The 72089-nt window shown below is 41.4% G+C and overlaps 1 protein-coding gene across 1 annotated transcript; it reads left to right on the top strand.

The window, feature by feature from the left end:
* Nucleotides 1-23628: 23628 nt before the first annotated feature.
* On the top strand, nucleotides 23629-68387 carry fign (fidgetin). The gene is made up of 2 exons (XM_070874600.1): nucleotides 23629-23697; nucleotides 66106-68387. The coding sequence occupies exon 2, from the start codon at nucleotides 66114-66116 to the stop codon at nucleotides 68385-68387; it is 2274 nt and encodes a 757-aa protein (XP_070730701.1). The 5' UTR covers nucleotides 23629-23697; nucleotides 66106-66113.
* Nucleotides 68388-72089: the final 3702 nt, after the last annotated feature.

Here is a 72089-nt window from a genome sequence, read left to right as displayed (position 1 = left end):
CAGCAGACCACAATGAAGTGCGACACTTGATCAGGGGAATAGTTAAGGCTGTCTCCAGAGCGGTCAAGGCATCGGAACCGCAGCCTTCTAACGCAGTGCTCTTCAGACATGTTTAGGTATGATAATTGCTCCCAACAAACCCGTGGGGCGCTAAGACTAACTGCCCCGACTTCTATGGGGTCTCCTCATACATGGCTCCACATTCTCAATCTCCCTTCTCTGTAGACGCCATTTATCAATTGCTTGGAGGAGACGAGGGTGGCGTGATAGCACTGCACCCATGTAAATGCACACCTCAAATCGCAATCTAACTGTAACTTTGAAGACTGCCCCAGCAATCCCATAGATACATGTATTGTGCTATATGGAAACATAGCACTCACTGTGAACTCTGAGCAACCCGGTTGCTCATCCCTTTAATTACCCTTCCAGTATCGCTCAAAGCAGCTGAGACCGCCTGGTTTTTCTGGCGAGTTCAGCAGCTGTGGGTAAATGAGGCACACAAACCAAAGTTTGCATCCGGAGCTCTAGCGGGGAGTTGCACGCATACTGACGTCATGGAAACATATAAAATTCTGACAGGTTAGATGCAGGAAGAATGTTCCCGATGTTGGGAAAGTCCAGAACCAGGGGCCACAGTCTACGGATAAGGGGTAAGCCATTTAGGACCGAGATAAGGAGAAACTTCTTCACTGAGTTGTTAACCTGTGGAATTCCCTACCGCAGAGAGTTGTTGATGCCAGTTCGTTAGATATATTCAAGAGGGAGTTAGATATGGCCCTTACGGCTAAAGGGATCAAGGGGTATGGAGAGAAAGCAGGAAAGGGGTACTGAGGTGAATGATCAACCATGATCTTATTGAGTGGTGTTGCAGGCTCGAAGGGCTGAATGGCCTATTCCTGCACCTATTTTCTATGTTTCTATGATCTCGCTGTCATTAGACTATGAGGCGATAAATGTTAGCGCTGCTAGTAAAAGTTATGCAAAGTTTCCTAGCGCCACTAAAATCTCTGCAGCCAGACGTTAAGCCATTAGCGATGCAATAGCCAACCAAATTTCTAGCCCATATATGTTTCAATAAGATCACCTCTCATTGTTCTAAACTCCAGAGAGCATAGACCCAATCTACTCAATCTCTCCTCATAGGACAACCCTCTCATCCCAGGAATCAATCTAGTAAACCTTCATTGCACTACCTCTAAGGCAAGTATAATTTCTCAGATAAGGAGACCAAAACTGTGCACAGTACACCTGGTGTGGTCTCACCAAAACCCTGTACAAATGTAGCAAGACTTCCTTACTTTTGTATTCCAATCCTCTTGCTATAAGGGCCAACATGCCATTTGCCATCCTAATTGTTTGCTGTACCTGCATGTTCACTTGGGCTAGAAATTCATTATGGCCAAGGCATGGGCGGTGTCAGTAGAAAAGTTGGAGAATTAGCACCAGGTGCAAATGCTTTAGTCTTCATGCTCGCTGCTCAATAAAATTCATGCTCGCTGCTCAATAAAATGATTGGAGTCCAAAATCAAGTCTTAAAACCTAAGCTCATTGGCATAACACTTAAAGGGTGGACCAATATCAGGTGCAGTCTAATCACAACTCATCATTGTCACAGGCTTTTTTCACTAGTTAAAGGGGAGGTTCATTGATGCTGCAGAACTTCATTCTCAGCATTGCTGACTGTGATGTATATAACACACAAATCACTGACTCCACACGGTCTGGTGTTGATCTAACTGCTGTGACCATGGTCCTTTATTGAACAGCTCCAGAGTGACTCTCCGGTGTGGTGGTCAGTCTTTTATACTGCCTCTTGTAGGTACTTTCAGGTCTCCCACCACAGCGCCCTCTGTGGTGTACCATTGTGCTTATTATACATTTAAGGTACCAGGACGATATGCACATCAATACATAACACTGGCTGTGCAGGCGCTCATGGCAGGTCCATGCCCCAGGGAGCGAGTCCGCAGATTCTGCGATCAAGTATTGGAGGCATTGTTGTTTGCTGTGGAGAGACAGAGGGCGATGCTCTGCGCAGCAAGTGGCTGGAGGCCCTTGCCATAAGTCTTCTGCACCATTTGGGGGGAGGTAGTGCAGCATGTCTCGGGCAGCACTGTGGTCCCCAGGGCCCACACACAGTGCAGGAAGAAATTTAACAACTTCACTTGGGTGGTCAGGGTGAGTGAATGTTTCAACAAATATTACATACCATCAAGTGAACCATAATCTTCACATACTGCCAAAAGCACCACACCCTCAGCACTCATCCAACAACAATCTCTGCCTAGTAACACTCCCCACATCTCCCATCATGCACAGGATGACAGTTATTCAACTATGGCAGGCACAAGGGCCATTAGTAATTAGAATTCATGTGAAATGTTTATAGTTAAATTTATTAAGTGTTTGGAATATTTTGTGGTCTCTCTCTCATTTCACCTTTGCGCCCAGCAGAACACTGATACACCATGAGACAGGGATTGTATGATGGGGATGTGGTGAGCTACAGGGATCTGGGGTTTCATTCATGTGAATCGGTGTCTGAAGAGCTGATCACTGACAGTCCATCCAGAAGGCTGATTGTCTCGCTGCCTCCTCCCTCCCTCCTACTCCTCCTCCTGAGGTGGCTCCTCTGTCCCTGCTGGCAAGTGCTGTGCCCTCATGATGGCCATGTTGTGGAGCATGCAGCTGACCACCATGAAATGGAACACCCGCTCCGACGAGTACTGGAGAGCTCCTCCTGAGCAATCAAGGCAGCGGAACCGTTGCTTCAATAAGCCAATGATGTTCCTGGTGGCATCATGGCTCACATTATGAGTGCTGGGCACATGTTGGGGTTGTGGAGGGGAGTCATGAGCCAGATGGAAAATGGATAGCTCTTGTCTCCGAGCAGCCATCCTTGAGCTTGACGTGATGGTTGGAAGAGTGTTGGCACACTGGTCTGGCACAGGGTGAAGGCATTGTGGCTGCTGCCAGGATAGAGGGCATTGACATTTAGGATTCTCTGTCTGTAGTCACTTACCAACTGCACATTAAGTGAGTGGTAGCCTTTGTGTTTACTGAAGGTCTCAGGATTATTAAGCGGTGCCCACCTGGGTGCAGTCAATTGTGCCCTGTGCTATGGAAAAGCCCACTATCCTGGAAAAGCCACATGCATGCAGGACATTCTGAAAAGGGAGGGTGAACAGCCAGTTGTCGTGGTGCACATTGGTACCAACGATATAGGTAAAAAAAGGGATGAGGTCCTACAAGACGAATTTAAGGAGCTAGGAGCTAAATTAAAACATAGGACCTCAAAATTAGTAATCTCAGGATTGCTACCAGTGCCACGTGCTAGTCAGAGTAGGAATCGCAGGATAGCTCAGATGAATACGTGACTTGAGCAGTGGTGCAGCAGGGAGGGATTCAAATTCCTGGGGCATTGGAACCGGTTCTGGGGGAGGTGGGATTAGTACAAACAGGACGGTCTGCACCTGGGCAGGACCGGAACCAATGTCCTAGGGCGAGTGTTTGCTAGTGCTGTTGGGGAGGAGTTAAACTAATATGGCAGGGGGATGGGAACCAATGCAGGGAGACAGAGGGAAACAAAAAGGAGACAAAAGCAAAAGACAGAAAGGAGATGAGTAAAAGTGGAGGGCAGAGAAACCCAAGGCAAAAAACAAAAAGGGCCACTGAATATAAAGGGGCTGCAGGAGGGGTCAAAACTAAAAATCATGGTTTAAAAACTAATATTAAAACACTCTACCTAAATGCACACAGCATTCGAAATAAAGTAAATGAGTTGACGGCACAAATCATTACAAATGGGTATGATTTGGTGGCCATTACAGAAACGTGGTTGCAGGGTGGCCAAGACTGGGAATTAAACATACAGGGGTATCTGACGATTCGGAAAGAAGGGAAAGGAGGTGGGGTAGCTCTGTTAATAAAGGATGATATCAGGGCAGTTGTGAGAGACAATATTAGCTCTAATGAACAAATTGTTGAGTCATTGTGGGTGGAGATTAGAGATAGTAAGGGGAAAAAGTCACTGGTGGGTGTAGTTTATAGGTCCCCAAATAATAACTTCACAGTGGGGAGGGCAATAATCAAGGGACTAATGGAGGCATGTGAAAAAGGAACGACAGTAATCATGGGGGATTTTAACCTACATATCGATTGGTCAAATCAAATTGCATGGGGTAGCTTGGAGGAGGAATTCATAGAATGCATGCGGGATTGTTTCTTAGAACAGTATGTTACAGAACCTACAAGGAAGCAAGCTATCTTAGATCTGGTCCTGTGTAATGAGACAGGAATAATAAACGATCTCCTAGTAAAAGATCCTCTCAGAATGAGTGATCACAGTATGGTTGAATTTGTAATACAGATTGAGGATGAGGAAGTAGTGTCTCAAACGAGCGTACTATGCTTAAACAAAGGGGACTACAGTGGGATGAGGGCAGAGTTGGCTAAAGTAGACTGGAAACACAGACTAAACGGTGGCACAATTGAGGAACAGTGGAGGACTTTTAAGGAGCTCTTTCATAGTGCTCAACAAAAATATATTCCAGTGAAAAAGAAGGGCGGTAAGAGAAGGGATAACCAGCCGTGGATAACCAAGGAAATAAAGGAGACTATCAAATTAAAAACCAATGCGTATAAGGTGGCCAAGGTTAGTGGGAAAATAGAAGATTGGGAAAATTTTAAACGACAGCAAAGAATGACTAAGAAAGCAATAAAGAAAGGAAAGATAGATTACGAAGGTAAACTTGCGCAAAACATAAAAATGGATCATAAAAGCTTTTACAGATATATAAAACGGAAAAGAGTGACTAAAGTAAATGTTGGTCCCTTTGAAGATGAGAAGGGGATTTAATAATGGGAAATGTGGAACTGGCTGAGACCTTAAACAATTATTTTGCTTCGGTCTTCACAGTGGAAGACACAAAAACCATGCCAAAAATTGCTGGTCACAGGAATGTGGGAAGGGAGGACCTTGAGACAATCACTATCACTAGGTGGGTAGTGCTGGACAGGCTAATGGGACTCAAGGTAGACAAGTCCCCTGGTCCTGATGAATGGTATTAAAAGAGATGGCGGAAGTTATAGCAGATGCATTCGTTATAATCTACCAAAAGTCTCTGGATTCTGGGGAGGTACCAGCGGATTGGAAAGCAGCTAATGTAATGCCTCTGTTTAAAAAAGGGGGGCAGACAAAAGGCAGGTAACTATAGGCCGGTTAGTTCAACATCTGTAGTGGGGAAAATGCTTGAAACTATCATTAAGGAAGAAATAGCGGGACATCTAGATAGGAATAGTACATGCAGATGCAGCATGGATTCATGAAGGGGAAATCATGTTTAACTAATTTACTGGAATTCTTTGAGGATATAACGAGCATGGTGGATAGAGGTGTACCGATGGATGTGGTGTATTTAGATTTCCAAAAGGCATTCGATAAGGTGCCACACAAAAGGTTACTGCAGAAGATAAGGGTACACGGAGTCAGAGGAAATGTATTAGCATGGATAGAGAATTGGCTGGCGAACAGAAAGCAGAGAGTCGAGATAAATGGGTCCTTTTCGGGTTGGAAATCGGTGGTTAGTGGTGTGCCACAGGGATCGGTGCTGGGATCACAACTGTTTACAATATACATAGATGACCTGGAAGAGAGGACAGAGTGTAGTGTAACAAAATTTGCAGATGACACTAAGATTAGTGGGAAAGCGGGTTGTGTAGAAGACACAGAAAGGTTGCAAAGAGATTTAGATAGGTTAAGCGAATGGGCTAAGGTTTGGCAGATGGAATACAATGTCGGAAAGTGTGAGGTCATCCACCTTGGGAAAAAAAACAGTAAAAGGGAATATTATTTGAATGGGGAGAAATTACAACATGCTGCGGTGCAGAGGAATCTGGGGGTCCTTGTGCATGAATCCCAAAAAGTTAATTTGCAGGTGCAGCAGATAATCAGGAAGGCAAATGGAATGTTGGCCTTCATTGCGAGAGGGATGGAGTACAAAAGCAGGGAGGTCCTGCTGCAACTGTATAGGGTATTGGTGAAGCTGCACCTGGAGTACTGCGTGCAGTTTTGGTCACCTTACTTAAGGAAGGATATACTAGCTTTGGAGGGGGTTCAGAGACAATTCACAAGGCTGATTCCGGAGATGAGGGGGTTACCTTATGATGATAGATTGAGTAGACTGGGTCTTTATTCGTTGGAGTTCAGAAGGATGAGGGGTGATCTTATAGAAACATTTAAAATAATGATAGGGATAGACTAGATAGAGGCAGAGAGATTGTTTCCTCTGGTCGGGGAGACTAGAACTAGGGGGCACAACCTCAAAATATGGGGGAGCCAATTTAAAACCGAGTTGAGAAGGAATTTCTTTGCCCAGAGGGTTGTGAATCTATGGAATTCTCTGCCCAAGGAAGCAGTTGAGGCTAGCTCATTGAATGTATTCAAGTCACAGATAGATACATTTTTAACCAATAAGGGAATTAAGGGTTACGGGGAGCGGGCGGGTAAGTGGAGCTGAGTCCACGGCCAGATCAGCCATGATCTTGTTGAATGGCGGAGCAGGCTCGAGGGGCTAGATGGCCTACTCCTGTTCCTAATTCTTATGTTCTTATTTATGTTCTCTCTGGTGACGAATGGTGAACTGAGATGTTAGCTATGTCTCCTGTTGCAGACTGGTAGATCCAATGCTGAAGGCCACATTGAGGACCACAGTGACCTTGACTGCCACTGGGAGAGCTGTGGTCACCCTTGTCTGAGGCTGGAGGTCTGGTTGCAGGAGGTGGCAGAATTCTGTGACCACCTCCTTGGTGAAGCAAAACCTTCTAATACAATGCTCCTTGCTTAATTGAAGATAGGAGAAGTGCTCTTGAATACCCTCGGAGGGTAAGGCCTCCTGTTGAGAGCCCTGATGTCCCTCTTCCTCCCTCTGCGCACCTGTTCCCATCTTTCTCGCTGTCTTCGCTCCCTCCGCCGTGGGTCCTGGAGGGTGAGGTCGACTGCCAGTACAGCCCCCATTAATGTTACCACGTGTAGTAGTTTGAATCTTTGATGAATAAATGTAGCTACTTTTTTAGTTGCCAGATGACTCTTGATACAAAAGAAGCTTCAAATTATTGAATGAAACTGTTACAGTGGGTAAAACTAACAAAAAAAACAGTTAAACTGCACTAACCTGACAGCTGCGAGTGATTACTGATGATCCCTTTAAATAACATCCCTGGAGCCAGCTTCCTGGTGCTACACACCAGCTCTCCCTGTCCGTGTTTACCCCAGACGGTGAGGTAAGTGGTGAGAATCAATTTTGAAAATCAGGCGGTCACGATCTACCTGGCGTTGACATTCGTGGCGATGCCTCTTACCGACGGTGCTATGGTAGGGGCTAGATTTGGCGTGCTGGGCTGGATTAATCTCGCCCCAGCGAAACTGGTCTAGCGTCCCATTGGCACTATCTACTGATGCTAACCAGGAGGCACTAAGGGATGAATTTTTCCCCCCCTCTGTGTTTCCTGTACGAGGACACGTAAATCTTTCTGAACACCAACATTTAATAGTTTTTCCCCATTTAAAAACTATTCTGTTTTTCTATTATTCATACCAAGTGAATAATTTCACATTTCCCCACACATCTGCCACCTTATTGTCCACTCACTATCTACATCCCTTTGCAGGTTCTTTGTGTCCTCCTCACAACTTACTTTCCCACCTAGCTTTGTATCATCAACAAACTTGGATTCATTACACTCAGACCCTAAGTCATTAATATTGATTGTAAATAGCAGAGGCCCAAGTACTGATCCTTGCGGCATCCCACTAATTACCCCCAGCCCCATGAGCCCTTATCTTGTGTAACAAACAACCTTTTGTGTGGCACCTTATCGAATGCCTTTTAGAAATCTAAATATACTTCATCCACTGGCTCCTCTTTATCTACCATGCTAGTTACATCCTCAAAAACTCTAATAAATTTGTCAAACACGATTTCCCGTTCATAAAACCCTGTAGGCTCTGCCTAATCATAGTGATTTTCTAAGTGTCCTGTTATCACTTCCTTAATAATGGATTCTAGCAAATTATTAACATTCCAGCATAATATCACCTAATATGGTGGAACTGTAGCCTGTATTCTTAAAAAAAGATTGAAAATTGGAAGGATTTCCATTTCAAAATGATTAGAAAATTTAATCAACAAATACGTATTCAGTTTTCCATTCTGAAGTTAGGATTTTGCAATCTTTTTAATGCTTTTGTGTAATGGTATCCAAGCTATGGCTGTTGGCTGAATGCTGCAACCAATTCCCAGCAATCCAGCCCTCAAAGCACAGTCTATTCAGTCCTATTTTTTTAATTGCTGTTCTTTTCCTGTTTGAATTTTGAGCTTAGAGGTTTGCAAAGGACCCATAGTGCTGTTGCCTCATTGATGAATAAACCCTAAAGTGGCATTAGTATTAGCAACTCAAGATCTAGACAACATAATGGAAACTTTGAGTTAAACTTCATATGTGGTTACTGAGGGTCCATATTTCACAACTACGTCACCCACAAAACCAAAAGGCTTGGACACCCCACATTATAGTGCTATTTAAATAAGTAATAACAGAGACAGTAGATGAATTATAATGGGGTGGGGGAACGGGGCCGGGTGGGGCGGTACCAGTCCAGTTCTGTTCCCTTCTCGTATAAATATTTTGGATGCAAAATACATCTGCATTGTTACCTGTCTTCAAAATAATAACTCAATAATTACTTTTACGTTCTGACTGAAAACCAACTTTCAAACTGTCGTTTGTTCCAAACAAGTTCACTCCATACATAAGCAATAAAATCGACAGAATACCAGTACATATCCAATACTAGTACCTTCAAAAGTAACTGCAATCTAGGAAAGAGAAGGGGATTCAGAACATCTGGGTCAGGGCTTTAAAGGTCTTGCAATGGAGCTGTACTATAACCCCTGTGCTAATGCTATGAGTCTGGTATTCATACCAATCAGTCTGTGCTGGTAGCCTTACTTTTAAAATTGTGCCCTTCACATAACCAGTTATATGTAAATATATTCACTGCAAATCATGACAACGTTTAATAATTTACTGATTTCAGTACTGCATCACCTGCGATGCTTATACATTGTAATGAATATAGTACTAACTCCTTCTGTACATATCAAGCCAAATATAACCAACCAATTACTATTTTAAAAGTAGGAAAGAACAGCTGACTCTAATCAATCCATACTGGTTTCTACCCCCATATCTTTGCGACCTCCATGTCCTGCTTAGCAGCCACTGAGTTTGATGTGTCAATTTCATGCCTCTGAAATTCCTTCTCCTCTGTCTTCAAACTACCAATGGGAGCTAGAAAGATTAAAATAGGAAGGGTACAAGTAGAAATATTCATGATGAGATTACTGAAATTCAGTCATCTTTATTACAGCCTTTTCCAAAAATATTTTATATTGTAGATATGTCAAAATGTTTAAGATTTTACAAACCAGTCCACCATTTGCCATCATTTTCTATGTCTAACTGCACACCTGTCTGTTCACTAGAGATCAACTTATATCTCTTTCCCACCCAGTACTGCAAGTCCCCAAAACAACTCTTTTTTTTAAATTCCAGATGTCTCCCTTTTGTCTCCCAGCCCAAAGGTATGGCTCATGCAGGGGTTCACTTGAACAGATGTTGGCACCTTATGGTACCACGCCCAAGTGGTCATCCTTCATATGTAGGCCTAGGCAGCAAATAATAGCAGGCTAGTGGACAAACTACCAATGCTTTTCTGTGCATAGAAAATTACAAGCTGCGTGCCCTCAATTTTTCTGATATGCACTAGCTATATACAAGGCTTTTTCTGGTGACACAAAGCCATGCAAAATTTGCCTTTATACCTAAACATAAGCAGTGGAGCTGGGGTGAAGGTAATGCAACAAATCTCATGCTGTCCTCACCTGATCATGTTTAGGCACTTACAGCATAAGCCACTGATGGTAGATTTTTGCCTTCCATGGCTGAGAGCAATTTTACCCCTTATAAAAACATAAGAAATAGGAACAGGAGGAGGCCATATGGCCCCTCGAGCCTGCTCCGCCATTCAATATCATGGCTGATCTGATCATGGACTCAGTTCCACTTCCCCGCCCGTTCCCCCATAACCCCTTATCCCATTATCGTTTAAGAAACTGTCTATTTCTGTCTTAAATTTATTCAATGTCCCAGCTTCCACAGCTCTCTGAGGCAGCGAATTCCACAGATTCACAACCCTCTGAGAAGAAATTTCTCCTCATCTGTTTTAAATGGGCGGCTCCTTATTCTAAAATCATGCCCCATAGTTGTAGTCTCCTCCATCAGTGGAAACATTGGTTTCTGCATCCACCTTGTCAAGCCCCCTCATAATCTTATACGTTTCGATAAGGTCACCTCTCATTCTGCTGAATTCCAATGAGTAGAGGCCCAACCTACTCAACCTTTCCTCATAAGTCAACCTCCTCATCCCCGGAATCAACCGAGTGAACCTTCTCTGAACTGCCTCCAAAGCAAGTGTATCCTTTTGTAAATATGGATATCTCCTCCCCTGCCATTACCTCCCTCACTGAGATCAACTAATTTAGCATGGACGAGAGCTGAGATCTAGAATGTTCAATGTCACGATGGACACATGGTATAGTTCCCCACTGAGCCATCAACAAATCCCCTTTTCTTCAATAATAGTTATGCAGTGACATAATATTTTTATAGTGTGTTTTTTGGTAAATGTAACTAAAATGAATGAGAAACTGTTTTATAATATATTGATACTTTATTAATGATTATTAGAGTTAGGGGGAGAAATTGACCTCCTTTGCGCTTCCTGTTGGTGCCTCTGGTGGGGCGGGGGGGGGGAGCGATAAGGGGGCACAACTGGATTTACGACTGGATGCCGCAAATTCAACAACACCCGTGAACCTCCCTGCCGGTTTTGCGCTGGTACTAAGGTTACCCTCTCCTCCTGAGCGCCCCGTTGATCATGATGTCATCCGGTGCGCAGCGCTCCGTTACTGCCCAGGATCAGAAATTCCCTCTCTCCCCCTGCCTAAGCGCCTGCCATCCAACGGTAGGAAGAGGAGGCAGTATGCAGTCGAATGGCCGCTGGAGGAGCGGTACTTAAAGGCGTCAACATCCAGTTTGTTTTTAGTCGGCAAAGACAAAGACAAAGGCAAACAGCCGTTTTGAGCGATTTCAGCATTTTTCACTTTCAGGATTTTCCTGCCACAGAAAAATTATTCAGTATCATTTAGGCGGGATTTAAAAGTGCAACATTTCCATGTGTTAATGGGGGCTGAACTGCCACTGGACCTCGCTCTCCAGCATCAACGTTGGAGGCAGTGGAGCCAGAGAGAAAAGTTGCAAAATGTGGCCAGAGGGAGAAGGGCCAACAGGGCTCAACAGGAGGCCTTACCCTCCCAGGGTATTCCAGCAGCAGTTCTCAGACATCAATTTTACTGAGGAACAGTGGCTTAGAAGGCTCCCCTTCACCAAGGACATGGTCACAGAGCTCTGCCACCTCCTGCAATCAGACCTCCAGTCCCAGACTAGGTTCACCACAGCTCTCAGAGGCAGTCAAGGTCACCGTCACCCTCAATTTCTATGCCAGTGGATCCTTCCAGTGTGCAACAGGAGATATATCTAACATCTTGCAATTCACTGTGCATTGCTGCATCCGTGAGATCACAGATGCTCTCCACAGGAGGAGAAGAGACTACATTTCCTTCCCCAGCACCAGACAGAAGCAACACGTCCATGCATGTGTCTTTGCCAGGATAATGGGCTTCCACATGGTGCAGGGCACCCACATCTCTTTATGGGCAATGCATAACAAACTTGAGATATTCTGCAAAGTCTACCGTTCACTTAATGCGCAGTTGGTGTGCGACCACGTACAGTGAATCCTCAATGTCAATGCTCGCTATCCTGGCAGCAGCCACGATGCCTCCATTCCGTGTCAGACCGGTGTGCCAGCTCTGTTCCAGCCACCACATCAAGCTCGAGGTTGGCTGCTGGGAGACGAGGGCTATCTGCTCTCCACCTGGCTCATCACTCTCCTCTGAAACCTCAACACTCGTGCACAGCACTCATATAATGACGGCCATGCTGCTACCAGGAACATCATTGAGCAGACAATCGGAGAACTCAAGCAACGGTTCCGCTGCCTTGACCGCTCTGGAGGAGCCCTCCAGTACTCGGCTGAACGGGTGTCCCTTTTCTTCGTTATCTGCTGCATGCTGCACAACTTGGCCATGTGACTTAACCAGCCTTGTGGAAGGGCGGTCCGTGACTGCCCCATCAGACTTCCATTCCAATGAATTCAAAACCACTTCCCGATTGCTCAGCATGTTCCCATCATTCAATTAATTTCTCATTCCATATCACACCCTAAAGCTGAAATGAGACGCAGCACCAAATCTGCAACATTGCATTAATAAATGTATCCAAATTCAGTAACCACATATATACAAAAAGCATATTAACTAATCACCCTTGTGCAAACCATTACTCCCCCTCTTTACAGTGCCTTTTCCTAATCTACTGCTCCGATGTAGTGTCACCCCAGTGGCTGCAGCAGGGCTGGTGTAAGGATGCTGAGTGTCGGTGCCAGCGATTACAGATGGCTTTACAGGATGCCCTCGATCAGCTCTGGGTCTGGAAGGCTCAGCTGTATACTGCACCACCTCAGGCTGGGCGGCGACAGTCTGGACTGGCTGAATAACAGGCAGCGACAAGTGCAATGGCGGAGTGGCTGTGGTGGAATCAGGAATGCTGTCATACTGAGAGAGGACAACAGGTTCCTGCTCCACTGATGCCCTGGGGCAGCACCTCAGCCTCCCTAGCAATCTGCTAGACCACAGATTGGTGGCCTGCTGTGACACAGATCCCTGGTGAACTGTAGTGGACCCAGCAATGATGGCAGCAGCCAGAGCTTGCGTGGCATCCAGTTGAGACTGCATCAGAGCTGGCTGAGACTTGATGCCACCAACCATTGTATGTATTGCAGCACTAAGACATTGCATAGCTTCCTCCTATGCTGCAATGGAAGCTGCCACATCGCTCATGAACACATCATGAGGTCTGGAGCCACACAGTCTCTGGGAATCCACCATCCACTGCTGAATGGAAATGCTGGGCTCCATGGTGTGCGCAGATCTCTGCAAATTTTGAGGCGGACTCCTCCATGCTCCTTAACATTGCCGTGAGGCTCTCTGGCACCCTTGTCATTGCACCTATCACCTTGGAGTGCATGGCCATCACCTTTCTTGTGATTCCTCTCCATCGAGGTCCTCATTTGAGTCCTGTGCAGCAGAACTCGCGTGCGAACTCGCCTTCCGGGGAGCTGGTTCCCAAGCTACCCTTTTCCCCTAGCCTTGCTGCAGCCTGCTCATCACCGGTGCATCACCCAGTACAGATCCCTCTATTAAATTTGCCTCTAAAGATTGTGTAATGCCAGTATCTGAGGTGGTGTCTGCGGGTGAGAGATGCAGTGATGCTATGCTTTGCTCCTCCTCCTTTTCTCCTGCCTCACTCTCAGTGGGAGGCTCATGGACGGCCTGGCCATCTGGTTGCTGATTATCTGAAAGCATCAAGGCACAGGACTTGCATTAAGGCGAGGGGAGGGGGCAGGAATAGAGCAAGGAATGCAGACATCGTCAGGAGTTGGAAAGTGAGAAACTGTGTGAGGCGGAAGTGGAATGAGAGGAGACGGGATGAAGATACTGTTGTCTCCAATGGAGTCGACGTCGCCGACAGCCACAGTGCCCACCAATTGTTGCCCAATGAGTCGCAGCACTCGCTCCTCAAGGTCTGTAAGCTGCTTGAGCTGCGCATCACCCCTCCTGGTCTCTGATTCTCCCTCCTACTGTGGGCCATCTTGGCCTGTGTGAGTGAGAGTGCAGCTATGTATTTGGGAGATATGTGTGCCATAGTTGAACAGCTGTAATTGTAGACAAGGTATGAGATGTGAGTTTTAGTGGGTGGAGATGTTTGGTGGGCGAGTGGTGGGGGTGTGGTGGTTTGTGCAGTGTGTACAGACTGAGGATCAGATGCTGGTATGAAGGACCTGTTGAAGCATGTACTCATCCTGACCACCTGAGTGAGGTCGTTGAATTTCTTCCGGCACTGTGACAGGCTCCGGACGACCATACTACTGGCCGAGACCTCTTGGGCCACTTCCCTCCACATGCTCTGAAGACCTGGGCAGTGGCCTCCTTCCAGTAGCTGAGAACAGCACTGCCCTCCTTCGTTCCACTCCCACGACCAATACCTCCAATCGGTAAAATGATGAGCGCTCTCCCTGGAAGTGGGATCAGCCATTACGATCAGGATTGAGTTGGTTTCAGGTCGCCTTCACAGTCAGCAATGCTGATAATTAGGATCTGCACAATGATGCAACCTCCCCTTTAAAAGCTGGAAGGAGCCAGTGTGAAAGATCATTCCTGATTACAATGCACCTGAAATTCATTATAACTCTGCTGGTAGCGACCCTGTAGTGCTCCACTCAGGTCATTAGCGCCTGATTTAGGGCTCCAGTTCTTTCCTGGAGCACTAACCGCTAATTTTGTGGAAACTCAAAATCATTACCGTCTGGCGTTAATTTTTCAAGATTTAAAAAATTAACACTCCAAATGGGGTGTTATCAAATTTCTGGCCCAATTTTAGCGTGTAATTTTGCATAGCCATATATGGAGCTGAAAGTGACATTACAATAATTTCTCATGGATAGAACAGAACGGTCTGTGCTAAAAAGCAGAATGAAAGAATTTGTCTTCAATTCATACTTTCTTAAAAAATTAAACCAAATTAGGGAAACCATCTAGTTAATTTGAGTGCAAAGAATGTTACAACAATCTAGAAAGGGTCAAGCATTCTTATTTTAGTATGTATAGTGCATCACAACGGTAATATTGGGCTTTGCTGTGTTAAGTTGCCCCAGGCTTACCACACTGCAACTTTACACCTATTTCAAAAGAACATCGTCCAATGCACCATGGGATTTTCCATTCTTTTTAGTGTTGGGATTAGGCTTCTTTGGGTTAAGGCAACCACATCAGGTGCTGAACTTGAGTTATGCTTGTGCTGAGGCCCCAGGTCCACTGGAGACTGCCAGAATGTAATCCAGCTATGACTGCCTCTACCACAGCCATCAAAGACAACAGACTTACAACTATACTCCCTGAACTGCAGTCAGCCTAGGATGTCAGCAATGAAAGCATCATACAATCCAAAGTATGTGTTGTACCTCGGTATAAAGCCCATCCTAATTTTTAATCAAGATATGTGACATTGCAATGGCATTAAATTATACTGGTATATAAATAATCCCCTTATACTTTGAAATAGGCATCAAAAACTACTACCCCAGATTTTACAGCAAGTGACTGATATTAGTGTCTGTGCAAGTACAGTCCCCTGTGTTTGTGCTGAAAATTACTTCTTTAGCTTCAAATGTGATACACACTCTACTCCATAACAGTTGACCTAAGTACAGTAAGATAAATACAATATTTGAACAGTATAAATCCTATTGTTTAAGCAGGGTGAACTGACTTTTCTATCTTTTATGACATATTTATACATTTTTACATTGTTATGTTTGAAATGAAATTCCCAGCTGATAACATTTTGAATTCTTTAAGAATGACCAGGAGCGCACATTTTCTGTTTGTTCATACTTTATTACACAAACACCACTGAGAATTCCACAAAATGCTATTTGATCTCTAAAGGTTTGTTAAATGATTGCAGATGACTGCAGTACCTAAAAAAACACACTCACAAAGAATTAGATCATTATTACTGTTCATGGTTACCCACTGATATAAATTTTCCAAAAGAATGAATTATGTATTTCATGTTTTCTGTTATCAGGCTAGATGTTCTCATTTTAAGATTTGTCTGGCTCCTATAGCACTGCAATAACTAGGCCATTTAAGCACTAATTATGCCTCCACTCTTTCTTAAAATGACTAAATCAGCATCTGTTCTATAATTATCATTAGTGAATGTGTATAGGTGCCATGTACCATGTAAGAAATGCCTAAGTAGGAATATTTTAAATATGAAGGTCAATAAAAGTGTACCAGTATAATGTTAATGTAATCTTTAAACATTCTTAAGCTCTGATTGAAACATAAATGGATTGAGTTTAAATGCAAGAGGCTATTTTTATGAAGGTATGTTAGATTTCTGTTTGTTCAGTATTTGATTTTTAAGACATAATGTATCAAACAACAATAACTAAGTAATGAAAACTCAATTTATGCTATATTAATGTCACACGTATTACATATATTACTGCCTGTAATGAAAACACACAATGTTCAATTCTGATGATTCTTTTGATTCTTCAGTTTCAGGTGAAAATGTCTAAGGTTCTATGGTTTGACATTTGGGTTTATTTTTAGACTAATTTCAGCAACAATCATGCAATGTAATTAGTTAAAGTGCAAGTAACCGTATTGTGTAATGGCTATTTTTTTCTTCTCTAATAATGAGTTCCTGTTGAGAATTGCTGCCACATTCTGTGACCATAATATTTTAATCGAACCTAGTATAGAGAAGACATTGCTACTGATTGATTGAAAGCTGATGTATTTCTCACTTTCTTATAAAAATGACAAAATATGCATAAAGCGAAATCTTTTTGTAATTAAGATACAGTATGTTCCACAAAGGTTAACCTAGAACGTAATAGTTAATTCCGTATTTTGAAATATTGGAAAAGATGTGTGTTTGGAGGTGTTCAAAAATGTGTATTTAAAGTAATATAAACTGAATGATAATGTAAATACAAAAGCCTATAAATTACTGACCAGGGATCAGAATAGAATGTACTTTCATATATACAACAATTGACATTAACTTTTGCTTCATGCAATATCTGAGATATGACCATTATGATATTAATGTGATACCATATTTTTCTGGATTCACAACGATCCTTAACGATATGCTAAAACCTCAGATCATACCAATGGACTGCATTGGGTACCACTCTGACACTACTGAAACAAATATCTACATTAACCTCATAGTGATGAAGATGTGGTAGCTCCTTTGGCATGCCTGGTTCCCTAGGCCATTGGCGAGTTAGTTCGTCCAACAATTTTTGCTTGTGGGAATCTCATAATATTACATAAAACACTTAACCTGCCACTCTAATTCCACAACCAGGTCAAAGTTTAATAAAGTATAATTTGATTAGTTGGAAAAAAAAGAGAGCTTCATGTAGGCTGCCAGCCGATCACAAACCACTGTTTTATTAAGGTGGTCATGAGTGCAAGAATGAAGAATGGATTACTGAAGGCAGAGAAAAGTGGGGAAGTTAATAAATATAGATAGAAAATACACATAAAATAGATTAGATGAGAAATAGTAGAAAACACAAGATAAACAAAGAATAAGGAAGAATGAGAAGTAGAAAAGTGAAAAGAGAGAATAGAAAAGAACAGGTGAACTAGGATAAAAATAATGTTTGTTTTTATTTGGGATTTTTAACGTGTATTCCATTGATGTTATATTAATATCTCAATAATAAAACTAATCCTAACATCATAGTAGTATTTCTACTGTAGCATTGTGATACTTCAAACTGATTTTGAAGTGTGAGGTAAACCATTTCAAGTGAAAAGAAAACACAAAATTCTGGAAATATACAGCAGGCTAGTCAGCATCCATAAGGAGAAAAAATAAGTTGTGACCTTTTGGGTGTGTACCTTTTATAACTGTAACAAAGAAAGAATGTGGGTGGGGGGAGGGGTGGGGGGAATAGAACCAACTGATACACCAATCACAGAGAGGGAGTTAATGTTTTAAATGACTTGTAAATTGCTTTATAGAAAACAGTTAGGTGATAAAGTAAGATAATGCAGACTAGAATTAGATTTTAACTTCCTCTGCCCTGTGGAAACGGGGCAGTACTGGAGTTAAAATAAAGCTGATAAGCTCCAATCCACCCAGACACCATATTTCACAGGCTTTCCACTGGGTGGCCAAAGCACCACCTGGGCCAGGTGGGAGCCTCATTAATAAAAAATTGCAATCCTATGATGTATATAAGACTCCGATACCATTTTAACTGCCCATTGGGTGGAGCGTCCGGCATTGGCCATCTGTTCAGTAAATGCTCGCAGAGCAGTAGAAGAGGCCCTTCTAGATAAGTGCTAAAATTAGGCCAGTAGGAGCAGGAGCGCTCTCCAGGCTTCACAATAATAATGTAGACAGCTGCCACCCCAGACCCTCTCCCTCCCCTAAAGATCGCAATGCTCCTCCCCATCTTCAACCTATCTGTTTCGCAGCTGGGTTCACTTCCGCGACACCCAATATTGCACCGGCCTGGAGCTGGTGAGGTGCAACAGGATGCCCATTTGGTGTCAGCCGCCCGTATATATTAATGAGGTTTAGCCCTCGAAATGGATCAGGTATCTCTCTAGTGCTATCAGGTAGCAAGTTGGCACATTCTGTTCAGTTAAAATCTACCCCATAGAAAGGACAAAAGAAACTGAAAATAGTGGGGGTGGGTGGGTAAAAAGACAGTGGGCCAGAGGAATGCAGAGTGCCTGGTAGAAATATGAGATTCTGTTTTGGAAGCTCTCCCATTCCCATTCTGACCTATTCATCTTTGGTCTTCAACGGTGTTCTAATTAAGCTCAATACAAAGTTCAAGAACAGTACCTCATCTTTCTGTTAGGCACTCTGCAGCCCTCTGGTCTTAACAGTGACTTTAATAACTTCAGAGCTTAGCCCCATCCTTTGTTTTCTTTACATCGGTGGGTGCTTGTGATATGGGAGGGTCTGTCAATGTTCAGGAGGAGGAAAGGCAGCATTACATTTGCATTGGAGACCCTCCCTCAGATCACAGTGATGATGAAGGTCTGAGCCCATGATGTTAGCCAACATTATTTTTCTCTTTTCACGATTGGCAGACCTACCATGTTTGTTTGTGTTTTAATGTCACATCTGCTGCATTTACAGCTTATTTTCTGTTTCTTTATTTCACAGGCTTTTCTTCTACATGGACCTTCCCTTTGTCTTTTCACCCCCTCCATTATTTGCACATTCTTTTGTCCTTTCTCTTCCCCATATTCTGCCTCCTTTATTCTTTACTTTCCCAAAATACTAAAATGGTTATTTATTTCTTAGCCTGCAGTCTGATGAAGGATACACCCCTGAAATGTTATAACCTGTCTTTTCATTTTACAGGTGCACTTTGACCTGCTGCGTACTTCAACATTTTCTGTTTCTATTTCAGATTTCCAGCTTTTGCAGTTTTCCTTTTCATTTTAAAGTATACCTGTCCTGGGATTGCAAAACTCCCTGCAAATGTTGATGATTTAAATAAAACTTTACTTATTATAATGAAAGTGCAAACATTTCACAACAGTTTAATTATATAAATGGCACATCCTATGTGATGCAATATTTATACAACTCATGAACTGACCTGGCGTAAAACACCTATTAATCTGCCATTTGTGTTACACAATCTGGTCCTTTTATTAATATACTACATTATACTATTTACTATAGGGTATCTTCTAAGGAATCATTACAGTTCCAATTTCAGTCTAGCAATCGTCCAGCTGGACTTTAATTGCACAGTTGATAATAGATTTATGTGTTTTATTTTTGAATTACAAAGTGCTGCTCCATTTTCCCTGCAGACTTCTTGGTAAATTTTACAGGATATCCTGCCACTGTTTTAATTTTTTTTTTAAATAACCTTTAGAAAAGTATTATAATTTATAATCTTGCTGCATTCATAGCTGAACCCTTTTAAATAACTAGTTGAATTTTAAATAGAAAATGCTGCAAATACCTTATTTTCTAACAACAATCTTTTTCAGATTTCAAACATTAATAATGGGTGGGAGTGGCCCTGGGAGTCTTCAACATTGACTCCGGACCCCATGCAGGTCAAGTATGGGCAAGGAAACTTCCTGCTGATTACCACCTACCACCCTCCCTCAGCTGATGAATCAGTATTCCTCCATGTTGAACATCATGTGGAAGAAGCACTGAGAGTAGCAAGGGCACAGAATGGACTTTGGGTGGAGGATTCAATGTCCATCACCAAGAGTGGCTCGGTAGCACCACTACTGACCGAGCTGGCCGAGTCCTGAAGGACATAGAAAGAAAGACTTGCATTTATATAGCACCTTTCACGATCACCGGACGTCTCAAAGCACTTTACAGCCAATGAAGTACCTTTGGAGTGTGGTCACTTTTGGTATGCTGCCCGACTGGGCTTGTCCTATGGCAGATGGTGAGAGAACCAACACAAGGGAAAAACCTACTTGACCTCATCCTCACCAATCTACCTGTCACAGATGCATCTGTCCATGACAGCATTGGTAGCAATGACAGTCATTGTGGAGACAAAGTCCCATCTTCACACTGAGGAAACATTCCATCGTGTTGTGTGGCACTACCACCATGCTAAATGGTATAGAATCAGAACAGATCTAGCAGCTCAAAACTGGGCATCCATGAGTTGAAGTAGGCCTTCAGTAGCAGCAGGTTTGTATTCCATCACAATCTTACTCTCAGAGCATGTCAGATCCCTCACTCCAGCATTGCCATCAAGCCAGGGGAATAACCCTGTTTCAATAAGAAGTGTAGAAGAACATGCCACGAGCAGCACCAGGTGTACCTAAAAATGAGGTGCCAACTTGGGGAAGCGGCAACACAGGACTACATGCAAGCTAAAATGCGGAAGCAACATGCAATAGACAGGGCTAAGCGATCCCACAATCAACGGATCAGATCAAAGCTCTGCAGTCTTGCCACATCCAGTCGTGAATGGTGGTGGACCATTAAACAACTAACAGGAGAAGGAGGCTCCATAAATATCCCCATCCTCAATGATGGCAGAGCCCAGCTCGTAAGTGCAAAAGACAAGACTGAAGCATTTGCAACCATCTTCAGCCAGAAGTGCCAAGTGGATGATCCATTTCAGCCTACTCCTGAGGTCCCTATCATCACAGAAGCCAGTCCTCAGTCAATTTAATTCACTCCACATGATATCAAGAAACGGCTGAGCGTACTGGATACAGCAAAGGCTATGGGCCCCAACAACATCTTGGCTGTTGTGCTGAGGACTTGTGCTCCAGAACTAGCCACGCCTCTAGCTAAGCTCTTCCAGTACAGTTACAACACTGACATCTATCCGACAATGTGGAAAACTGCCCGGGTAGGTCCTGTCCACAAAAAGCAGGACAAATCCAAACTGGCCAATTACCGCTCCATCAGTCTACTCTCATTCATCGGCAAAGTAATGGAAGGTGTCACCAACAATGCTATCAAGTGGCACTTACTCACCAATAACTTGCTCACCGATGCCCAGTTTGGGTTCTGCCAGGACCAGTTGGCTCCAGACCTCATTACAGCCTTGGTCAAAACATGGACAAAAGAGCTGAATTCCAGAGGTGAGGCTGTAATGCCCCTGACATCAGGGCAGCATTTGACCAAGTGTGGCATCAAAGAGCCCTAGTAAAACTGGTCAATGGGAATCAGGGGGAAAATTCTCCACTGGCTGGAGTCATACCTAGCACAAAGGAAGTTGGTTGTGGTGGTTGGAGGTCAATCATCACAGCCCCAAAACACCGCTGCCGGAGTTCCACAGGGCAGTGTCCTAGGCCCAACCATCTTCAGCTGCTTCATCAATAATCTTCCTACCATCATAAGGTCAGAAGTGGGGATGTTCGCTGATGACTGCACAGTGTTCAGTGCCATTCGCAACTCCTCAGATAATGAAGCAGTGCATGCCCACATGCAGCAAGACCTGGACGACATTCAGGCTTGGGCTGATAAGTAGCAAGTAACATTCACGCCACACAAATGCCAGGCAATGACCATCTCCAATAAGCGAGAGTCTAACCACCTCCCCTTGATAGTCAACGGCATTACTATCGCCGAATCCCCCACCGTAAGCATCCTGGGGGTTACCATTGACCAGAAACTCAACTGGATCAGCCACATCAATACTGTGGCTACAAGAGCAGGTCAGAGACTCGGTATTCTGCAGCAAGTGTCTCACCTCCTGACTCCCCAAAGCTTTTCCACCATCTACAAGGCACAAGTCAGGAATTTGATGGAATACTCTCCACTTGCCTGGATCTGTGCAGCTCCAACAACACTCAAGTAGCTCGACACCATCCAGGACAAAGCAGCCTGCATGATTGGCACCATCTACCACCTTAAATATTCACTTCCTCCATCACTGATATACTGAGGCTGCAGTGTGTACCATCTACAGCAACTGCAGCAACTTGGCAAGGCTTCTTCGGCAGCACCTCGCAACCCGTGACCTTTTCCACTTAGAAGGACAAGGGCAGCAGGCGCATGGGAACACCATCACCTGCAAGTTCCCCTCCAAGTTACACACCATCCTGACTTGGAAGTATATTGCTGTTTCTTCATCATCGCTGTGTTAAATTCCTGGAATTCCCTCCGTAACATTACTGTTGGAGTACTTTCACCACACGGACTGCAGTGGTACTAGAAGGCGACTCACCACCAGCTACTCAAGGGCAATTAGGGATGGGCAATAAATGCTGACCTTACGAGTAACGCCCACATCCCATGAACTACTAAAAACATTTACTTTTAATCCCTATAGTTAAGATTTGATGTAATATAGTACAAGTATTATATCAGACTAACTGAGCCACTGGAGAATAACTGGGGATAGTTCAATGTTCTACCCCAGAGGGTTGTGGAGACTCAGTCGTTGAATATATTAAAGACAGAGATCGATAGATTTTTGGATGTTAAGGGGATCAAGGGATATGGGGATAGCGCAGGCAAGTGGAGTTGAGGTAGAAGATCAGCCATGATCTTATTGAATGGCGGAGCAGGCTCGAGGGGCCGATTGGCTTACTCCTGCTCCTATTTCTTATGTTCTTTTGTAAATTTCTGGACTCAACAGTGATAATTAATAGTATGGTGTTTAGCAACAGAACGATATTTTGTTATTCGCTGCAGAGTTTGATGCTCCAGTCTACATGTCATTAGCCAATATTACTTTCTTCATTTTTGTACTGTTAAATTATGACAAGCAGATGTTTCACAATTGTTAGGGAAAATAAGATTTAACACACCTGTCTATAAAAAATTTGTTGAATTCAAAACTTGAACTATATTAGCATTTTGGCACAATGCAAATTAAACCTAATGGGGAACACTGTTGGTTCAGAAATCTGCTTTTTATAAAACATAAGTCGGTGGTTTTAAAAATGTGTTCATTCGGAGAAGGAGCAAATGGAATATTTGGCGGGAGTAGCACCAACATTAAATAGTGCACCTTGGAGAAGGTAAGGGAGGAGTATGCTAAGTCGTGCATTATATCGGAGTGGGACAGTGCAGCCTTGTTGTTTGGAGCCAGTGCCTCTGCCCCAGTTGAGCAGAGCGAAGTGCTCAGTGCTCAGTGCCCTGCTGCTGATGTCTTGTTTGAAATTGCCTCCCCGACTCGGACGCATGCGTGTCACTCGCCTTGGCCCAGGCAGCTGTTTTTGGTCCGAATTCCAACATGGCAGTCTTCCGAGCGCACTGGTTTGAAAACTTGGAATGATTTCAAATCCTTGTCACCCTCACTTAACCCGAGCTCCCGTTCACCAGTAAACACGGGGTCGATGTTCCTAACTTCTGCGGCGATCCTCTGAGCAATCCCAGGTAAGACTTTATTTCGCCCCGATTGGCAGCAGCATTTCCTATTTGAATCCCGTAAAATCGAAGCGATCGCAAGGAGATTAGGGCATGAAAAAAAAACCCGCGCCCGACTTCCCCAATGTTTATCTTCACCGGGAGATCACTCGCCTTACCTATGGCCTGTACTGCAAGACTTGCAAAACAAAGGCGGACTCGGACTTTTGATTAAAGTAAGCGGGTAATTGCAGTAGTGAGGATTCAAGAGTTCAGCACACCACCAACCCCCCCATGTGCATGTTCTCTCCCCATTTGAGCTGAGCAGAGTTATTCTGCTGTCGAGTCGGGCAGCAATGAGAAAGTGAGAGTGCTTTAGAGCTCGGTGTGCTGGGGGAAACAACTTCTGAGCAAAGCAGGAGTGTAAATAAAGGCGGATGTCCTTTACTTGGCATGGTATATACTCGGGGATTTTTTTTTGTTGTTTGTAAAAAAAGGCACCCAAGTGTCAGAGCCGAGGCTGTGCTGGAATTGTTGGGAGCTGAAGAGATAACCACATCATCTATTTTCAGGCTGGAAAGGAAGCATGGTGGGCGTATTGTGCCGTGAAACAGAGAGAGAGAGCGAGAGAGAGCGAGATGTATAATCTAATGGTATATACAGTACAGTGATCCTATTACTGTCCTCCCCGGAGCTTCTTGTTAGTTTCCATGGAAGTGAGTGAAATTGACAGCGACTTGGATTCGTGATCATGTGGTTGTATTTTATGTCTGCGCGCTCTCTCTCTCTCTCTCTCCTCTAGTCTCCCAGATCCCTTTTTGTTGATGTCGCTTTCCCCCTAATTATATGCATGTAGGTTAAATGAATACCTGACGAAAGGGCCCACGTTTCAGCGCTGAAATTTGATAGCCAAGAGAGAGGGGAGAGGGGGGGGGGGGGGGGAGAAAGTGGCTAATGAAAACCCAACCGTCGGAATTCTGAATGTGAATCCAATTGTGTGGCTGCAAGAAATGATCAGTAGCGCGAGTGTTTATGGTATGTTTTTGTTGTTGTTGTGGCATTTTGTCATTTGCAGAAGAATCCGAGAGCGGATGCCCTTTCTCGTTAAAGATGTTTAATGTACACGATTCATAGCTTTAGTGATTCTTCCGATCTGATGTTAAAGCTGTAATATATATTCATAGCGGATTTGGTAGTGGTGTGCTCAAGATGCTGTGGAGAGGCTATCGCGTTTATAAATTGTAAATCGGAGGCAGTGCAAGTGACGAGAGCTGGTATTTGACGGGAATGCGATTTTTTTGCGATTGGTATTCATTAGTGCGAAATTCACAGCGAGCGGCCAGCAGAAAACAGCAGGTTAGGGTTAGCCAACGGTTGCCTGTACTTAACAATTGTATGATTTAGGATTTATTTTTAATACGGATGCGCCATTTATTCAAAAACCTATTGCCAACAAAACTTGAACGCATCAATCAATTGCAGTTTATGAAACCGTATGCGAGTTGAAGCTGGATAAGCAATGCTTCTTTACCAGGATTCTATGTGAATTTGGATGTCATTTAATTGCTATGCGTGGGTACAGATGTGTACACAGCCACAGCAAACCCAGAATGGTTTGAGTTAAAGGCAAGGGAAATAAAATGTTCTGCCAATTAATGTCGTTGGAAAGTCAGAAATCGAAGATAGTAATAAAGATCTTATGCTGTTAGATATTTATAATAGGATCTGATTTTTACGCTTAGTTTGTTTTAACGAGCCCAGGAATCCGTGATTTGTCTAATCAATAACATCACCAGTTAGTGTTGATGTGAAGACTTTTGTGTTTGTGGCTCTCTGTAGGAATAAAACTAAAACTTATTAATTCCACCCGGCCCACCAACATGTGAAGGCATTGTGTCAGGGTCATTTTTTTTTTGCCTCTTGAGGTGGTCAGTGAATGGGAGTCCTTCAGTTGCATCACGTAAACACCGGTGAAGTGTACTTCCACATAGTAATGATGGCACCTGTCCCCCTTCTAGATTCAGGACTGTTCGTTCTCGCATCCACATGCAAAACGTGGCATTTAAATCAGTATGCGATTAAAGTGCTGAGACCTTCACTGAAGTATTTTGAATGCAGCGAATTGCCGTGGTGTAAATATTTGAAAACAATATGCTTTCCCTTCTACTCGTGAGTGTAGACCACATACCAGCTGCATACATGACAGCATTTTAAAGTTGCTATGTGTTTATATAACTAGTTAAAATGTATAATCAACAAAGAATATATTTTAGAAAGGGGCTAAAAATTAACACAAGTATGGAGCAATTCCTAGTTACCCAAGTTTGAATTTATGAAATTGTTGAAAAATGTCAGTTTCAGTAGGATATTGCGCCTTTAAGAACACTGAGAACACATTGTTTGTTTCTGTTGCATACACATAGATACACAATTAAAAACATGCATTTATACAGAAATGTAAACAAATTGTCTCATTTTGTAATCTTCATTGCATCTTTAATTGTAATTATTTTGAACTTTGTTAAGAAACTGATCTTTTAACATGTGCCTACTTGATTGTTTATTGGATAATGAGTAAGGATCATGCATATTTGAGCAGGTATGTTCATATACAATGCATTTGTCCTGTACTAGTTACAACCGTAATGCATTTTACAGTATCTGTAAATAAGACTGCTGGAGTAAAATACCATCAACCTCAGCTTGTCAGCTGTAAGCAAATATGTTAAGTGTTGTGTTTGTGCTTTAGATTAGAAAGAAGAGACCCAGGGGAGCTAGCATCATGCAAATATAACAAATCCCATTTCTAATATGCATGATGTTCACCCTTCCAGCAGCTGGATATGTTTTCTTTGTGTTATTTCTGTGAGTGCTGACAATTTTTGTACAGATCTAGGTTGGGCTACATTATAAAGTGAAACCAGCTGTCTGTCGCTGCTCTGAGGGATGTGTTTGCTCTGCTGCGAAGATGAAGGACCACAAATCCTTGACACACTTCCCTGACATGATCAACATTCAGCTGCTGAGATTGTCTGCTTGGTCAATTTTTTTTGTTCTGACTGACAGCATGCAGCACAAACAAATTAAAGGAAAAAGTTTGAGCACAAATGCAATGCTTTTTTTCTCCTTCTGTGGAATCTCTGCGATTCTGTTTGAAGCATCAGCACGGCCCCTCAAAGTACCTTTCAACAATGAAATATTCACTCTAGTAAGGGAGAGTGAAGCAGAAAGCGTGTTTCTTTCCAACCAGTTAAGGCAGTTGAATTTTTAAATGATGCATTAAAAAGAGGCAGAATTTTGTATGTTGCCCATTAGTTGCTTACTTTACAATTGAAAAAAAATCAATTCATGATAGAAATTGGGGTCTGGATTGTTTGTGTGCAAATTGGGAATTGGCCAGAACAGACAGTCCCCAATGGAAAAAAAGGGAGGTTTAGTGGTAATGCTTTTAATCTGGACTTGTAGAGGATTCATGAGCATCCATAGATTTACACTAGTAATTAGCATATCCCAAGTGGCACAGAAAGACATTTGCCTAAAAACTGATGTCTCCATTACAGTGTTTACATTTTAATTGAGCAGATTACAGTTACTGGTGTATTCAGAGTTGTAGCGTGGGTGAGGCATAACTTTGTAAAATATTTAAGATAAACTTTTCAGCGAAATAAAAATCTAACTTCAGTTGTAGAGCATAAATATAAAGCAATGGGAATAAAGGGAAATTAACTTTTGAAACATTTTCAAGTTCTTGAATCCAAGCAGTAGGATTTTCAGATTGTATTCTTTATATTTCAATATTCTGCAGAGTTCTTTTTCGCTCTCCATTGAATACTTTATATATCCAGGCCCTGAAGCATTGTGTGGCTACATACTTGGCAGTGTGCCAGACATTGACTGCAGGAGCCTTGGTACCTGAGAGCTTATCAGTTCTCTGGTCTGTAAAAATGTGATGAAAATGTTGGTAAACTGCCATGAAGGTTTAGGGAATGTCGGAAAAAGGTCCGTGTAATCAGATTCTAACTCCTGCCTGAGCTGCCCTGCACTGGAAATAGCTGCCGATTGACCAGAAGTGTACTGGTGGAAAGCATCCTTGCTGACCAGTGCATTAGTAAATCAACGATTTGTTGCGGTGGCTACAGACTGCTTTGGTAACAGGGTCACTATCTATGCGAATATACAATGCTAACTTTTTTACGTGATGTGGAAATATATATGTAAAATAATTGCAAAATAAAATCTGATGCCACAGTGAAATAATGGGACAATTTCTTCGAGAGCCAAGTGCAAAGCCACAACTGCTTTTGGCCACAATTAGTCACTTCTGTATCAACAAAGCATGAATTCATTTGGTCCAAAAAAAATCAAAGCAGCAAATTCCTACCTATTTAAATTAATTGCACTGCTGCTAGGATTCTTTACTTTCCTTAAACCCTGACAGTGATCCACAGATAAAGTTCAAAGTATGTTCAAATTCTGGACCCTGTATTTTATTTCCAGTTGAAGTGATTTTAGTTCAAGGTTACATTGATATTGCATGATCATTTCTTTCTTCCAGTTCCTTTGCCTTGTTCGATACCAAAAGCATTTAGGAATTTTATTGTCCGTCTATTTCTAGAAACGTATTTGTCACTCCAATATTTCATTACAAAAATTTGTTCTCTTTTAAAATTCATTGTTTTGCTGTCCATGACAATAATGGGTGTTTAATTACTCAATAAGAGATTCCATTTTTACTGCAGGCTAGACAAACGGTATTGATTTTTTACTTTGCTGCAATATGAAACTGAAAAACACAATTACAATTCTTTGCCTTGTGAAGTGCATTAGTCCTAGTGAAAAGCAGACCCTGTTACAGGAACCAACCAGCTGAGACTTTAAAAGCATTTATTTTATAATTCTTGTGTTTTGTGTGCAAATCTTGCATATTCACAAATGTTTTATGAAAATATTTGGCAATAATGGTTTTCCTGTAGTTGTATTTTTACATGAAATTACTGTTGTGATCCTCACCAAGTCTGGTCTTAAATTCTGTAGTTTAAAGTAGTTCTGCATTGCAAATTCTTAAAAAAATTATTTAATAACTTTTATATTTTAATACTACTGAACCATAATTATACTGAGCAACATTTCACTATGATTGATTCAAGGATGACACTATGGAGGCTTATGTTTTTTTTCTTCTATTTCTCACTAATTTTCTCCACCCCCCTTCTCTCCTGAAAGCATTGACTTCTTGATGGAGTATGGATACACAGGCATGCATCAGTTATCCTCCAGTACCTTACCAAAGTGGCTATTATTCACACATGAGCCTTGATAGTGAGTGTTGGTAGGCTATTCGACATTCATATGTGCACCCATTTCTCACAGGAGTCATTGGATCAAGAGCATGAACCATGGCTGTTTTTACCCCCTCCCCAACCCAGAGATGCTGTAGCCAATGTAGTGCTTTACCACCTTTTGGCAACGAACTCATTTAGCATAGACTGAGATCAAAGCCAGGATCATTCTGGTTGGTCTGGTTGTTGCTCACTGGATCGGCTTATTGAACAATCAAGGGAGCCTGTTAATCTTTATCTTTTATTTTGCTTAAGTTTAATCTTAATAACAAGTGGTTGAATGATTGTTGCTCTTAAAGTTTGAGGATGTAGAATAATAAAAATAAATTATTAATCAAACATGGCATGAATAGAAAGGATAGTGAACAAAATGGGGTTAATATATAAGCACAATATTATGTGAATTAATTACTTTTGGATCATGTACAGTTAGATAGGGCACAGCCCTGTGACTGTAAATTTGGTTCAAATTTTAGATTTGAAATATAAAACGTGAACAGGCAATTTTAGCCATGAATAGTTTCATAGCATTTGTGTGTTGTGTAACACTTAGCAGATTTAATTTAACTTCAGATTAGCAATGTAAAGTGGAACGCTTTATTCTGGGTACCTAATAAAAGTGCTCTGTGTTGGTGTTGTCAAATCCTATTTAATCACTTGTAAAATTAAGCAATTTTATGTTTTTTTAATATGCTTTTGTTATAATTGGAATTGTAAAATCCTCTGTCTGGTGGCTAATGTACTGTACATAAAGAAAAAACAATATGATTGTAGGTAAAACAGCTTGATGGCAGTACCATGAAGGTGTGTCCCATTACTGTTACTTTTTAGTAACTTTATTACCGTTTGCCTCCAGATTGTCTATGTTCTTCTTGGTCACAGCATTCATTAGTTGCCTAGTTCACCTTTGTTCACAGAAGACTTGTGAAATGACCTCATATTTGAGTGACTGTCGATAACAAATTGCAGCATCTTCGCCATTCAGACCAAGAGTACTGTGGCTGCTAAAGACTTCTTCAAACCAATAAATGGCTGTAACATCCACTTAATTTTTTAATTAAACTTTAAAGCTTGGAAACTTAATTACTATTTAATACTAGGCAATTAAAGTGTGTGGTCAGGGCTGTCTATATAAAACGCATCAATTTGAACCTGCCATTTGATTAATGGCCTTGCCGATGTAGAAAGTGCACCACAAAAGAGAGCTGCAATAGGGTCATATCTTTAATAGCAGTATAAAGTGCGTTTTAGCTGTTATTCTCTGCAACAATTGCCTCAAATAATATATTACATAGGTTCCATTATCTGCTTTATAAGCTCATACAGTTTTGTTTTGAATTCAGATTAATTTTAACTCTAATTTATTTTATGGTTAATATATTCAGAGAGGTGTATAATTTTTATATTATAGAAGCTTTAAGATATTCAAAGTAGCTATAAAAATCACTAGTTAGTAACTACACTGCTCTGATTGTTCCCTTTGGACTGAATTTAGATTTAAATAACTCTTTCCATTTGCTCCAATTCTATATGTATTGGCTTGTAACACATTGTTTTTAAGATCAAAGTAAACTTACCATTTTGTGACATTCTCTGAATTTCTTATGGAAAACAGAAAATTAAACATTTTCATATAAATAAGAAAGAAAGCACGAATTAACAATTTATAAAACACCTGAAAATGTGGAGATGTAATAGGTTTTGCATTAACACTGGGAATTTTGAAGGATTAAGGTTTTGTGCTTATTTCATTTCCTTATACATAAGTGTTTCTGTTTGTAACATTTATTTTCATATTATTAGTCTATTTATGTATCTGTAAACAAAGCTAGAGTGAGAAAACTAAGATATTCTCGATTTAGCATTAATGAAGCATTAGCTGCTTATTCACCATTGTGATCATATTCATTAGCATACTGCAGGGTTCCATATTAATACTGTAATTGGTAGTTGCTATATGTATTTTCCGTGGCAAGCATTACAGAGTTATCAGTAGTCACATCCCATGAACGAATAAAAAAACTTGTAATAATTTAGTTCATACTATTTCAGTAGCCACCATTTGCAATGTATCAAGTCTATATTCACAAAGACAGCTTGGATTTCCTTTGCTCAACTGCCTTATAGTGGCAGTGGGAAACTTGACCTACACGCACTTTCATGAATGAGGGAATCCAATTCTTAAATATTTTAATGAAGCATGGACTAAACTGCAGAATTTTAAAGCAAATTTTATTTGCTAAACACCAGGAATAATTGGTTCTTTTGGGTCTGTCATGACTTGTCATTTATTCAAGTGCAAATGTCGAGTTGTGACCCATCTGCTTTCCTCTTTACCACGGTGAGTTTAGGATTAGGGGACAACACTCTTCTATGTTGTTGTAAGCAATGCTATTAATCACACCCAGTTTCTATACAGAAGATGCAGTCAAATCCTGTTACTACTCCAGCAGCACAAACCTTGATTCAGGGCCAGCATTGACCTGTGTTTATGTTTAAACTAGGGTGTTAGGATATGATTTTTTTCTATTGCTACAATAATCACTTAAAATCAAAGCAACATATACATGATCGTGATATGGTGGCATTCCATTAGTCGTGCCATTTACCAGAAAATAGGACCGTTTATGCATGGGTAACATGGCCTTGTCACAGGTGTCATAATCACTTTTGCTGCCAATTTATCCTGATTAGCAGAATTATTAAAGTTTCATATTTTTACAATAAGGAATATAGATTGCTGTGAACATGAGGTTTATATAACCTAACCCTATGTATCGGGTGGGTAATGTGGTTGCATCCCCGGTTTGATTTATCTTTATTTTTTGTTCAGTCAGTGAAAGGTCACATCTGCATAAAATTAAGTTCAAAATATTCACCAGATGCAATTAATTGTGTTTTTTAAACAGCATAAAATAGTTATCAGTAATGAACATATTTATCAGTCAACATAATCCAACAATCTATACTGCACTGAGCTTCTACATTATCAGATAAGTTTGTGAAAGGGTTAATGGTGTTTAAATTAAAGCATACGTAGCATCGAGGCATGAAGTAAATTTTGAAACAAAAATTGTCCAACTTTCATTGAAAGTGCAATACAGAAACCTGATTTTTGTAGTTATGGGACATTTTTTGTAAGTTGAAGTTCAATTTTAAACTAATGTTTGTAATCACAGCTAGAATTTTAAAGTGTTGGAATGAATAGCCATATTGCAATCAAATAGTTGTATGGCAGAGGTGATTGGCTAGTGTACCAATGTGATGTGCAGTGGATAGGAAGTTGATGGTTCATGTCTGCAGTTCATTACTGAACCAGACCCTGATCTTTGCTGGTTCACTGGGAGAAGCATTGAGTTGAGGCCAAAAAGTTGCCTGAGAGGGATAGAGGGAAAGCTGGGGAGTGAGGCCCCCTGATCACTCCTGCACATACACCAGTGGCCAGTTACGGAGCAATGTTATCAGAAGCATTTAAAAGGGTGTCCTCCCCATTGGCTCAGCTGTGGATTCACTGTGCGCCGTATGGGAGAAACTAAAAAGTAACCAAGAGTTAAGGGGGGTGGTGCATGAAGCATGTAGTTATCAGTCTCTCTTATATTACATATCCATTACTAAACTATGCATTCTATTTTGGCCCAAGGATAATCTGTTCATTCAGAGTGATGTGTACCAAAGTAAAGCCTGCCTCATGTGGCATTTGTATTTGTTATGTTCTTTTCAGTTAAATGCCACAGAATAGCAGAGGGTATTATAGAAGAAAAGTGACATATACACAGCTCTGTACTTGGAAATCTAAGCCATTTTAGTCTTGATTCAGCTTTTAATATTGGCTGCAACAAATTTCAACAAAATTAAACCCTGCAAGGACAAGTGTTGTAGAGCATGGCCATGATAGGATTTATTTTGAGAGTTGGAAAAGTGAGCAGCTCTCAGAAAATGCACTACAGATATGTCTGACATTGTACATGTTGCATATTTTGAAAAATACCACTTGGGTAGATTCACAGTGATGGTTTATTTGTGGTGGTTTATGTTTCTTTCTTGACTGCATTCTAACATTTCCACTTTACCAAGGTCACCAGTTGTAACTTTGAATCTTTCCTCATTGTTTTGACACAGATCGGGGAAGGTGACAGGCCTCACCTATTTGGCATATCTTTATCTCTTTTTTTTGTTACAGAACCTCTGGTCTTGGATTTTCATTCCTGCCCTTTTTCATGTATTGGATCTGCTGTATTTTTAATTCTGCCTAAGTCTTCTACTGTATCTCCCATTACTCATTTGTGCTGTTGTTTTATACTATGGGCAGAAGGTTTGATGTCCACACCTTGAGTGCTCCATACCACTGCAGCTGACCATAGCACAGCACTGGCAGTGTGTGTTAGGATGCAGCCATCTGATTTCCAAAACTGTAAGTCCTCTTGCAGAGGGTAATATTTTCTTCACCTTGCATTTAAAGCCACAGCTGATTTAAGTACACTCATCAGTTTCCTAAAAAATAAATTGCTGAGAGAGTCAGGACACATGACCGACTTTCTCTTGTGGGCTGGGAATTATGTGATGTACTGTCACTTGCGGTTTATTTTTTAGTAATCCATTGAACCCTTTGGGTATCCTGTTTTAATCATTACTTGAAACTTATGTTCTGGTGGGACTCAGAATAACCATAGCTTATAATTTAACACATTGAACATATGTGTAATAAAACACATTTGTATTATTAATTTCATGGCTACTTATTTCACCACCAGTAGAGCAATGTATTCTTCCACTATCCTGATGAACGCACTGCTCCATGAATTTACGGCTCATGGACCTATTTATTTACACTTTGCCTCGGCATGGTTAGCACTTGCAATCATGGAAAAACATGGTAATATTTCTAGATTCTGTTGTTAAATGTATCCAATGTTAAATCAAGTTGAAAGTATAAGTGCAGTACATATGCAATCAAGAATTTTCCGTGTGGGAAAATTCAAGATCTGTATATTTCTGTAAGGTGTGACTTGAATTTTGCTGCAAACAAAAGTGTTTAAGATCCTTTAATTCCCACAGGCTGGACTTTAGTCAGTAATCAGCTGCCTTAAGTTGGCATATCTCATTCAATTTCAAAGGAATGTGCCAACTGAAGACAGCTGAACACTGATTAGCATTGAGCCTCTAGGACTTAACTTTGAAAATCTTAACAGGAACCTTAGCAAGCCCACCTAATATATAAGAATGAATTCAGTTCAGGCCAATGTTCAGAGTCATTCTTTCTGGATGGTTTTTGCAAGAACTGTCTATGACATTTGGTGCTTTTTAAAATGTCACTGTATGCTTGTTTGCACCCAGGACCGGGGAGTGGGGATGAGAGAAACCATTTACCTCCAATTCTGCCAATTTTAACCAAATATTGCAAAATGATGTAAAAGTGGTAATTTAAAACGTCTCGAGTACATTTGGATTTATCTCTGTAATTGAAGTTGCAGTTTGCCGAGTAGAAAATGTAATTTCTTAAAGGATTTTGTTGCTGGAAAAAATGTCTTGCAAAGTGCCTTATTTTAACTTGATACAGACATACACACACAGCTTGGCATACAATTGTATATCAAGTCACCCACTAATTATTGATATTTTTCAGTAAAATATAAGTCAAATTCAAAAGGAGGAAGAAGGGGAAAAAAGGGTTGTCAAGTGTTGAACGGCAGCAGATGAAGTATCTTTTGGTCTTGAACAAGTTTTCCAGTGTTTCCGATAGTTGAGTTTTTGACAAAAGTTTGCTCTGTTTTCAGTTCTTATGGTTTTCTTTGTAAATACATATTTTAATTAAAAATAACTCAATATTGAACTCCATGGTGTATGTTTGAGCTGCTTAAATCAATAGCACTTGTCCAAGAAGTAATAGCAAGAGCGAAAAAAATCTCAGTTTCAAGCTATTCTCCTCGAGAAACTGTTTTAATGAGTGTCCTTTCGAATGCACCCAAATCATGATCAAACTTTTCCTGTATATTAACATGTTTTCTTTGTATTGTCCCAGTATATTTGTTTTAATTTCTTCTGGTTACAAACCAAAGACAATTTTTGTATCCAATGTTCCCTCTAATTTTTTTTGGCACTATGTGGCCCCTTTAAGGGACAGTGGGGGTGGGGACGAGGCATTCTAAATACATGCGTATTTTTTGCATTGAAAAGCCAGCCAGCGACTGCACGGGATCCCTGGAGCTCGACGTGCACAGGAAAAATACTGATCAAAGATTAAATACAACGTTTATGCTTCCAACCGTTTCTCTCTGTCTTGCTGCAATTCTCTTTACTTGCTTTCTTTTTCACTTCTCGGTTTCATTGAGAGTGAAATTGATCTATGCCAGTAGCGCGTAATGAGCTCCTAGTGAATTGCAGCCCATTTTGCATTGAAAGGAAAATCGGGCACAGAGTAAAACAGGCTGCCAATTCGCTGTGAGCCCGTTTCGTGCTGCTAGCGTAGATCAATTTCACTCCCATCGTTTCTCTCCCATTTCTGCTTGTAGCTAGTTTTCTTTGCTTTCATTCTCACTTCTCTTTTTTTCTCTTTATACCCATTAATCCCATTTCTCTTTTGCTGTTTCTTCCCTCTTTTTGTCCTTCCCTTTCTTCCATACACTGACTCGCCAACTCCGAGAAGCCACCAGCGATCCTGTTTAGACATTTCAAAATAAATAATGTTAAGGTTAATAATAATTCTGTATAATTGCTTACATTTCAAAAGGGGTTCTATAATAGGGCAGATTCTTTAAAAATGAAAGTTTGCTGAATTAAATTTAAAGTCATAGCTTTCATTTCTGTCTGCTCATAGTCTAACCTGTCAAGCAAGCCATCATTGCAGTGACACTGGGGGATTGGAACCACTATCCATTGTTTACTTTAAACTGAGTACAGGTCATGCATTTTAGATGTTGTCTTTGATTTCTGTGCAGCAGAAAGAGGAAAAAGAAGGGTAATGTTGCACCGCCCCCCCCGCCCCCCCCATCCAATTTAAATGTTTTCACCTTTTTTTATGTTGCATTCTCCCAGATTGTGGCTGAGAAGATAGGCAGATGAGCTCCCCCCAAGTCTCTAATAAAGCTACTCTTACGCCCTCCAGTTTTCTATCCTTCCTGCAGTGAAGCACCTTTCCAGGTTTGGAAACTCTCTGTGTGGGGAACTGTTGGCCAAATTTTTGTCCTGCCACTGCGACATAGCACATTGGAGCTCGAATACACAATGTTGTTATGACTGATAGTGATTGGGCAGCTCCAATTCAAAGATATAAAAAACTAGTGTGAGCAATTTTAAAACAAAAATCTGCCTTTCTGAAATACGTTTGATCCTTTCAGCATCTTTGCTCAACATATGGGAGGGATTGTGTTACAGAAAATTGTGAAGTTTTAAATAAAACCGTTTATATTTTGCAGACTTGTCAGTTTAGTAAAACCAGTTTTAGACACTGTTGCATTTGCTAAATCCTACATTGTTTAGATATGATTTAAAATGTGCATGTACGCAATGTACTTGTTAACAGGAACCCATAGAAGCAAGTAAAAGAATCCCGGTTGAAAAATAAATATTAGCAAACTTTAAATTCAAAAAACAACAATTCTAAATAAAAATTTCACCAATTTTTAGTTCATAATGAAATATAGATTCTTATAGATTTTTGAATCAGCTGAAGATTCTGCCAGTGATCCGGACATAGATGTTAATCAAGCCACTGTGTTTAATGTTGGCATATTGTTATTGCATAAAATACTAAAACAGCCTGTTTCAATTAAATAAAGAACTATCCGTTAAGTATATTGATGTCAAAGCTCATCTCTGATGACTTTATAGTGAAATTATTAAAACGTGTGTTGGCAACAGAGATTTCTAAAACTCATGTTTATACAGTCGCCAGTAGATAGCTACACAATTAGATTAATTAGAATTTCTGAATTTTCAGCTAATTTGCTACTGTTCTTGTCAAATAAATGATTTTTTTATGTCCGTATGGTAGTGCATTGTACATCCTCTGACAGATACCTACATAGCATTTCCCTGAGGTCTTAATTTAAAGTCTTTTTAGTCTTGCTGATCTGGTCAACAGCAGTATGTGAATAAAGTGAATGTGCTCTGCAATATAAATTATTATTCATAAATGGACAACTTAGGCCATTCTTTCCAAGTAATTATGGTTTCCTTTACATAAAATATGTCTACATTCCTAGAAAGGAACAGACTGGAAATATTTCAGTCATAGAAAAGGATTGCAGTAGAAATTTTACTAATGCAGTTTCTCTGTCAAACATCAATAGATGTGTCTTTGAGAATGACAAGGAACACAGAAACAAGACACTAGTCATCTTTTGGATGTTCTGTTTTCCAGAATAAGGAATACATTCATTTTCACTCTCATAGTTAGGCCTGGGTAATTGCTCAGTGGAGGAGAACACATATGAAGCGTGTAGTGAACAGATCCATTTGAAAAGATGAAACATACACAGCTTTGTGGAATTTGCTATTTAACAATAGATGAATTATGAGAGCAGTATATTAAACAGAAAAGTGAATTATTCAGAAATAAACTCGTGGTGCATTTTCCCCATTTCTATAAGGATATGATTTTTGTGTCGTGCTGAGATTTAAATGGTTGCGATTAGTTATTGATATACCAGTTGCCTGATCTCAAATTTAAGTTAATGTTTTTGAACCTAAATGCCTCTGAAAACTGTTGTATCAAAACAAACCAAATCATTTACGATTTTTCCCTCTACTTCAAACACCCAGTTTTATATTGTACTCCCAGACTGTATCACTCTGACTGGAAATTGACAGAACATGACTTGAGAACATTGGTATGTGGAAAATATACCAATTGCAGTCTGGACTTCATGCTCATGTGTGCCTGCAGAACATGTGAGTCATTCGATCCAGTGTCACTCATTAGTTGTCCTTTTCCAAACACCTCTGCTCTCTGTCATGTATCCTCTGAAGTATAAATCACATTTTTAGTGGCTAGTATGACTGCAGACTTGTTACATGCTAATACATTAATGTGGCCCACAATTTCCCAGTCTGGTGTACTTGATGTATGTTGAAAGGAAAAATAGTGCATAACATTACCGGTTTACATAATTTCTCACTATTAAATGGCTTTTGTATAGTTTCGCCTCCATCAATTCATAATGTTTCTTTGCTTTCAGTACTGCTTTAGAAACCTTTCACTTTCTACCCAGCAAACATAAACACGTTCATTAAGCATTTGCTAAAAATCTGGTTTGCTTCTAGAGCTACTCAGCTTTAATATTTGGTATTCAATCTTTGGACTGTAGGCTTTGTTTTTCTTGCCATTCAAAACCATTTTGTGACATCATTGAAAATAATGTTATTTTATAAAAATGTTGTGCTGATTTCGTGATTTTAAATTTGTTCCTATCAGGGGAATAGATTGCAATGCACAAATTACTTTGAGTGGATTTTGTAAAAAATAATTGCATGATTATACACTTCTCACAGTTTTGGTGGTGGAAGGAATCTGAATAAAATAGCTCAGATTTTCTCTGAACTACACCCATTCTTCTTTAGCACTAAGTATGGGGAATACATCAGCAGTGTTCCAATGTGCCAGATATATGTATCACTTTCTGTGAAATGATTAAAATGGCAGTACTGACCAATTCAAAGCTGACATTTAAAGCAATATGTGAGCCTGAGAACAAACATTCATTGTTCACTGTTAACCGGTACTGATTCTAATAGTGACTAGAACATCAGATTGTATATTCATTCTTTTTTAGATTGACATAATTAATTTTTGCATGATTTGAACAGCAACACCAGCCTTTGTTACTAAATTATAATGTAGCATTGATTTACAAGCATCTTTGAAACAATCTTTTCTTTAAAGAAAAACATTATTTCCTTGCAGCTACTGTATATGGAAAAGATCTGTGAGTATTCCAGTTTAGTGATTGACTGCATTTCCTGAGCTACAAAGTTCTATTATGTGTTCTCACATACTTGCCTTTTACCATTAGCTTTAATAACTGTATTCTAGTGCTTTCAATTTAAATGATCTACATTTGACGTGAAAATTGCAGAAAGTTCCAAAAGGTGAAGTCTTATCATTGTGTGCAATCTCTGGAGAACTAGAACATTGACCAGATGACTTGCCTGTTATTTCCACATCATCCTATTTACAGCAGTGGAATGCTCATGAACAAATCGGCTCATTGCAACAAGCTCCTCTGTTCATGTGCTTCCAGCTTAACATTAAGGAAGAGTCAGGAACACTTGCAGATGTTTGTGGAAATTCCTTTTGACTCTGGTGTTGTTTAGAGTTTATGCATGCATCACATCAGCTGTGAAAAGTTGCAAGGAAAATCTCAGCAAACAGAGAATAAGCTTCAGAACTGATTTTGAACTGAGCATGTTACAATCAATCACTGAGAGAGCATTATTATTAAAGAAGCTGACATTTCTTTTACTAAATTGCTTTGACTACAGGTCAAAACTATAAAAAATGAAACTTAAACAGCGGTTTCTGTGTTTCTTTTACAGATGCCTTGCAAATTTGTGCACAATGTTCCAGTAATCTTTTTCTGTTCATAATAAATCTAAATAATACATTTACAGATTTTTAATGAATCTGCATAGAATTTGTGACAAGGCTTGCAAAGATTATTAAAGATGTCCTATGTACCAACGGCCAAAAGGCTTTTTTTTAAAGTACTATGCAATTGTGCCTTCTGTGATATTCAAGGTTGAATCTGCAAATAAGTGTAATTGTGCAGTCTACAGTATTATTTGGTTATTGAAAGTAGTTTGATAATTTAATATTTGCAGAGATAGTGTCAGTCTAGTTGGCTGCCATCAGCATAGTACACATTGTGCCAGATGTGTGGTATTAAAGCTGAAGGATTGGATAGGTGGGAGGTGTTGCAAGTTAACAAAGCTGAGTATTACATGCTGAATAGCCTGCTGATAGATGCGAGCTTGTATAATTTGTACCAGCTTTCATTTATCAATTCTTAAGTGACTGAAATGTGAAACAAATTAAGATCCTCACTCAAATTTCTGATGTCAGTGATGAAATTACTTTGTATTGTGATATAGTTTTATTTCGTAACTGCTTTTTAATATTTGCCTCAATATATTTCATACACATGAAGGTTTTTGATACAGAAAAGACATGCAGAAGAATTAGAATTCCAAAATCATTTTGTACCATCTGTCCTTATAGCATAGTTTGATGCTGACTGTAATCCTGTTTTAGGTTAATCTAATGTTCATACCAAGTCTTGGGCGCAGACAAAATCCTGTTCTTGTCCACTAAACAGTGCTTCCTATCTTTGATTGAATTTCAGCTTCACTTTCTCTTTTTATAGCAGACTCAAAGTAAAATGGAATTAACATTGTTCAGTGTTTTGTCATTCATGGCTCTATCTTTTAATTGGGGCATGTGATTCTTCACCATAAAAAACTTTTGAGCTAAAAATTTGCCGACCTAGCGACCGTTTTTTTTTGCGTAAAACAGTGCTGTGGGAAATTCGGAGAAGTCTTGCGGCGGCGTTTTTCTAATATCGCTGGAGAGAGGAGCGCCACCGTGCAAGACTCGAAATATCGCTTTTGACAAAAATTTGGCACTGAGCGCACCTGTATTTAGGATGAAAAAAACCCCGCCAAGGAAAAAGCTGCGTTGCAGCCCTTGGATCAGCAGTAGGTATGAAGACCTGCAAAAAAGGTTAGTCAAAGTTCTTATTTTTTAATTCTTTTGCAGCAATTCGCTAGTTTTGTGATTTTTTTTTTCGTTTTTTGCAATTTTTTGGTGTTTTTTCCCCCCCTCCCTAGGCCCAACTCGCAGCGGTATCGGCCTCGGAGTAAAGTTGCAGAAAATTCGCAGTGTGCGCCACGAATCCTCGTGCAATGCCGATTTTTACCGCTGCGCAAATTGAAGCTCGGATTTACTGCCTCATAGCCATTGTGTTGCCATAATGATAATTTGGGCGAAAAAATAGAATTATCGCCGAGAACCGAATTTCAAGCTCTTTGAGTACTAGACCAAGTACTCACCACCAAAATTACAAAAATAAACACAAACTGAATTTTCTTTTTAACTTTAAAAAAAAAAGTGATGAGCAAAGGCATGTTCAGTGATTCTGTCTAGTTTTATTGATGATAAACATAAATAGAAAGGAAGGATTTTGTTTATACGACAACTTAACATGTTGCTCGGAAACTCCCAAAGAATCACGTTGAAGTGCAGTAACTATTGATACATAGACAGTCACTTTGCACACACAAAGATCCCACACCCCAGTAATAAGATAAATGATTAGTTCAACTGTTTTTTTGGTGCAGTTGGCTGAAGAAGGAATGTTGACCAAGACTCCTTCGGTGTAATTTTAACCTGGTGATAGTGTAAAATGGGTGATACTGGATTGGCTTCAATGCGGAGCAAAATCGTGCGGAGTGTGCAACCAGCAGCCTATGGGATATTGCCCATTTTACACTATCAGCAGGAGTTAAAATGTCCCCATCTGGTTCTTTGAATAGTGCCTCCAGAAGGCATCTCAGCGCTGCAACAATGTAGCACTCCTCAATGATGCACTGGAATGTCAGCTTAGATTCAAAACTCTGGTCCTAGAGTGTGGCTTGAACCAAGATCTTTCTGACTGAGGCAAGAGCGCCACCAAGGTAACATTGAAATACACACAGATATTAGCATTGATCATAAACCCTGTCCATATGGCGAGAATGATGCCAGCGACGGTTAAGATGGTGGGGGGTCACGCCAAAATTCCCGCCCTAAACCTCCCATCATTTTAACTCGCCTCACGACAGACACAGGAGAGATGCTCATCCCAGACAGGCGGTGGCCTACATTACATTCTAAAGCTGCAGCCTAATGTTGCCATCGGTGTCACCGCGCCATTTTAAATAAAAACGTTAGTGAGGCCTGCACAGTGTCAAAACCAACGGAAGGAATTGGCGGCAGCCTTTGGAGAGGCCAGAACAAGCCATGGTGAGTACTTAAGTTTATCTTTTCTTCAGAATGCTCCTCTGGACCCTGCAAGGAGTCCTTGGGCCTCCCCAGCCAAGACCTAGCATCTCCCTCCCAGCCCCTGGATCCCCAGTATCCTCGTGCTTCTACCCCAACGTCTGCCCCCACCCACCAGCCCTGACACCACACTTACCAGTTGCGGGCAGGAATCGGTGCTGCAGTATTTAAATGAGGCCCATGAGTTAAAATAGCCCGGGCCTTAGACTGAACTCTCTGCTTTACATCGCACCCTCTCCGAACGTGCCCCGAGTTCAAATCAAATCTCTTGGCGAGTTTTCTTTGTCCAAATATTAGGGGATAGAAACATTGGAATCCAGTAATGAAAAGATTCTTGTGTGCCCGTAGAATGCCTGAGATGGAACAGTGCAGTTGCGCATTAATTTATTAAAAAAATTATAGTGTGTTGCAACAGACCAAGTTTCCTCTAGTTTAAATAAACCTTAGTGTTTACTAGTGAGGCTCCAAAATTGTTGGTAAATGCTATTAAGCTTCCACAGAATCTATATTGTACATTGGTGTATGGTATACTTATAAGGCATTAACGTTTGCATAGATCTGCTGCAATCATTGTGACACTGATCTTTGTAGTCTGGAATGTATAATCAGGCACAGAGCTGAGAAGCTCTTTAGCAAGGGAGCTGTTTTATCCTGGGAAGATGCTTTGTATGACCTGCTGCACAAACATTTCCCAATTACAGGGCTTTTAAAATCACAGGATATAGTAATTGACAGGCAGAGAAACAAATCATAAGTATATCAAAAGCATTGTCGATTGCTAATTTGACAAAGCAAGCAGTGAGCACAGTGCAGTACATAGAAAGATGAGGCTTGCCAAAGCTTGGAATAGTAATGCTCTTAGACTTTTGTCTCCATTCAACGATTTGTGCAGTGACACAAATACAGTATATGTTTATACCATTAGCAGATTATGCCTTGTCACACTGTAATTCTGATTGATTGACAACAGTACTAAACTAACCACAATTGCATACCATTCTATATATTTTCAAATATAAGCACTTTTCTTTGTTATTAATGCAGTCAGCCTCTTCAAATAGATTTTGATTGGCATTTTTTTTTGTAGAAAAGTAAGACCGATTAGGAGGTATAATCTAATCACAATAAAGGTATGAATTATCATAGATTTAAGCACTTTTCAAAAGCCATTTAACACTTTGTAGATTCTGCCCTCATGAAAGGTATTTTATGGCTCTTTGGTTACTGTATGCAGAAGGATCAGTTTGGCATTGAATACAACTAAATCATAACATGTATATTTTAATCAAATAACCATGGTGACAGGGTTTATTGACTTTCAGATACGGCTATAGCAGAACGGGTTGGCGGGAAGAGGTGGGGCTCGGTTGGGGGCGAATATACCTTTCCGCCTGTGCCATGGCTCCTTCATTGTCTACAAATAAAATTGGCACATAGACCCATATATTGGGTCTCCCTGTGAAAGCACATGCCCACAGCCATTTTCACAACCTCACCATTAGTTTTCTGCTGAAAGAATTAAAAATGAGAAAAATGGAAAATATAAACAGAATAGCTTGAAAAAACACAGCAGGTTAGTCAACATTTGAAGGAGAAAAGATAAAGTAAGTTTTTCGATGGAAACACGTTACCAAAATTAGTTCTGCATTGTCATGGAGTGAACAAATTCCAGCTGTTTTTGGCTGAAATTATAGCAGCAAAAGTAGCTAGTCTCGTTTTTTTTTCAAAGTACATTTTGGTGTTGGAAATCTAATCCTTGGTGACCTGGTGTAGGGAAATTCGGTCTCTCATGGTCTAGTGATGGTGGTGGAGGGAATGCACTGTTTAAAATTGCCGAGCTGATTGTTCCTGGGGAAGTGATGTGATGTCTGTGTTCAGTATTTAGTCGTCATCATCGTCATCATCATCATAGGCAGTCCCTCGGAATCAAGGAAGACTTGCTTCCGCTCTTCGCATGAGTTCTTAGGTGGCTGTACAGTCCAATACGAGAACCACAGTGGTAAGTTGCTGTCTGCATTCAATCCCTGGCTGTATTAATGTGGGTATGCACCTATAATTCCTAGAGGTTGACGAGGAATTTGAGGGATGTCTATCTTCTCAAACGATTCAGGGAGTCTCATCGGCCAGCTTGCGGAATTGAGGCTAGTCTTCACCAACACTTCACGAATGGTTGAATTTTTCATACTCTGACCTGCCATAGAAAAGAAGCTCTCCACTTGGTCAACAGGACTTTAGTCTTTGGACAATATATCATACAGGTGTACAGTAGGAACAAAGGAAAGTGATGGGAAATCACTAGCATCTCCCACTGCACAAAACTCATGTTAAGCTACTTAGGCCTATGTTTTTATAGCCAGTTCTAGTTCATGACTCACTTCCAAATCAAACTGCATCCAGGGGAGATGAGTTTTATTGAATCCTTAGTTACGACTCTGGTAGCATTTACACAAGATTATTTACTCAGGAGCTAAATCCAGTCTGCAGCAAAACCCCTCTGGGAATACGCCATTTAATAAAACAGAACAGTGCTTTAAGAATAGCCTGTGTGCCAGTCCTTGACAGGTAGATTTCAGATTGAGGCAGGTGATGTTCTCATTATACCTGTCCAAACAGATGGGTGATTTTCATATAGAAATAGCCCTCCAATAGTTAATAGACAGATACATTTCAAAAAGCACCCAACACTCAGCTGGTACCTGTCCAAACAGATACTAATCTAAACATTCTTTTAGCCTAGCAATATCTGGCATGTTTTTAGTCTTGGTTTTTTGATCTTACATTCTAGGTTGCATTTATTAGTGTTGAAAAGAGAGAGTCTGTTACAGCTCTAGTTTGCATTTCAGGAATCCCATCTTATTTATTCATTTGTTTTTATTTATTCACCTTCAGTGTTTCCTAGATTTTGTGCTGGCTAGCTTAGAAGTGAACCAAGCAGAGATTGACAGAGAGATACAGGTGCCAATAAAATTCATGGAGCTGGAAAAATGGTAGCATTGACTCTTTGTTGCATATCAAAATTCAAGACCAGTTGAATCTGAAGAGGATCATACATGAACACGTACATGGGTTGCTGTAATGTATACTTACGATTGGCATACTTATGTAGTTCTGTACATGAATTTCCCGAACATTTTTACAAGCATTGGGCCTAAGACTACAAGTCAGATTAAGTCTCTTATTGATTTTAATTTTTCTCCGTCTTCCAGGTTGCCCCATTACTGAGCTGGGAGAACAAGCAGGGCACTTGCTCCCACGCCTCAGTCAGTGCCGCTCTCTAATTGGCTGTTAGGAGGTGTGTATAGACTCCCCTGTTGAGTTGCCCTCTTATTTTCACTCCCTAACTAGAAGTGCCTAACCTGGCTCTATCGCTCCCCGAAGACTCAGGCCAAGATTAGAACTCGTTATTTGTAAAATGGCTAGATTTTACCTTTTTTTTTTACAAATAAATCCCAAATATTTTCTTATCTCATTCACAAATTATTTTTACTTATTCTAATCATTTTACTTCCATCACAGAATCGTCATTATTAAGAATAAATAAAATACCATGGTGTTTACAGTAAGAATTGGTTCCATTTTGATTTCCACTCTATTTTTCTGAAATTCACTTGTCCATTTCTGTTTAATTTCAGTAATTGATTTAGAAACATAGGTCCCAAGTTTCCACATGATTTGCTCCTGATTTTTAGGAGCAACTGGTGTAGAACGGAGTATCTTAGAAATCGGAATTCTCGTCATTTAGCTTGCTCCAGTTCTAGTCAGTTAGAACAGTTTCACTTTGGAACAAAAATTTTTTTTCAAAAGGGGGCGTGTCCGGCCGCTTACGCCTGATTTCAAAGTTTCGTGAGTGAAAACTTACTCCAAACTAACTTAGAATGGAGTAAGTGAAGATTTTTGTACGCTCGAAAAAACCTTGTCTACACTTTAGAAAATCAGGCGTAGGTTACAAATCAGGCATAGGGAATGGTGGGGGGGGGGGGGGTTTAAAGGGAAGTTTACAAACATTAAACACTTCAGTTTTACAAATAAAGAGCCATCATCAATAATAAATGATAAATACATCAATAAATCAACCAATAAATCAATCAAAAAAATTAATAAGAAATAATTTTTTTTTTTAAATCAATAAATAAAACATTTTCTACTTAACGACTGCAGCACCGGGAGCCCTCCAACAGCGTGCTGGGATGCCCCCCCCAGTGTGTCTCTGTCAGTGTCTCTATCTCTCTGTCTGTCTGTGTGTGTGTCTCTCATTCTCTGTCTATCAGTGTCTGTGTTTCTGACAGCGAGGGGAGGGGGAGGAGGGGGGTAGAGGGAGAGAGGGGGGAGCAGAGGGAGGGAAGGGGGAGGGACGGGGGAGGGGGAGAAGGGGGGGGAAGGAGATGGGGGGAGGGGGAAGGAGATTGGGATGGAAAGGAGATTGGGGGAAGGAGATTTGGTGGGGGGGAGGAGATTGTGGGGGGGGGAAGGAGATTGGGGAGGGGGGAAGGAGAAGGGGGAGGGAGGCTGAACGGGCCGGGCCCGAGACTTCGGGCAGGGCCCGTCCCCAGCACCAGATTTACAGGTAGGTGGCGTTGGGTCGGGTCGGGGGAAACGCGGGTCGGGGGGGTGGTGGGAGGGAGGGAGGTTCGGTTCGGGTCGGGGGGAGGGAGGGAGGGAGAGGGAGGTCAGGTCGGGGGGAGGGAGAGGGAGGTCAGGTCGGGGGGAGGGAGGTCAGGTCGGATTCAGTCCTGGGGCGGGGGGGGTGGTGGAAGCGGGAGTCGGGTCGGTGTCGGGGCGGGGGCCCGGGGGGGGGGAGCAGGAGTCGGGTTGGGTCCGGCGGTGGGGGGGAAGCGGGAGTCAAGTCGGTTTCGGGTCCGGTCCGGGGCGGGGGGGGGGCGGGAATCGGGTCGGGTCCGGGGGCGAGGGGGGAAGCGGGAGTCAGGTCGGTGTCGGGTCCGGTCCGGGGCGGGGGGAGCGGGAGTCAGGTCGGGTCTGGGGGCAAGGGGGAAGCGGGAGTCAGGTCGGTGTCGGGTCCGGTCCGGAGGTGGGAAGCGGGAGTTGAGTCGGGTCGGGAGGAAGCAGGAGCTGGCCATGGGAGGAGCCTTATGCACGCAGCCCCAGTGAGGCCATTCGGCCAGGGCTAGGGGCTGCGTGCTTCGGCCCCTCCCACACAGTTTTGGGCGCCTGGAACTACTGAACATGCGCGCATGTGCAGAGGTCCCGGCACTGTTTTCAGTGCAGGGACCTGGCTCCGCCCCCTACTGCTCCTGCTGCGCTGCGCCGAGGGTCAGAGGACCTGCAGGGAGGTGGAGAATCTGCAGGTTTTTTTTAGGTGACTTTGTGGCGCGAAAAACGGGCGTCAAGGTCGGGACTGCGCCGTTCTAGGCGCGGCTCTAAACTTGGGCTCATAGAAACATAGAAAATAGATGCAGGAGTAGGCCATTCGGCTCTTCGAGCCTGCACCACCATTCAGTAAGATCATGGCTGATCATTCCTTCAGTACCCCTTTCCTGCTTTCTCTCGATGCCCCTTGATCCCTTTAGCCGTAAGGGCCATATCTAACTCCCTCCTTGAATATATCCAATGAACTGGCATCAACAGCTCTCTGCGGCAGGGAATTCCACAGGTTAACAACTCTGAGTGAAGAAGTTTTTCCACATCTCAGTCCTAAATGGCCTGCCCCTTATCCTAAGACTGTGTCCCCTGGTTCTGGACTTCCCCAACATCGGGAACATTCTTCCCGCATCTAACCTGTCCAGTCCCGTCAGAATCTTACATAGAAACATAGAAAATAGGTGCAGGAGTAGGCCATTCGGCCCTTCTAGCCTGCACCGCCATTCAATGAGTTCATGGCTGAACATGCAACTTCAATACCCCATTCCTGCTTTCTCGCCATACCCCTTGATCCCCCTAGTAGTAAGGACTTCATCTAACTCCTTTTTGAATATATTTAGTGAATTGGCCTCAACAACTTTCTGTGGTAGAGAATTCCACAGGTTCACCACTCTCTGGGTGAAGAAGTTCCTCCGCATCTCGGTCCTAAATGGCTTACCCCTTATCCTTAGACTGTGACCTCTGGTTCTGGACTTCCCCAACATTGGGAACATTCTTCCTGCATCTAACCTGTCTAAACCCATCAGAATTTTAAACGTTTCGATGAGGTCCCCTCTCATTCTTCTGAACTCCAGTCAATACAAGCCCAGTTGATTCAGTCTTTCTTGATAGGTCAGTCCTGCCATCCCGGGAATCAGTCTGGTGAACCTTCGCTGCACTCCCTCAATAGCAAGAATGTCCTTCCTCAGGTTAGGAGACCAAAACTGTACACAATACTCCAGGTGTGGCCTCACCAAGGCCCTGTACAACTGTAGCAACACCTCCCTGCCCCTGTACTCAAATCCCCTTGCTATGAAGGCCAACATGCCATTTGCTTTCTTAACCGCCTGCTGCACCTGCATGCCAACCTTCAATGACTGATGTACCATGACACCCAGGTCTCGTTGCACCTCCCCTTTTCCTAATCTGTCACCATTCAGATAATAGTCTGTCTCTCTGTTTTTACCACCAAAGTGGATAACCTCACATTTATCCACATTATACTTCATCTGCCATGCATTTGCCCACTCACCTAACCTATCCAAGTCACTCTGCAGCCTCATAGCATCCTCCTCGCAGCTCACCATGCCACCCAACTTAGTGTCATCCGCAAATTTGGAGATACTACATTTAATCCCCTCATCTAAATCATTAATGTACAGTGTAAACAGCTGGGGCCCCAGCACAGAACCTTGCGGTACCCCACTAGTCACTGCCTGCCATTCTGAAAAGTATCCATTTACTCCTACTCTTTGTTTCCTGTCTGACAACCAGTTCTCACTCCACGTCAGCACACTACCCCCAATCCCATGTGCTTTAACTTTGCATATTAATCTCTTGTGTGGGACCTTGTCGAAAGCCTTCTGAAAGTCCAAATATACCACACCAACTGGTTCTCCCTTGTCCACTCTACTGGAAACATCAGCAAAATCTTGTATGTTTCTATGAGATCCCCTCTCATCCTTCTAAACTCCAGTGTATAAAGGCCCAGTTGATCCAGTCTCTCCTCATATGTCAGTTCAGCCATCCCTGGAATCAGTCTGGTGAACCTTCGCTGCACACCCTCAATAGCAAGAACGCCTTCCTCAGATTAGGAGACCAAAACTGAACACAATATTCCAGGTGGGGCCTCACCAAGGTGCTGTAGCACTCCAGTAAGACTTCCCTGCTGCTATACTCAAATCCCCTTGCTATGAAGGACAACATATCATTTGCCTTCTTCACCGCCTGCTGTACCTGCATGCCACCTATCAAGGATTGATGAACCATTACACCCAGGTCTCGATGCACCTCCTCTTTTCCTAATCTGCCGCCATTCAGTTAATATTCTGCTTTCGTGTTTTTGCCCCCAAAGTGGATAACCTCACATTTATCCACATTATACTGCATCTGCCATGTATTTGTCCATTCGCCTAACCTGTCCAAGTCACCCTGCAGCCTCTTAGCATCCTCCTCACAGCTCACACCGCTACCCAGATTAGTGTCATCTGCAAACTTGGAGATATTACACTCAATTCCATCATCTAAATCATTAATATATATTGTAAAGAGCTGGGTCCCAACACCGAGTCCTGCGGCGCCCCACTAGTCACTGCCTGCCATTCTGAAAAGGACCCGTTTATCCCGACTCTGCTTCCTGTCTGCCAGCCAGTTCTCTATCCACGTCAGTACATTACCCCCAATACCGTGTGCTTTGATTTTGCACAATAATCTCTCGTGTGGGACCTTGTCAAAAGCCTTTTGAAAGTCCAAATACACTGGTTCTCCCTTGTCCACTCTACTAGTTACATCTTCAAAAAATTCCAGAAGATTTGTCAAGCATGATTTCCCTTTCATAAATCCATGCTGACTTGGACCAATCCTATCGCTGCTTTCCAAATGCGCTGCCATTTCATCCTTAATGATTGATTCCAACATTTTCCCCACTACTGGTGTCAGGCTAACCGGTCTATAATTACCCGTTTTCTGTCTCCCTCCTTTTTTAAAAAGTGGTGTTACATTAACAGCCCTCCGGTCCATAGGAACTGATCCAGTCGATAGACTGCTAGAAAATTTTCACCAAAGCATCCACTATTTCTAGGGCCACTTCCTTAAATACTCTGGGATGTAGATTATGAGGCTCTGGGGATTTATCGGCCTTCAATCTCATCAATTTCCTTAACACAATTTCCCGCCTAATAAGGATATCCTTCAGTTCCTCCTTCTCACTGGACCCTCGGTCCCCTAGTACATCCGGAAGGTTATTTGTGTCTTCCTTTGTGAAGACAGAACCAAAGTACTTGTTCAATTGGTCTGCCATTTCTTTGTTCCCCATTACAAATTCACCCGAATCCGACTGCAAGGGACCTACGTTTGTCTTCACTAATCTTTTTCTCTTCACATAGCAATAGAAGCTTTTACAGTCAGTTTTTATGCTTCCGACAAACTTCCTCTCATACTCTATTTTCGCCTTCTTAACTAAATCCTTTGTCCTCCTCTGCTGAATTCTAAATTTCTCCCAGTTCTCCGGTTTGCTGCTTTTTCTAGCTAATTTGTATGCCTCTTCCTTGGATTTAACACTATCCTTAATTTCCTTTGTTAGCCATGGTTGAGCCACCTTCCCCCTTTTATTTTTACTACATTCAGGGATGTACAATTGTTGAAGTTCGTTCATATGATCTTTAAAGGTTTGCCATTGCCTATCCACCGTCAACCCTTTAAATATCATTTGCCAGTCTAATCTAGCCAATTCGCACCTCATGCCGTCAAAGTTACCTTTCCTTAAGTTCAGGACCCTAGTTTCTGAATTAACTTTGTCACTTTCCATCTTAATAAAGAATTCTACCATATTATGGTCACTCTTCCCCAAGAGGCCTCGCACAACAAGATTGCTAATTAGTCCCTTCTCATTACACATCACCCATTCTAGGATGGCCAGCTCTCTGGTTGGTTCCTCGACATATTGGCCAAGAAAACAATCCCTGATACACTTCAGGAAATCCTCCTCCACCGCATTGCTACCAGTTAGGTTCACCCAATCAATATGTAGATTAAAGTCGCCCATGATTACTGCTGTACCTCTATTGCACACATCCCTTATTTCTTGTTTGATGCTGTCCCCAAGCTCACTACTACTATTTGGTGGCCTGTACACAACTCCCACTAGCGTTTTCTGCCCTTTGGTATTCCGTAGCTCCACCCATACCGATTCCACATCATCCAAGCTAATGTCCTTCCTTACAAATTGCATTAATTTCCTCTTTAACCAGCAATGCCACCCCACCTCCTTTTCCTTTCTGTCTATCCTTCCTAAATGCTGAATACCCTTGGATGTTGAGTTCCCAGCCTTGATCACCCTGGAGCCATATCTCCGTGATGCCAATCATATCGTATCCGTTAACTGCTATCTGCGCAGTTAATTCATCCACCTTATTCCGAATACTCCTCGCATTGAGGCACAGAGCCCTTCAGGCTCATCTTTTTAACACACTTTGACCCTTTAGAATTTTGCTGTAAACTAGCCCTTTTTGTTTTTTGCCTTGGGTTTCTCTGCCCTCCACTTTTACTTTTCTCCTTTCTATCTTTTGCTTCTGCCCCCATTTTGTTTCCCTCTGTCTCCCTGCATAGGCTTGATTATGTTTTGATGATCTAATTCTGAAAATGTAAAATCTTTTGATGCTAAATTTGATAAAATCTGGTGATATGTAATTCAAAACAGGTTAGTGTCCCGTACAGTGCTCAACGTTATTTCCTCTTCCTCCTTCATCTTATTCATTGCCTCAGCTGGCTTATGGTTGTAAAGTAACAGTCTTGCTTCCAGTGCATTGTGTTCATGTCCAACCTGCTTCCTTTAACTGGACATTTTTGGTTAAGACTGTTCTGCAGTGAAATCATCTGTAGTTTTTTACTTTGTTTTATGAAGTGTGTTATTGGAGAGAAAGGAATTTGTGTGTTTTTTAAATTACATTCAGGTTCAGACAAAATTCTCAAGGCAAGAACCCTGTATTTAGTTGCTACTTTGTTCAAATTTTTATAAATCAGGTCAGCATCCTGAAGCTCTGATTAATTGTATGACAGAATCTTCACAACTGATGCAAGTTACGTTTGTCCAATAGCAATGCCCTACATCAGAAACAACAGTTTCAGCGGAAGCAACATGTAGCCTCCACCGCAGCAGCTGCGTGTTCTGTGTGCCGTTGCCTATAGCCGCAGTCTCAGCCTCACTGGTGCAGATTTTGTTCTTGTACATACTTTTCTTTTGAGAAGGTGGGTGACGATATAAAAAAAAACCAAGATGAAGCCTTGGTGTGCTCTGTAAGGGCCTGCATCTAGCACTGTCTCGGAGTGTCCGAATACATATTTAGTTGAAACCAGGGAGACACGTTTGGCCTCCATTTAAGACAGGGATCATAAATTGTTATGGGCTAAGTTCGGGATGGCACGGTGACCTTAGCACAGCGAGGAAGTGCAGAATTTTAAAAATATCATTTGCATCCTATTTATACCATCATTTGGAGGTAGTTCTCACAGTTTTGAGCTATAGAGCTGCTCAGCTGCTGCTTAGTAGTTTTATAAGCATAATAGAATCTCAAAGCTACATTCGCAAATCCAAGCGATTGTCATCCAACAGGGATTCTAATCTTGTATCTTGATAGTATTCTGGGAACATAGTGGGCCAGTATTTGTTGGGAAAGTAATGGCGAGTTTAATGTGCACACCTTTACTAGCGTGGGAAATAGCCCAGTAATTTGTGGCGAGGAAGAGATATTCCATGAATTGCGAATTGCCACAAATTACTGAATGATTTGTGCTGCTCCGCCATTAGGCTTGCGAAAACAGCAATCCACCCACAATCTCCCCATAAGTTTCAAGTAATTGCTACATTTGTGCATTAATTACCAATTGAACGCGCCACAGAAAGTTAGGGCAGGAGAACAGCCTAAGCACTCTTTTAATGACGAGATTTATGTTTCTGCAATGTCACTGAACCTCTCCGGCCCAGAAAGGGAACAACTGAAATTGTGGAGTCTCATTCCTATAGGTGGTAAATTGTTCTTAAAATTTTACTTTTTTCACTTTTTTTCTTACTTTTCATTTCTGTCTCTGTTCTCTCAATCCAATCTTTCTTTCCCTCTTTATTTCTCTTTCTTTCCCTCTTTATTTCTCTTTCTCTACCAGATTTGCTCTAATTCACCTTATTTCCTTCCCTTTTATTCCTCTGTTTCTTTCTCAATCCTTAAATCTCATTGGTTAAGGAGCTAGACTGTTGATCCCGTTGTTCTTGGAGGTCCTAGATGCTCCATTGACCTCACTATGCTGTTATCAGCTTCACCTTCCAGCAATTTGCAGCGCAAAGAATTTTCATACTGATTATTGAGGGAAAAAGTATAACTAACGGGGCTCCAGCAAATTCTGGGCCAATGTATCATAAAGTACATTACTGTAATCTAGATGGGCAATAATGATAGTGAAATATACCTGGGTATTAGAAAATCAAATCTAAAGATCTGACCTTGAGGGCCAGTGTCCAATGCAGCTCTTGTTCTTGGATACATGTACGTCCTTCAACTGCCTGGGGTCACGGACCCATCTGCCCACTAAACTGCTAAAGAAGATGGTTGGTTCCCTTTTACATTAGTATAAGCATTTGAAGACAAGCTGAAGAACAATTTTCAAAAGTGGAGTTGTGGGTGTGAAAAAGCAAGAGAGGAAAAATGACTGTGTTCTAATTACTTAACTATTGTAGCCTTTCTTTATGTTTTATAAACTTTAGCAAGTGAAAAGAAGAGCAATAGAGGAACTGGGGTCAGAGATTGGAGTGAGATAAAGAAAGAAGCGAGAAAGTGTGTCTGTCTTCATTTAATGTTACTTCAATCTACAAAAGCATTCTGAAGCCCAATACTGATCTTACCTGTATTTTATTGGCAATAAGGTCAATGCTAATTATGTACACCTGTGAGACAGAGATTCTAAACTAAGACCTGTGAGACAGAACGGAAGAGACAGAGTGAAAGACAGAAAAAGAGCGAAAGGCAGACTGGCAGCTTCTTCCCTCATTCTAAATGATTTATTTTTAGTGTGTACGTATAGCATGACAAGTTTACATAAGCAATTTCCAATTCACCTGAAAATTATGCTTGGTTTTGACTTCCCATGTGCAATGCCATGGGAGATTGACTAGTGTATAAAATACTTTGGTCACTGTGGCTCTATCCACTCACTGACCATGACATTGTGAAGCTAACAACAGGATTAAAAATGTGGTAGGACGTGTATGTGGGAAGTTATTTGCTGTCTCTGACCACTGCCATTTTGAAACATAGAAACATAGAAATTAGGTGCAGGAGTAGGCCATTCAGCCCTTCGAGCCTGCACCACCATTCAATATGATCATGGCTGATCATGCAACCTCAGTACCCCATTCCTGCCTTCTCCCCATACCCCCTGATCCCTTTAGCCATAAGGGCCACATCTAACTCCCTTTTGAATATATCCATCCAACTGAACTCAACAACTTTCTGTGGTAGAGAATTCCAGAGGTTCACAATTCTCTGGGAGCATGTCAACCTGAATACAAAATGACCCAAATTGAGCAAAATGTAGATATTGGTGTGCGCTATTGAAATGGACCAATTTTGCAGTCTTATAGTTCAGATCTCACCCCAACACAATCCTGGAGCCGAAATGAGCATATTCAGAAAAATATTGCAAAGCGATTAGTACTTTTTATCGTTAAAGGATGTTGGAGGAAGAGATTAGAAGTTACTTGTATTTGTGTTCAGGTTATTGACAGCTGATGATTATTACATTCTAGATTTTTCTCAAAGTTGAGGTTTTTCATGAAAGGAGCTGAAATTCTGAAGTTTAGATTTTTAAATTGATTATTCCATACCTATTTTTTTGCTTTGTGAAGTAATTGTGACTCATGCTGTTAGACCAAAAATAAAAAAATTGATAATATGTCAAATTTTCTAAAGTAGGCAGTGCCCAAGCTCTTTATAAACCTCTATTTTATGTTAATATCTTTAATTTCATTTTCTAATGAAGGATCGAATAAATATTCCACAGTAGAAAGATGTACTAGAATTTGTTTATCGGAACTTGAAATGCATTGCCAAATTTAACACAACTTTCTGGGCCCAATTTCACACCTACTGTGTCATTCTGTTTAATTTGCTTTCATTTGTAACTGGTTAAATATGATACGTAGTTGTTGATGTATAATGGAAAAATTGAAAATAGACTGTGACAACTTCATTTTTCAGGCAAACCAAATTAAATTAAATCAGTAAATTATTTTGTGCAGAGACAGTCATGGAAGAGATCATGGGGAATAATTTATTAGAAACTAGACTAGGATGTTTCAGGAAAAGTCTTCAAAATGGACACCAGTTGCTCAGTGTCACATGATGGTGATATGAAACCAACTTCATGAAAGCTGCTTTATATATCCTACCTTAGATCAGAATTATTTCCAAATGTACCTTCCTGCAATTGCTTTCATCCCTATGAATTCGACACTCAATTCCAAAGGCACCTCATTATCTGTATTTTCAGTTGCCTTCCATGTGAATATAGAATTGATCATTTTTTCTGTCTAAGCTATTCATTAATGTGCCAAAAAGTTAGTGAAAAGATAAAGCAGCAGTTATTCCTGCAGTAATTGTCTGTGATTATTTAAATTGATTAATTTTAGCTATGGTAAAATGTAGGTGTTACACAGTGAAAGCCAAGTGTGAGGATTCGCTTCTGTCCTAGTCCCTATGCTAGTGGATATTGTAAATTGTTCCCTCCCTTCAGGCATAGTCCCCCTTTCTTTGAAAACTGCTGTCAACATTCCTCTCCTCAAAAACTCACTCTCGACCCATCTGTCCTTGCAAACTACCACCCCTTGTCCAACCTAGTACAGTAGCCTAGTGATTATGGTACTGGAATAGTAACCCAGAGGTTCTGAGTTCAAATCCCACTAAGGCAAGTTGTGAAATTGAATCCAGTAAACAGTTATTTATATGTTGGCACCAGAAAAAACTGATTATGGAAGCTGCCCAATTGTAATAAAACCCAACTGGTTTACTAATGTCCTTCAGGAAACGAAAACAAATCTGGTACACCGTGACTTCGATGCCAATAAATATTGCATTTCCAGTGTTGCCCACGTCCCAAGAACAAATAAAATAATACCCTCCCTTTCCTCTCCAAAGTCTTTGAACATGTTTTAGACCAATATGTCGAGGAACCAACTAGGGGGGAGGCCATCTTAGACTGGGTGTTATGTAATGAGAGAGGATTAATTAGCAATCTCGTTGTGCGAGGCCCCTTGGGGAAGAGTGACCATAATATAGTGGAATTCTGCATTGGGATGGAGAATGAAACAGTTAATTCAGAGACCATGGTCCAGAACTTAAAGAAGGCTAACTTTGAAGGTATGAGGCGTGAATTGGCTGGGATGGATTGGCAAATGATACTTAAGGGGTTGACTGTGGATGGGCAATGGCAGACATTTAGAGACCGCATGGATGAACTACAACAATTGTACATTCCTGGCTGGCATAAAAATAAAAAAGGGAAGGTGGCTCAACCGTGGCTATCAAGGGAAATCAGGGATAGTATTAAAGCCAAGGAAGTGGCATACAAATTGGCCAGAAATAGCAGCGAACCTGGGGACTGGGAGAAATTTAGAACTCAGCAGAGGAGGATAAAGGGTTTGATTAGGGCAGAGAAAATGGAGTATGAGAAGAAGCTTGCAGGGAACATTAAGACGGATTGCAAAACTTTCTATAGATATGTAAAGAGAAAAAGGTTAGTAAAGACAAACGTAGGTCCCCTGCAGTCAGAATCAGGGGAAGTCATAACGGGGAACAAAGAAATTGAACAAGTACTTTGGTTCGGTATTCACGAAGGAGGACACAAACAACCTTCCGGTTATAAAAGGGGTCGGGGGGTCTAGTAAGGAGGAGGAACTGAGGGAAATCCTTATTAGCCGGGAAATTGATGGGATTGAAGGCCGATAAATCCCCAGGGCCTGATGGACTGCATCCCAGAGTACTTAAGGAGGTGGCCTTGGAAATAGTGGATGCATTGACAGTCATTTTCCAACATTCCATTGACTCTGGATCAGTTCCTATAGAGTGGAGTGTAGCCAATGTAACCCCACTTTTTAAAAAAGGAGGGAGAGAGAAAACAGGGAATTATAGACCGGTCAGCCTGACATCGGTAGTGGGTAAAATGATGGAATCAATTATTAAGGATGTCATAGCAGTGCATTTGGAAAGAGGTGACATGATAGGTCCAAGTCAGCATGGATTTGTGAAAGGGAAATCATGCTTGACAAATCTTCTGGAATTTTTTGAGGATGTTTCCAGTAGATTGGACAAGGGAGAACCAGTTGATGTGGTATATTTGGACTTTCAGAAGGCGTTCGACAAGGTCCCACACAAGAGATTGATGTGCAACGTTAGAGCACATGGGATTGGGGGTAGTGTGCTGACATGGATTGAGAACTGGTTGTCAGACAGGAAGCAAAGAGTAGGAGTAAATGGGTACTTTTCAGAATGGCAGGCAGTGACTAGTGTGGTACCGCAAGGTTCTGTGCTGGGGCCCCAGCTGTTTACACTGTACATTAATGATTTAGATGAGGGGATTAAATGTAGTATCTCCAAATTTGCGGATGACACTAAGTTGGGTGGCAGTGTGAGCTGCGAGGAGGATGCTGTGAGGCTGCAGAGCGACTTGGATAGGTTAGGTGAGTGGGCAAATGCATGGCAGATGAAGTACAATGTGGATAAATGTGAGGTTATCCACTTTGGTGGTAAAAACAGAGAGACAGACTATTATCTGAATGGTGACAGATTAGGAAAAGGGGAGGTGCAAAGAGTCCTGGGTGTCATGGTACATCAGTCATTGAAGGTTGGCATGCAGGTGCAGCAGGCGGTTAAGAAAGCAAATGGCATGTTGGCCTTCATAGCAAGGGGATTTGAGTACAGGGGCAGGGAGGTGTTGCTACAGTTGTACAGGGCATTGGTGAGGCCACACCTGGAGTATTGTGTACAGTTTTGGTCTCCTAACCTGAGGAAGGACATTCTTGCTATTGAGGGAGTGCAGCGAAGGTTCACCAGACTGATTCCCGGGATGGCGGGACTGACCTATCAAGAAAGACTGGATCAACTGGGCTTGTATTCACTGGAGTTCAGAAGAATGAGAGGGGACCTCATAGAAACATTTAAAATTCTGACGGGGTTAGACAGGTTAGATGCAGGAAGAATGTTCCCAATGTTGGGGAAGTCCAGAACCAGAGGTCACAGTCTAAGGATAAGGGGTAAGCCATTTAGGACCGAGATGCGGAGGAACTTCTTCACCCAGAGAGTGGTGAACCTGTGGAATTCTCTACCACAGAAAGTTGTTGAGGCCAATTCACTAAATATATTCAAAAAGGAGTTAGATGAGATCCTTACTACTAGGGGGATCAAGGGGTATGGCGAGAAAGCAGGAATGGGGTACTGAAGTTGAATGTTCAGCCATGAACTCATTGAATGGCGGTGCAGGCTAGAAGGGCCGAATGGCCTACTCCTGCACCTATTTTCTATGTTTCTATATTGTTGACTCTTAATCAACTCTTTCACAACTCCTTTTGAATCCCTCCAATCAGGTTTCTCACAACTTCAAAGTAGCCCTAATCAAAGTCTCTGTGACCGTGACCGTGATGCATTGTCCTCCTTGTCCTCCTCAACCTCTCTGCAGCCTTTGACACAATTGACGACACCATCCTCCAAAACCTTTCTTGCGTCGTCCAGCTCGGTAGCTCTTGGTTTGATTCTCCAGTTGTATCCAGAGCATCTGTAGCAGTGTTCCCCAAGGATCCATCCTCACCACCCCCCCTCCACCTCCCTTCTCTTCCTCACCTATGTGCTGCTCCCTGGGAACATCATCCATAGAAAGAGGATCAGCTTCCACATTTGTGCCGATGACATTCAGCTATACTGTATCTCTCCACTGCCTTTGGGTTGTTAGACTGCTTGTCCGACAGGCTGTTGTGGATCAGCTGTAATTTCCATGGCTAAATATTAGAAAGACTGCAGCCATCGTCTTTGACCCCCACCATAAACCTCTTACTCTTGCCAATGTATCCATTCATTCCCTGGTCACTGACTCAGGCTGAAACAGACTTCAAATTCTATGTCTGGAGCTAAGCTCAGAGAAAATATGTGGTCAATCAAAAAGATTGTCGACGTCCATGTCCTAACATGGCTTCTTCCACCCCTACCTCAGCCCACTTGCTGCTGAAATCCTCATCCATATCTTTGTTACCTCCAATGCTCCCCTGGTTAGCCTCCCATCCATCACCCTTCACAGTTTCAGTTCCCTACTGCTCTTATCCTATCCCACATTAGATCCCACTCACCTATCACCCTCTGCCTCGGTGATCTACATTGGATCCTGGTCACCCTAAGCTTCAAATATAAAATTCTCATCCTTCTGTTTAAATCCTTCAGTGACCTCACCCCTCTCTATCTTTCCAACCTCCTGCAGTCCAACAATCCCTCTGCAAACTTGCCGCTCCTGTGACTCTGGTATCTTGTGCATTATCCCGCCGTTGGCTCCACCATTCACAGTTGTGCCTTCAACTGCCTAGCCCTTATGCTTCAGAATTCCTTCCCTAAACTCCTCGTCTCTCCACCCCCCTCTTTTTCCTTAAGACCCTCTTCACAACCTAATTCTATGACCAAACGTTTGGTCACCCTTCCTAATATCTCCTGATTTATGCTGATTCAGCTGACCTCCGTTGGGGTGATATTGAGGTGCTGCGATTGGATTTCAATGGCCTTAGGCTAGGAAAGGAAAAATTAGCCAGAGTTCCTCTTTGCTACTCAGGGATACGTGCTGAAAAAATGTACATATGAGGCCAGGATTAAATTTAGCTGTGATGCCTTTATGGTAGAATAGTTTGTGGCATTTGCTGCCATGCTTACACATCAAGAATAACTGCTTGGGCAAAGCAGTGGATGCTGCTAACATCTATACACTGTACCCCAAAAGGAGTTCCTACCTTCATGAGATAACGAATAAATATTCTTTTAAGTTTCATTATGATGTGGCCTCCTTAGATTATAATCACGTTCTTCTTTCCTCTTCCTGGTTCTACACAAACTACCGCACTCCATCCACTTTATTCATTCCTTCATTATTTTAATAATCGTAGATTCTACACTGCAGTGCAACTTGCGGTGTCAACACATCGTAACACAATCTTTCTTTGATCTATACTGCATGTCTCAAGGCAGCATGGGATGCCAGTGTGGTAACGTGAGGTCATCACACCTGCTGTCTTCCTGAGTGCCTGTGATGGTGGATTTATTAGTAGGACCTAGAATGAGCCGTATCTACCAGAGTCACCAATGTGAATATTATTCTACCTGTCTGCAATAAATACACCAGCAATGTGCCAGCCTTTTTATGATATTGGGACTGTCTCATATAAGTGCGCAATCTGATTATTTTCTTTGTTTCCATTTCTCCTTTTGTTCTGGATTTCTTCTGCTGTCTTTGATTACATACTGGGCTCATTGGGATGTATTCAAAGACTTACCGTACAAGAAGGCTACACGTTTTGGGGCATTGCAATCTCACCAAACAATGCACACAGCAGAAATGCTTGTGAATATGGACCTTGACCTCCATTTGGAGAGTTTACATCTGACACAAATTCTCACTGAGTACAGTGCTTTGTAAATGTTGCTTTTTGGCAAAGGAGTGCTTAAGGGTAGATTCAGGCTATTTCCTTGTTAAACTTGACAATTAGTAGTTTTGATATTTTACCATTTTCAATGCACATTACTGAGATTATGCTCGAAGTGGACAACATATGTCTACATAAATGAAGAGGAGCATGTCTGTTAAGCAAAGTGCAGTGTTGTGTGGTTTTGATATTAATTGTGCTAGATTGACCAATAACTTCAATTTAATTGCTGCACCAGAGACACTGTCATATCTACCCCCCACTCCCGAGAGACTCCTATTTACAGACCCCACAAACTAAAACGCAACCTTCCCAACTGGTGAGAAAGAGTGGCTAGTATGTGACTGATATCTACCCTAGTTAGAACAGAGTAATGCCTTATTATCTGCACACTGTAAATACCTGTCCAACAAAACATAATTACTGCATAATTATCTGCTTATAATATTTCCAATGTGGTGGTCAGTTGGGGTGTTTATGCGGATGGTCTTTAAGTTGGATACTGGTTTTAAACAACAACATATATTTTCTCGTATGCATGTAATAGTAATAAATGTTATTTTCAAATATATCTTTAACTGTGCTGTAATATATTTTAAATTGTTTGTAGTATTCCCAATTATCTCAATTTTTTAAATTAACAGTGCAGTTTCCATATTAAGTGTATTATAGTATGTAAGAACGTGAACCCAGACAATGAAACTCCAGTTTAGTGACAGCAGTGTTTTGCAATCTGTTGGTTACATAGCAGCTTAACATTTATAATCGTAGTGAAAATTGGCTGTTAAGAACTTGTTACAGATTTTTTTTAACATGGTGGTTTATTGAACATAGTTACTTAATAAGCATCTTTAGTATTGTAAATCGATGAAAGCAGTAATGAGTCTGATGAGAATGAATTTCAATTACAGTGCTCCCCTAGCATAAAATTCTTTTTTGATGTGGTGGAATCCAGCTACAAGGCATCACGAGAACAGCCACCTCTGTGTTTCCTTTCAGCTGTTCCATAATGAATAGCGAATTGTGCAAACGGCAGTCCAATTTACGTGGTGGGAAATTGGATGGACATACTGGAGGCGCAGTCATGTTTGCTTAAAAACAGCAAAGAATACAGAGATTAATAGTACTAAATAAGGTCAGCTTTGTGTTGTTTGCTCTCTGAGCCAGGGTGCTGAAAATATTACTTTGAGTTTGTAAGAAAAAGGCTTGTTAATCCTATAAAATAATTCTAAACATTGCTCACTCAAATACAGGAAATTCTTATACCCCATCACTGTGAAGGGAGTAAAAAAAAGCTAACTTTATGTGGCTAATTTTTGCATGCTTTGCTGGAGATTGACATTTACAAAGCATAAAGAATGTGCTGTAAAATGTTGTAGGTTTTTATCATTGTGCAAAAGGCTTGACCACCAAGCGCTGTTAAATTATACAAAAGTGCATTCTTTGAGAGTCTTTTGAGGTGCTAATCAGTGGAATGTGAGCCGAGGCCCTCGAGCCAGTCAGAAACTATTTCATTATTGGGATGTTGTGTAATCAAACTGTGGCAAAAATGGGGCTGTAGACTTTCAGCGCAGCTCCTTTCCAAACTAACAACCCAAATGTGATTTTTGTTTTGTGTGCTTGTGTGTTTGATATTGCTGGTAATATGCTGCGAAAGGGATCTCAGTGATTTTAGGCGATAAGAACAAACAGCCTACTCACTGTTGACTGATGCACACGGAGGTGACAGTTTTTTGAATGCAGGATCGGATGTTTCACTTGGACCTCAACCTCACACCCCCCCCCCCCCCCCCACACCCACCAATAACTAGGGTTCCCTCTCTGACGATGAGCCTCAGCCTTTCCTGCTGCAGAATGAACTTTGGTCCTCTCGTGCAGAAGGCAGCACAACATGAGTAGTTAGTTTCTGGATTCTTTTACATGAGCTGAGAGGCTACTCTAATGCTGCCAGAAGCTCAGAAATCAATTCCAACAGTTGACTGTCTTGGGATGATTTGGGAGTATGCACGCGACAAGAATAGAGTCCAACACTAAATTAATAATCCACCAGCGCCTCCACCACAGACCACTTGGCTACCCTTTTGCTTGTTTAAATGTTTATAGTAGCACTGATGTGAAGGAGAGAATTTTGCACATGGGTAATACTTGTGTCCATAACTTGAAATGTTTGCAGTGAAGCTGGACTTGCAAACAGTTATGCTTTGTCCATATCCACAGAGAATGGGCAGAGCCCGTCAGCCGCAGTTCAAGCTATGGTTGAATGGTTTCAAGTCAGTCATTGTGCTTCATTTTTATTTTTCTGTTTCCATTTCATTTAGCATTTGATGTTGTGGGATTGCAACTGTACCTGTGATAAACACACAGTTACAGAGAAAGACTTCTGTGATTGTTGGAGGTGCCTCTTTTTGCAAATGAAACAGAATAGAAATTAAATAATTTGTTCCAAACTGTAATGTAATCTGCAAATGCAAGGTGTGAAAGTGTGATTTAAAAGGAATGTTCTTCCGCCTGAATTTAAATTAGAATCTGTTAGTTTAAGACTGCAAGTTCCTCAGTTACATTATTCTTTGTTAAATCATGGTGGAAGCGGGGTGTCTTTACATTTCATTTTGATCAGTTATTAGCAAACATAGCTCGTTAATGCTGTTAATCTACTAAATCCTGTAGTCCCATTTATAAAAATTAAGGCACATAACTAAATGGGCATTCACTTAAAAAGCAGAACTATTATGCTAAATATTCATAATGAAACTTAAAGAAGCCTATTAGTCCAGTAGATAAAATAACAATCTACATGGAGATGTGGAGCACAAGAATCACCAAGTAAATTTTGTCAGGCAACATGACTAATAGTGAACTGTGGCTGTTTCTAATTATTTAATTACCAGCACTAATTGCAGAGAAAGTGCAAGAGATTTTGACAAAATTGAAACTGAAGTTTAGTATATTCTGTTTATGCGTTTGTTTTAAGAAAAGATTCCTCCCATGGCAGCCGCGCATTAAAGTCCAGGGAGCATTGGCAATGAATTATTTTATAGCAAAATCGCTGACATTTTAGCTGGTTACTGTACCAAACTTGTGCTGAGTTAAGAATCAAATCATTTCTGGTTAATTTTCTAGCTTCAAAATTAAACTAAAACTGGTTATGATTAAAATTTTAAAAATAGATCCTTTATTTTCAGGATGTTTATATCTTTGTAACTTTAATGGGTGGGTATGATATTGTCTTGACCTTGCTTCATAGAAATGCTGGTCTCTTTTTCCCTCTCTACTGATCCCTGCATTTTTCTGCCAGAGAACATATTCAGTCTTCTCATTTTCATACATTTCTTCAGTGCTAAGTTGGAAGCATGACAAGGGTGCCAGCTATATTGTGATTTTCTTTGAATTAAACCCTGTAAATTAACACAATTAGCAAAGCATCATCCTGTTAATTAGCTCCCAGTGTCTGGTGCAATGATTTGCCAATGCCGGAGAGGGTGTCAGATGGGGATCGACATGCTGTTCTGTTACCAGGCAAACAGTATGTTGCATTTGTTTAGTAGAGCAAGGCTACAGCAGCCGCATCTGATGCCTCATCCTGGCTGTGAACAGCTAAAGAGGGGGAGGAGATGAGGAGGGGGTGGGAGCTGTAAAAACGGACAGTAATAATTTAGAGTGGAGCAGTGCCACAGATGCTTCAATTCAACTGGGCCTCCCTCTTATCACAGAATCTGTGCCAGAGGGCACTGGACTGTTTGTGAAAAATCACTTTTTGTAATATGATCGAGATTAAGGGAGCCTGTTGATACAGCTGCATCAAAACAGTAATGTGTGCCATGCTCAGGTAAGACTTGGACAGAGTTAGCTGACGCATTTGGGGGTCTCTGTCTATGTATTTGAAGGAATGAAATATAACATTATTGCACATTGTGCTACAGATATAACTCTGATTAAATATCTCTGCTCAGCTTCATAAATAGTGTTCGAGTTTGTGTGAGAACGGCAGGATTAGGCTGCCCAGTGCCTTTTGTACCCTGAAGGCTGCTAAAGAAAGAGGACTGGCAGACAAGTGACGCTTGTTTTTTCAGAGCTTCGACAACAGGACTAAGAAGCAAAAGGGCCAGTTGTAATTCATGCCGAGTTGTAGGCTTTGTGTGATGAAAGCGATGGAGCGCTGCCTGGGAGATTGCTTTGCTGCACTCTGTGAAGCAGATTTGAAACTGTCTCAGACCACTCAGATGAGAGTTGGATTATAGAATGACCTGAAATGTCTGTGTCATATTGTTCTGCACAGGGTGCATTATACCGCGCTAACTAGGTGTTCAGTATAAAATCAGAAAGGTATCCCAGAAGTGATATGTCAGCTGTGTCTCATATTTTATATTAGAAAGAAAACGGAAACTGTATTAAGAAGCGACCAGCAAATGCAGTCCATCTGATTGCTTTCCAGTAACAGGCTCTGCTGTGGGATGGGGTAATTAGTGTTGTTTTTGCAAATTAAAAAGACATATGTAACGTTATCCCTTGTGTTGCAAGCTTGCCACAAATAATTTTGCGGCGTTTTTATATGTAATGATCATGATGGACTTGGACAAAACAAGAATTATTAGCAGCTGTTTTCTAATGATACCTGTATTGCTGTTGTTTAATGTAAATTTATCGCAAAATAATCTAAAAAGGTTGTGCAGGCATAAAGTAATTTAAAGCTAGATGTAATTTAAAAGTCCACTGGCCCCCACTTCTGCCGTAATTCCTTTCCGTGTAGGTAGAAGTTCATGAAGGTTACCATAAAAATATTTTATTCCTTTGTTAAATCCCTCCTGAAGAGATGTAACTTTTTCCAATCGGGAGTCGGTTTCAGTCGCGCAGTTTGTGTACTTGTGCTGCTGACCTTCATCTCCAAGTACCTGCCAATCATCGAGCCTGTGCCGAAGGATGGAAGCCGGTGGCATGACTGGACATTCTTGATTTTAGTCTCCGTCGCAAAGAGTTACATACCTTCGCGGTGGATGGTGTTTAGAAATAACTTTTTCACAGTTAGACGACTTCTGCTGCTTGCCGTGCATGCAAAAATGTGATTGTTGGGGAACTACGCAGATTTAGCTTAGTTAAATAGGAATTTAAGATAAATAAGAATTTGAATGCTTAACGAGACATTATTGCTGATGGTGAAAAGTCTGCAGTCACATAGGGCCATTAGATCACAGTGTAAACGCGTGTAAACGTTCAGTGCCATGGTAGGTTAGTCAGCATTCGGAGCATCAGTTTTTAATGGATTGAAATGTTGTCTTTTGCAGGCTTGAAGATGCAGTGGACGCCGGAGCATGCCCAGCCTCTGAGCCAGTGGCCGGAACAGCACTTTGACATTTCCTCCACTACTCGTTCGCCAGCCCATAAAGCAGACGTGTTCAGAGGCCATCTGCAACGCACCTATCAGTATGCCTGGGCCAACGATGATATCTCTGCACTGACTGCCTCAAACCTGCTGAAAAAATATGCAGAGAAATACTCTGGAATTTTAGAAGGCCCCAATGAACGATCTATCTTAAGTAGCTACTCAGAGGGGCCGCCAGGACTAGTTAATGGACGGAAAAATGAAGGCGAGCCTTGGCAATCTTCAGTGAACTCTGAAGGTGTGTACCCGATGAGCTGTGTTCCGGATGTCATAACTGCGAGTAAATCAGGAGTGACCACTGCCCTCCCACCGACAGATGCTTCTGGAAATATAGGGAGCTCCCCTGGAGTAGCCAGCAACCTGCCAGAACCAGGCTATTCCAGTAGTACCTGCGGCAGTCTTCATTCTGGGCTCCCACCAGTCGGCGCATCTCAAGAATATGCCACAGCTTACAATGGCTCTTATCTGCATTCAAGTTACAGCAGTCAGTCAGCCCCAGCACTTCCATCACCTCATCCATCACCTTTGCACAGCTCTGGCCTCCTGCAGCCACCTCCTCCTCCTCCTCCTCCTCCCCCTCCTCCTTCCCTAGTCCCAGGCTATAGTACAGGCTCCTCTAACATTTCTGGCACTGTGTATAATTACCCTTCGACTGGCTACCCCCCACAGACTCCTGTTGGCCCTGGATACAGTCCTGGTGCAGCCCCCCCTCCCTCGGCCTATCTGCCATCAGGCATCGCTGCTCCAACTCCTCTCCCTCCCACCACCGTACCAGGCTATAATTACCAGAGTCATGGCTTGCCACCAATTGCGCCATCACCACTTAGTAACAGTTCAGCCAATTCACTGAAAAGAAAAGCTTTCTACATGGCAGGGCAGGGAGAAATGGACCCCAGCTATGGAACTTACAGTTATGGACAACAGCGAACTGCGCAGACCCCTATGTACAGAATGCCAGATAATAGCATTTCAAACACAAGCAGAGGAAATGGCTTTGACAGGAGTGCCGAGTCGGCATCTCTAGCATTTAAACCAACAAAACAGCTGATAGTCACTGATCAGCAAAGAAAATTCAACAGCCAGTCAAACAGGGCCCTCACACCACCCTTGTACAGCGCTGGTAAAAATTCCATGGGACCATCGAGATCAACCGAATCTTTTGGGAAATTCACCTCGCCGGTAATGAATGAACGCAGTGATGAGCACAGGCAGCTCCTCCCACATCCAATACAGGGCCCCGGCATCCGCGCAGCTACCTCATCTAACCGGCCAGCTGATGAACAGTTGAAGAACACTGACTCACACCTCATAGAACTTGTAACCAATGAAATTATAAACCAAGGGCCTCCAATAGACTGGAGTGACATAGCAGGACTTGAAATGGCCAAGGCAGCCATAAAGGAGGAGGTTTTATGGCCCATACTGAGGCCTGATGTTTTCACCGGACTCAGCGCTCTACCTAGAAGCATCCTTTTTTTCGGGCCTCAAGGAACAGGCAAAACATTATTGGGCAGGTGCATAGCTAGTCAGCTGGGTGCCACCTTCTTCAGAATCAATGGCTCAGCACTTATTTCAAAGTGGCTGGGGGAAGGGGACAAAATCATTCAGGCTTCTTTCCTTGTGGCACGCTGTCGTCAGCCCTCTGTCATTTTCATCAGTGAAGTTGATTTGCTTCTTTCGTCACAAGTGAATGAAGAGACCAGTCCCATCAGCCGTATTAAAACAGAGCTCCTCATGCAGCTGGACATTTCAGTGACCTCTGTGGAGGATCAGGTTGTGGTCATTTGTGCCACCAGTAAACCAGAAGAAATAGATGAAGCTGGTCGCAGATACTTTATGAAGCGACTTTTAATCCCATTACCTGACAGTACAGCAAGGCACCAGATGGTAATACACTTGCTCTCACAGCACAACTACTGCCTCAGTGACAAGGAGATTGCACTGATTGTGCAGCGTACTGAGAGCTTCTCTGGCTTGGATATGGCTCGACTGTGTCAGGAAGCAATGGTAGGTCCTCTCCACGCCATGCAGGGCACAGACCTTTCAGCCATCATGCCTAATCAGTTGAGGCCAATCACTTACCAGGACTTCGATAATGCTTTTTGCAAGATCCAGCCAAGCATTTCCCAGAAAGAGCTGGACGTGTATGTTGAATGGAACAAAATGTTTGGCTGCAGCCAATGATAAGCCTGTGAATATGCAGTGATCATTGGTCACAGTAATGTGCTACATAGGGATTAGAAACCCCTTTTTCAGTAGTATTACAGTTGAAAAAGGTACTGAGGAGACAACAGTGACCTTGGCATATGACTGAGAGTCAGGGTAAACTTGAAGGAAGAGCGCAAAATGTCAGAGCTACTCAAATGTAAGCTGTATATGGAAAAGCTTATATTGATGCGTAGTTCTGCTCAAACAAGACGACGCTCACCAAGGTGCAGTGAAAAGTGGGTTGTTTTCAAAGGACAGGAACCCTCTGTGTTGATTCCATTCTGCTGTTCTTGAGATTCAGTTGCTGTCAAGTGCCTGAAGTGGTGCTTTATTTTTTTGTTTGCCTCACAATTCAGTAGGTGGCATGTGCTAATACAAGAGCTTTAACTTTAAACAATTTTGAACTAAATGTTTGTTGAGAAATGAACAGTTGTAATAGGAGGTGGCTAGCCAGCTTTTGCCATTCTTAGGACAACAGTATTCCTCAATCCTGTCTGTTCTGCAGTATCACCTGAGAACAGTTAAAGCAGGGTATTGATAATCTGGACCTTAATTTTAGCAGTTCAGTTCTTTTAATGTTCTGTCCGCAAATACTCAGGAAAGTGATTGTGATTTGTACCTCAAAGGAATGTGTTGAAAGCACTATGTACTGCTGAGAGTCATAGGCTGGGTTTCTCATTACTAATATTACTGTATGTTTACCTCAAAGAAAATAATAGTGAGGAGATGACTTTGAATGTATCCAGGTTTATTCTGAAGTGGTCCGTCAGAACCTTTTACACTGTTTAGCTGTTCCAGGCTTAAACAGAAGGATGAATCCTTATTGTGAAAGTGATTGCTTTCCTACTTGGGGATAAATTCAGCCCAAGCTCCTCTTAATCGTAGCAACTGACAATAATGTTTGTGATCTTACAGTAGCTGCAGTACCCAGTCAGGAGGTGCACATGTCAATTGAAAGCCACTTTAATAATTAAGTATTTGGGGAAATAATTTTTCATATTCTTTATTTGGTGGTTCACTACTATCTGAAAGACACACTTAGCTGTGAACTATGACTGTTGACCTTCAAGCCACTGCTGACTGGTTACAGTTGTAGCTTCTAGGTTATTGAGATGGGGGTGGGGAAGGGTTCATTATATGTCAAAGTTGGAAGGTCATGGGTCACAGAGCTACATGTGGCAGGCAGTTGGCTGGCTGCTGGATAAGCAGTAGCTAAGTATGAAAATGTGTGCAAGATTTTCAGTACACTGAAATAAAACTAACATTTTGTGTTCAGTTTCAGATTAATTTAACTACCATTCCTCATAGATGTGCTGAAGCCCAAGGAGGAAGTGTGTCCTGCTTTCTGTTCTACCTCAGTTTTGTTATATTCTCTCGGAAAGCAGATTATTAGAGGGTTTTTGGAAGTCAGATTACACTTTGGTATGCTAACCTGCAGAACAAGTTTCTGTGAGCTGCTAATTTTCCCTCAAGTGAGCTTCACGTTTCCCCCTCCTTCAGCCACACATTCTGTGGAGTGTTCTTTCTGGAACAACTATTAGCTGGCATGTGTGGCATTTTTATCACCCCTCCTGTGTTGTCTTTCTTTTTATCCTTTAATGCTTTATGTGCAACTTTTTGTTTTTGACAGCTGATTGATGTTGGGTAATGTCTCTGAACAGGAGTAGCTTAGGCTGCAGCTGCCCCAAAGCTTGTGACTGCATGAGCAGAACAGTCTTGCTCGCTGCTGAATGTATTGTTTTTTTACAATTCTTTATTTTATACAGTTAAAGAACTGTTGCAAAGCACTGGTACTTTGTGTTGCCATTAAATAATGTAAGTTTAAAAGCATTTTTTTTTAAATCTGCACTGAAATGCCAAACTAGAAGATAAAGAAGTTAGGTTTTGCCCCATGTATTATTTTTGTGGGAAAAAAGCTCATTTTAATTAGAATTTCAGAGTATCCTTCTCACTATTTTTTAAAAAACAAGCTACAGTCTAAAATCAATATTTCTCTTAAAGTTTGCCAATGCACTGTGCTGACCCTTTTTGTTGTCTTTAGGTTAGCCATTAAACTTGGTGTCTGCTTTCAAACTAGATTTTTATTTCAATCTTAATGCATTTATTGGAAATGATGAAGTGAAACTTAATTCAATAATTCCAGCTAACCCACCAATTGGAAGACTAATAATGGGTTGTATTATTTTCTTTAGCTTGGATTCTTTTGGAGTGAAATGAAAGTGTAATTACAGACATCAGCGCTGTGGGCCATTCCACCCTAATGTGCCACCTAAATGTGACATTGTGCATCCATGTTATATCCAAACAGGCTTTAATATTAACATTTTTATAGCATTTCAACCAATGCATGCCATCAGACTGCAGTTATTAAAAAGATAAAATTAGCATGGGTTTTCCACATGTGTACTTATTCATTTATAGTCTGCTGTGAATGTAACGTGGAAACCAAAGTTTGTGGCTTATTGGTGGAAAATATAAATTGTTTTGCCCAAAAATAACATTTCATATTTTATCTTTTTAACATATTTCAATTTTTTTGATTCATTATCAATTTGTGAAAAGTAAAAGACCAGCTTACACGCATAAAATTTATTTGTTTCCAGAATTTTCTTAACAGCCCAGTAATTTAACAGTAATTTAAATTCTGACCGTCTAAACTAATTAACAGAATGTGAAATTAGTTTTATTTGTGAAAGCTCTTTAGTCAGCACTCATGCTCTTGAAGTGTAAATAGGTTTAATGTTGTGCTGGAGGTCATTCAGCCAGAGATGCTGGAGTGTGTCAGGCAACGAAAGTCTGTATTATGGTTTTGAGTCATTGTTAAATTTTACACAAACACCTTATAGCACAGAGATAGGCAGCATTTAATTACAATGGCACATTCTACCTCCTTCCCCAGTCCTAATCAGCTGTTCCTGTTACAGCACACAGTCATTGCCTGTCATTCTAAATTCTTCCCCGTTCTTAAATGTAACACTAGTAGTGTAGCACAATACACAGCATTGTTAAAGGCAGTTCAATTTAAAATGGAAGGATGGCACATCTGAGTCCTTCTGATAGCTACAATGTAGGCAGTTTGGGTCAGCCATGCTGCGGGACTGAGAAAAATGAAACGATAGAACAGAATGTTCAGTATTTAAAATGGTCCTACTGAAGTGTTTTGAGCACAATCATTCCTGTTTTAACATCATAAAGCTACTATTGTGAAAGAGCTTAAAAAAATGTATTTGCAGTTTAGCCACTCAGAATTTTCTTTTATCCTACATCTGTTGTAAATTCAAACATTGTTGCAGTCTTTGTAACCATTTCTACCTCATTGCTACATATTGTACATGTAGTATTTATTATTTTATGTCCTTTTTGAATGTCATGCATTTGTAAAATAAAAGACTTGTCCTTGAACTTGGAACAGTCTACCTCAGAAAGACTGTCATTACACTGAACAGTATTATCAACCGAAATGATAGGAAGCATTAGGAAAGTGTGGCCGTGTAGATAATGCACACCTACTGGTGATATTGTTGGACTGGAAAATGTTACTCAAGACCAAACCATTTCTGTAGGATGTTTGTTACTGTATACGCCTTTTTTGTGTAGCCATAAGAGCTACAAATAATTTGTGTGTCATATCTAATTCTGGCCCATCAAATGAATAATAATTAAGGATTATAATTTAAA

This window comes from Pristiophorus japonicus, chromosome 3 (assembly GCF_044704955.1).
Source record: "Pristiophorus japonicus isolate sPriJap1 chromosome 3, sPriJap1.hap1, whole genome shotgun sequence".
Taxonomy (NCBI): Eukaryota; Metazoa; Chordata; class Chondrichthyes; family Pristiophoridae; genus Pristiophorus; species Pristiophorus japonicus.
The sequence above is the reverse complement of the archived record's forward strand: the minus strand, read 5'-3'. Positions and strand labels throughout refer to the sequence as shown.

Excerpts from the sequence above, each read along its gene's own strand:
- fign (XM_070874600.1), top strand. The coding sequence starts at position 66,114 with ATGCAGTGGACGCCGGAGCATGCCCAGCCTCTGAGCCAGTGGCCGGAA.